The sequence below is a fragment of the Loxodonta africana genome, chromosome 12 (genome assembly GCF_030014295.1).
Source record: "Loxodonta africana isolate mLoxAfr1 chromosome 12, mLoxAfr1.hap2, whole genome shotgun sequence".
NCBI lineage: Eukaryota > Metazoa > Chordata > Mammalia > Proboscidea > Elephantidae > Loxodonta > Loxodonta africana.
In genome coordinates, this window is record NC_087353.1 from 63,031,260 (window position 1) to 63,092,207 (window position 60,948).

Sequence of the window (60,948 nt, forward strand, 5' to 3'; positions counted from 1 at the left end):
GGCCCCTTCAGGGTGTGCCTGTGTGCGAACGCTTCCTGACACCCCATGCCTCGTTCCAGCCTTACCGGATCTTCAACACCTGGCTGGGGGACCCGTCCAAGAACCTGCTGCTGGCCGAGGTCATCAACGTCATCAAGCGGGAGGACCTGCTGAATAACGCAGCCCATGCCGGGAAGACCCTGCTCACGGGGCTGCTGGAGCTCCAGGTACCCACACCCCGCAGCTGTCCTGGGCCACCTTCCCTGGCTCAGGCGGTGTCTGAGCTCTGCAGCACACGCTGCAATTGCCGTGCTAGCGGTTCTGAATGGGCCCCACTGCGTCTGACCTCCCGGCCTTTGCACATGCTTGCCCTCTGTTGGGAATGCCTTCCCATCCCTGTATCCCAATCCCCTGCCCAGTTCCCGAACTCTTCTTATCTTTGAAAACCAACTTCAGACATCCCTCCTTTGAGAAGCCACCCCACACACCTCCCTGTCACCCCTGCTGGTGTGTTCAGTACCCCCACCTCTGTACCACATTGTACTTAACCCTCTCTAGCAGTGCTGGCCAACAGGAACAGAATGCGAGCCACATGTACAATCTTCAGTGTTCTGCTGGCCATCTTAAAAGTAAAAAGACAGAGGTGAAGTTAATGTTAATAATCTACTTATCCCAATATATCCAAAATTTCAACATGTAATTAATGTTAAAATAGTTTCTTATACTCTTGTTGTTGTTAGGTGCCGTCAAGTTGATTTTCGACTCATGGCAATGCCATGTGACAGAGTAGAACTGCCCCATGGGGTTTTCTGGGCAGTAATCTTTATGGGAGCAGATCATCAGGTCTTTCTTTCGTGGAGCCGCCCAGTGGATTTGAACTGCTAGCCTTTTGGTTCGCAGCTGAGTGTTTAACTGTTGCACCACCGGGGCTCCTTTTTCTTATGCTGAGTCTTCTAAATCCGGTGTGTATGTTACACTCAGAGCACACCTCAATTTGGACTCGGTCTGACTACTTTTCAACAGCCGCGTGTGGCTCATGGCTACCTCAGTGAACAGCTCAGATCTCCATTATGACTGTGTCTTCGCTCTGTCCAACACACACCCCCATAGATGTTACTCTCCTAAACATGGGTGGGGACTGCTGGGAAGTCAGAGGAGGGCACCAGAGGAGCTCCCGCATTGGGCCCGGCTAGACCAGAGACAGCAGGTGTGTTGACCCTGGCTTCCCTGTCCCATTGCAGGCCCGGTACCCCCAGTTCATCAGCCGAGCGAGAGGACGAGGCACCTTCTGCTCCTTCGACACTCCAGATGAATCCATACGGAATAAACTCATTTTAATAGCCAGAAACAAAGGTAAGGGGCCGGGAGTGGGAGCTGAGCTTCCCTAAGTACCCAGCATCGCACAGCATGAGCACTGGATATTGTTTAGTAGTAGGGGCAGGTGGTCCACGGGATGAAGAATAGCCTGCATGTTGTTTAGACCAGTGAGATTCTTTTATACATTCATTCATTCAACAAATACTCACTGGGAACGTGCACCAGCCAGCACTGAGTCACGATGATGCACAAGACCACGAGGGTCCCTTCCTTCAAGGAGCTTATAGTCTAGTAGGAGTGGGTGATAGTAAACACAGCATCTCAAACACAATCAGTTGCAATTATGCTAAGTCCCAGGAATGAGGAAAAGGGGCTGAGTGAACAGCTGGGGAAACTGCCAAGACCAGGAAGCCTTTAGGAAGTAGCCTTTTCCGTTCAGTTTGGAGGATGAATGGGGGTCGGTCAGGTGGAGTGAGGGGAAGCACTCGGGGCAGGGAGATGTGCAGAGACCCCAGGCAGCACAGGGCTTATTGTTGCTGTTGCTGTTGCTAGGTGCCGTGGAGTCGATTCCAACTCATAGCGACCCCACATGATAGAGCTGTCCCATAGAACTTCCTAGGCTGTCATCTTTACAGGAGCAGATCACCAGGGCCTTTCTTCTGCAGAGTGGCTGGTGGGGTCGAACTGCCAACCTTTCGGTTAGCAGCTGAGCACTTAACTACTGCACCACAGGGCTTATAAACCTGTTAACCAAACCCATTGCTGTCAAGTCAGTTCCAACTCTTAGCGACCCTATAGTGACCTTTTAGGACAGAGTAGAACTGCCCTGTAGGGTTTCTAAGGCTATAATCCTAAAATCCCTAAAGGAGCCCTGGTGGTGCAGTGGTTACACTAATCGACTGCTAACTGGAAGAGCAGCAGTTTGAAACCACCAGCAGCTCTGCAGGAGAAAGACATGGCAGTCTGCTTCCGTAGAGATTTATAGCCTTGGAAACCCTATGGGATCACCATGACTTGACAGCAGTAGGTTTGATTTTTTTAATCCTTAAGAAAGGGGACTGCTATATCTTTCTCCTGAGGAGCAGCTGGTGGGTTCGAACTGCTGAACTGTAGGTTAGCAGCCGAGCACTTAACCACTGCACCACCAGGGCTCCTTACAGGGTTGTTTATAGAGGTGTTGAAATTGGAAAAAATGGAGTGGAGTGAGGAAGGACAATAGACTGGCAGGAATGAAGCTGGGGTTGGGGAGGGGACGCTAGGCCTGCCTCATGTTGCCCTGTAAACCCAGTTGCTGATGCAGGGCTTCCCCCTGAAAGCTGTGGGAAACCACTGGAGTTTTAAACAGGAATGATGTGGTGGCATCAGAAATCAGTGCCAAGCGTAGTGTCGGATCGTTTCTTTTATGGCCTCATGGAATCCCGACAGCAGCCCTGAAAGGCAGGGGTGATGAGCTGAATAACCTATACAAGGACACCCAGCCAGTACACGGCAATGGTACTCTTTTACATAAGCAGGATCCACACCTCGCCAGTGATAGATAGCTCTGCAGCTCATCCATGCTTCTGATTTAGCCCACGCTTTTGTAATTTATTTGTTTACTAATTTTGCTTCCCCGCCACACCATGAGTTTCTAGAAGGCAAGGGCTTCCCCCTCAGGATTCTTCTATCAGCAGACCTAGTTCACGGGCAATATAGCAGGATTTCAAGGTAGATAGGAAAGTCGGTAAGTAGGCAGGAAGGTGGGTGAGTCTGTGGGAGAGAAGGAATGAAAGAAAAGAAAGAAGGGAGGGAGGGAATGATGAATGAGATGAATTGAGAGAGACAGGGAATGGAAGATGGGTGGGTGGATGGAAGGAAAGACAGATGGAAGCCTGGACGGATAAAATAATAAATGGAGGAGTGGAACCAATAGGAGCCCACACCCCTTCCAGTGCTCATTGCTGTCTGACTCCATGAGCCCAGGCTCCTAACCTGCCTCCTGCCTCATCTTCCAGGTGTGGTGTTGGGGGGCTGTGGCAACAAATCCATCCGTTTCCGTCCTACCATGGTCTTCAGGGATCACCATGCGCACCTGTTCCTCAATATTTTCAGCGACATCTTAGCCAACTTCAAGTAAAGAAGGCATTTCCATTCCACTCGGAGAAAGCCCCGATCTCAACAGTTGTCAAGTTGATTAGTTTGCCTAATTCATGTTTTCACTTAATGTATCAGAGGTGAACGCATAGACAGAAGGGTTATTTGGGGAGGGGATGTTCTTGGTCGTTTGGGGAGAGGGGAGGAGGGGAGGGCGGGGCTGGCTTTGACCTTCCTCCCTGCAGAGCCAATGGTGCACATTGGTTTAAGCCCAGAAATTCTGTTTGAGCCCTGGTCAGTGTCTTCTGGGGAGGGCTGTGGGGGCCCTGTCCATATTTCTGTCCACCCCTGACCCCAGCAATTTCTTTGGAAGCCAGCCAAAGGGGGTGGACATGCTCCTGGGACTGGCGGCCCGGACTCCTGGGTTCCGGTCCATCTCAAATGCCATATTCTGTGATCAAGGATGCCGGCTTCCTCTCCACCCTATGCAAACAATCACAATCTCACTTACCTGCCCCATCCCTGGAACTCTGAGCACATTCCATGCACAGCTGAGAGAGACAGGACAGACCGTGTGATGACAGTAAAATGAGGACACTGGGACTGAGCCTGGGGGTTTTGGGAAAGGCTGCCATCTTGGTGTATCTGGGGATTGCTCTAAACTGTGACTCTGCCCTTGGCGTCCTTTGCCGTTGGAGATCTCTGGGTGGCATCTCCCGGGGTTCTTACTCGCCATCCCCTATCCCCAAACTTTCACCTGCTCATCCTAACTGCTAAGTGTCAGCCCAGACTCTGGAAGGAAAACTGCAGCCTGAGCATCAGGAGGGGGCACACATGAGCCACAGGGTCAGACGCACGTGCCTGTTGCCTTGGGAGGGTAAGCCAGGGCCTGGGGCAGCAGCCACTCCATCCTGTCTGCAGTGGCATGCAGGAGCTGGTTTTTGACCCCTCACCTTGGGAGGCTCCTTCTCCAGCTTTGGCTTACCCACCTTTGCTCTGCTTCTGGACAGCCCTGTAGACAGCTTTGCTGTTCAATTAGAGGAGTCAGTTGCTGGGCTAGATTTCTTATTAAACTTCATGAGTGAAAGGCACTAGGGCCCCGTACATGGTTCCGGGTGGCTTCCTTGTACTTACCAAACGAAATGAGAGTTTTTCCTGAGATGCATGTGGAGAGTACAGGCAGATAAAACTTAAATGCTGAATTGGGCTGTGGCTGAGGCTAAAGTATCTCTGCTGGAGGTGAGACATCCTTGGAACTGATTTGACCTCAACTGTTCCTCTAAATAGTTCTACAATGATAGTTTTGCTTAGTGGATAGACTAAGAGAGTCTGGCTTTTATTCCCTGTCCAAAAGGAAGCACTTCAATCCTGGTGCCTTGGTTGACCATCATGGAAGATGGGCCTATCAAGGCTCCTGATTCAGCACTTGGACCTTTTAATAACTAATCATCCAAAGATCTCCAAGCATTTTATTTTTAGCTTCCACTCTTCAACAGATTTGGTCACTGACCTGTTTTTGTTAAGGAATGAAAGGCACTCACGTGTTTAACAAACTCAGATAATCTATGAATTCCGGCTCACACTGCATCCTGCAGTCAGTGCAGATCTGTTGCTTTTAATGAGATCTGCCGTGTCCAGAAGGAACTCTGGTGGTGCAGTGATTAAGAGCTCAGCTGCTAATCAAAAAGGTCAGCAGTTCCAATGCACCAGCCACCCCCTGGAAACCCTATGTGTCAGCTCTACTCTGTCCTACAGGGTTGCTAGGAGTCAGAGTCAACTCAACAGCAACAGGGGTCCGTGTCCAAGGCTATTTGCACTGCCACCTAAATGGACATGTCTGCCTCCCTCTCTCTGCAAGTTTGCACACATTTGTATATTCACTTGGTCATTTATTCATCAAACTTCCATGAAATACCTGCTTCATCCCAGGCCCTGTGCTAAGCACTAGGGATGCAAAGATGAAAAAAATATAGTCCCTGCTATATATATATATATCAAGGGACTCATATCCCATTAAGGACAACAGACTCAAACCAGTAAGTAAAGCAAAGTGGCAGGTGCTAAAACAGAGGTATATGCAAGGAGCATTAGGAAATCAGAGGAGGCAGTAGGGAGGAAGTGATGTTTCAGCAGGGTTTTGCAGAATGGGCAGGAGTTCACCAAACAGACAAAGGAAGAAAGAGTGTTGCTGAAAGGGAACAGCAGCATGTGTGAAGGCACATCAGATCATGGTCTCACACCTTTCACTGGGGAGCCAGATTCCCAAGGTTCAAGGCCTTATTAAGAAACACAGAGAATGCAAACCCAACCATATTTCATTCATTGGCTTAAGTATTCTTTCTCTGAGAACTTTAGCACTGGGTGCAAACATTCAGTAAGGTTCTTGGAGTCTCAAATGATTTTTAAGCCAGGCCACAACCAGAGACGTCTTATGTGGAGAGAATGGCTCCAATATTTTGTTCTCTCCTCACTGGGCATTGACTGAGGAATGAAATCATTTTATCCGGAAAGCCATTTCCAGACTCACTCACTCCTTACCCAGAGAAGTTACTTCCCGTGAAAAATTTTAAGCCATTTATCAACAAGTTCTTGTTGACTCAGGGCGTTATGAGTTCCTGAGACGTCCTCTTTTGGGAGTGGGAGTACAGTGGAAGGAATTCAAGGGAAAGAATTCTGTGCAGAGCTCAAAATGTAGAAACTTGGAAGAGGTGGGTGAGAACACAAGGAACCCAGAGGACAGGCTGTGGCCAACGGTCTGGAAATGACCCCATCACACATTAGTGCCATCAATTTCAGTAAACGTCTCTAGCAAGTCTTGTCACTTTTACAGAAAACAAAGTCCAGTAATAGCAAGTCTTAGCACATCCTCACTTTTATTATAAGTGGATGTTTTTTATAATTTTTACTGACACTCAGTAACCGTGCAAAATTGTGTACAACATTAATATATATATCTACGTATCTATACCTAACTATATATATGTATATACATATACATATATATATATACATATCAGCTCATGGTAGAAAACCATAGCTAGGGAGCATCGCCAGCTTACGCATACAAAGTCATCTTGTTTACAGTATTCTGTTGACAGTGCCAATAAATGATGAAGAAATCAACAACTTGTCACAATGTAACTGATGACCATATGCACAATTCCATGAATTAAATCTGTTTCCTGTGCTAATCAGTATTCTTAAATTAAAAAAAAAAATATTTATAATGGAAACATCAGAGTGAATGTGGCCTTTTTAGGGTTGGAAATAGTTTTCTCAAATAATTATTTGACAAGTATTTATTAAACACCTATGGATTGACACAGTGGCTACAGCAGTGGGCTCAAACATAGCAACGGTTGTGAGGATGGCACAGGACCAGGCAGCATTTCATTCTGTTGTACATGGGGTCGCTATGAGTCAGAACCAACTCGATGGACCCTAACAACGACATATATCTCTTGGACTTCTTGGGTGCTGCAAATGGTTAATGGGCTCAACTGCTAACTGAAAAGTTGGAGGTTTGAGTCTACCCAGAAGTGCCTCGGAGGAAAGGCCTGGCAATCTGCTTCCTAAAAAACCAGCCATTGAAAACCCTATGGAGCACAGCTGTACTCTGTTTTTTTGTTTTTAAATATGTTAGTTCCTTTCACCACCTCACATATAGTTGAGTGTGTCTCACATGTTGCCGTTAAAAAAAATTAGCATAGTGGCGCTTACGAAAATACCCCCGGGGGAGGGCACGGCTGGCGAACAAACTTAGAAGGTGTGCGTTATTTGTGTAAATATACGGTAGTTCTAAACAGCAACACTATATTTCTTTCAGAGTTAAGCTCACATTCGTAAATATTACATCTCCTTCCCAACACCAGTTCAAGCCCGGATGAATCCTGAGTACCTTTCAAGGGTTAACGAGTAAAACAACTGTCTCGTCACTAGAATCAGTATAAATGCAGCCAGATAGTGTGGGCCCTGCCTGATTCACTCTCATCAGGTAAGATTTTATAGCTGAATCCCACAGGATCAAAACAAAGCCATAAAAGTTGGACTCTGCCTGGGGTTCAGTGGGGTCCTGTGACTTGCTGCTTGGGGACTTGCAGGCTCTGAAGTCATAAAGCGGCAACAGAAGGGAAGCTCCCAGAGCCAGCCACTTGTTAAATTCATACCAGGCTGTCCCCCGCGAGCAGCTGGGTCCCCAAAATCTGTTCTAGGGAGTGCCTTAAGCATGGTTATTAACTGGCAGGGGTGGAGGTATCTGTCCCTATGACTCGTTTTTGGTAACTGGTGCAGTAAGGACAACAGCTACCACTTGGGCTGTGCTTCCCACGTGCTGCACACTGTACACACAGTGAGCAGACCTCACCTTGATTTGGATGACCATCACATGAAAACGGGCAGACCACCTCCTGTGTCTAAATTGTACACAGCCACAGGGTGGGGAGTCCCTCAGTGGTACACTTAATGTGCTTAACTGCTAATCAAACGCTTGGAAGTTCAAATCCACTCTGAGGCACCTCCGAAGAAAGGCCTGGCAATCTACTTCTGAAAAATCAGCCATTGAAATCCCTGTGGAGCATAGTTCTACTCTGGCACAGGTGGCGTTGCCACAAGTTGGGGTTGACTCAACAGCACCTTGTTTACGGGGACGGAGGGGGGGATGGCCCCAAATCCAGACTTTTCTCAGCAGAGAGGAAGGAAAGCCGTTCTACAAAGGACTAACATCACAGATGCTTTCAATGCCTGAATGTTTCCTACTGTCTACCCAGTGTGTGAGTCCAGAATTAGAATTCATGGTTGAGAAAATTTCTTTGCCCAGAAAACTGGCACAATAAGGAAGGGCCCAAAGAAGAGATTGTTTACTATGGCATTTTTTTTCATTTGTAACAATGACATGTTCATTATGAAAACTTTTAACAATACTAAAAACCAAAAAACATCCACTGCCATCAAGTAGATTCCAACTCATAGAGACCCTATAGGACAGAGTAGAACTGCCCCATAGGGTTTCCAAGACTGTAGATCTTGATGGAAGCAGACTGCCACATCTTTCTCCCATGGAGCAGCTGGTGGGTTCAAACCAACAGCCTTTCAGTTAGCAGCCGAGTACTTAAGCACTGTGCCACCAGGGCTCCCTTTTTGACAATACTAGAAGGTTATAAAGTTGAAAGTGGAAATCTTTCCTTCCTCTCATCCCAGGCCCCCTTCTTCCTCAATCCTCTCCCCAACGGCAGCCACTATTAACAATTTGGAATGCTTTTTTTTTTTTAAACATAAGATCCCCTCCATTGTTCTGTGATTTGCTTTTTTCACTTGACACTGACCCACAGTCGTATTTCCCTATCAGCAGATGCAGTTCAACGTCTGAAGGCCACATATACCACATGGTATGTGTATACCATCATTCATTTAGCTGTGTCCCCTGCTAATGAAAATTTACTTATTGCCACCTGGGATTTTTTGTGTGCTTTTCTTTTTTTGGTTTTATTTTGTGTGTGAGGGGAGGGGTGGTTTTTTGGTTTGGTTTGGTGTTTTTGCTATTGGAAACACTTCTGTGAACATGCTCATATGCTTGAGTTTTTCTACTAATTATTTTGGAATTGTTGTTAAAGGGGGGAAGCGCCAATATATCCACCACCTGAATCTAAAGACTTTTGTTTTCTGAGAAAGCCACTTTACAGCCCACTCCACGGCTTTGAGGAAGGGTAAATCCCAGGCAGATTCTCAAAACTGGGAGTGCTTTGGAATCATCGAAGACACATAAAAAACACATGCCCAGGTTCTACCAGAATCTACCAAGTCTGAGCAAGGCGACTTTCAGTTTTTGCTGCTGTTGATTTAGGTTGTTTAGAGCAGCTCCCAGGCACAGCCCTAGAGGTGCCCTGCAGAAGCCCTAAACCATTTCCCTTTGGCACGTGGAGAGCGGTGATTTTAGGTCAGGACTAAATGGACAGGATGATGTGTTTGCTCTGTGTGCCCTCTGCTGGTACCGCGTGAGCAGATCACGCATCCCAGCGGAGGCTCCTTCATGCCAAGGCTGGTGAGAATTGTGGCTCTCACCTAGTGCAGACCCCTCGCAGGCACAAAAGTAGCGATGCTTTAGGGCAGCCCTGCGTACATGTTAGCACCACCTGGGGAACCTTTACTACAGCAACGCTTGGGCCTGGGTGTTTTTAAAACAGCTCTCCAGGTGATTCTGCACAGGACGCCAAGGCTGAGACCCACTTGCTTTTTACTTTTTCTTTTGTATTATTATTGTGGTAAAATATATATAACATAGTCGGCAGTGATGAGCAACGTGAGGAAATGGATAGTGGTGACGGTTGCACAACACGGCACCCGTGACTCGCGTCACTAAATGTACACTGAAAAAGGGTTAAAACGGCAAACTTTGTTACACATATTTTTACCACAATAAAAATTTTAAATATAGATTTCTTTTTTAAAATACAATTGAAGAATCCCCACATGCAAGGAGTGTCTCAGTGCCCCCACATACACAGCCCCTCCAGGCAGGAGAACCCCACTGTTGGGGAGTGCACGGACCTGACAGGCAGCAGGTGCCTGGTGCCTCCGAACATCCAAGACGCCCGTCACACTCCCCAGCCTGCCCACCTTGCTCTTGTTGACAGGAATTAACATCTGATGGGAATTTAATGACTGAAACAAATCAGTAAGGCTGTGCGCTTTCATTTGCATTTCTAAAGTGAATGAAAACGAAAAGGTAGTGCTCCCTTTTCTTAAAAGCTCCCAAACTGTCTTTCCCTGCTGTCTCTCCTTTCTCCGACCTCCTTCGAGAGCTTCCTACAGTGATTAGAATAAAATTCAGCATCCTCTCCTGGTCCATCCTTCCCCTCCCTCCCTCCACTCTCACCAGAGGGGCCTCCTCCTCTTCCCCAGCTTAGAACCTCACACTCCCTTTTCCTTCAGCCTGAAACAAACTGTGTCTGCCTCCTACAACACTCAGGTCTCCGCTGAAATGTCCCTTCCCCAGGGCCTCTTGTGCCCTTTTCCCATCATGCCCCTGCTGCTCATCTCCCTCAGACCATCCTGCTCTTCTTTCACTCTACTTGTCCACATTTGTAATTCCATGTTTGTCTAACGGAGTCCTTGGGTGACACGAATGATTAACGCACTTGGCTGGCTGCTAACTGAAAGGTTGGAGGTTCATGTCCACCCAGAAGTGCCTTGGAAGAAAGGCCTGGCGATCTACTTCTAAAAAACCAGCCATTGAAAACCCTGTGAAGCACAGTTCTATTCTGACACATTGGGTCACCATGAGTCAGCGTTGGAAACTGGTTACTGGTTTATAATTGGCTTTTGTTTATCAATAATGCACCAGCGTATCAGCATCTAGTTCATCAGTCTTTATTACACTATGAAACCTTCAGAATGTGGGAACCTCATACCTCTGGGTGGTGAACAAAATCCCAAGGGGCTGCTGCGTTTGCTTGGATGTCACCCCTGCCATTCAGTGTGCAGTTTACCAGCCTGGCAGAAAGATGTGGCCCCGTCCTAGGCTTCCTGCCAGTCCCTTCTGCTGCTGGACACACGGAGTGGACACAGCACAGGGCTCAGGAAATCTGTCCGATCACCTGGAAGCCTTTCACAGAGCCCTAACCTCTGACATAATGCTCAACATTTGCTCAGGGCTGTTGAGTCCGGAAAGCACTTTGACACTTGTTTATTCTCCCGCCCAGCTCATGAGACAGGCGGGACTCCCCATTTTACAGAGTGAAAACCAAGGTTCAGATGACCTAAGTCTTCTGACTCCAAATCCGGTGCTCCCCAGCCACACCACTCTGCCTTCCGATTCCACAGCAGTGCACTGCTTGGGTGACCGTGAGACAGCTTCCTCCAAGAACTGGCTCTTAGGAGAAGTTTCTGGCCATTATTTGAACATTATCCACAAGTGCAGTGAGAACTTGCACGTAGGGCCTTTTTATTAAACCTGGTTACTAGCTTTTGCCACATGAATTTCTTCATCCCATAAGACAAGTTCCTGGATTGCTGTTGTTATTTGCCATCCAGTCGATTTTGACTCATGGTGACTGCAAGGCCAGCTGATCTGCTTCTGAAAGGTCACAGCCTTGAAAATCCTATGGAGCACAGTTCTACTCTGCACACATGGGGTCACCATAAAGTTCCTAGGAGCCCTGGCAAAGTCTCCAGCTGCCTGTTCCTCTTTGTCAGCCTTCCTGTTAGAGATCCAGGTGGCCCAGGGATACCTGGAAGCCCAGCTTCCAGGAGTTTATCTGGGCATGTCCACTCTCCCAAACACCTGTGTGAATCGTTCTCTGTCCAGGATGCATCCATAGCGCATACTAAGGTAGAAAGTCTGCTTCCCACTGTACTGCTGGATACGGACGAACACCTCCTGGGGCCGGTCCCTGGTTTCCATGAGGGGGATCACATCAGCCACGGGGCAGCAGGTATCCTGCCGCGAGCCCCAGAAGGTCAGGTGGGCCACCCGCAGCACCGTGCCTGACTCATTCACGTACAAGATGCCCACCAGCCTCCGGAAGAAATGGCTCATCCAGCACAGCATGGCCAGGGCAAAGCCAGCTATCCCACCCATGAGGCACAGGGAGCCAAGACTCATCAGGCCCTGGGTGTACAAATAGAAGCCTGGCGGCAGGGCCACCACCGTCAGGGCCGTCTGTGCCACCTTCAGCCGAGACAGGAATCCGAAGACTCTGATGGCACCAAACCGGTAGACCATCTGGAATTTCTCCGTCTCTGTGTCTGATGGTGTCTCCTTCAAGGTGGGTGGTCTGCTTCCCACCCACCTCCTGGGATCCCGCGCACTGCAGCACAGCCCATGGAGCGGCCTCCCCCAGGCAGCTACCCTCTGCCACTGGGTCACTGCTCTGAGCAGGGCAGCCTGGAAGGGAGACAAGAAACCGTTTCTCTCATGGAACTAAACCATGCTAATCAAACAATAAACATTTGCAAAGCAGGTCCCACGGAGGCTCCCAACAATTCTGGGAGGTCTCTGGTATCACCAGAGATGGAGGGAAAGGTAAAGCCAGACCTTCATGACAACTATGAGATAGTTGCCATTACTTCCACTTTATCACTGAGGAAACTAAGGCCAGAGAGGGTAAGAAATTTGCCCAAGGATACACGGCAAGTGTGAATAGGGCAGTGTCTGACCCTTAAACTGTTCCAAGTAGGTACAGAAAAAACGGACCAGCCTTCATTCATTCAACAAATACCCAGGGTGGGCCAACTCCGGGCTGGGCATTGGATCCACAAGTCTTCGCGAACATTTCCCCAAGCAGGAAAACTAAGCAATCGATGTCCTAGTGGCGAACTAGAAAATAAATCCATGAGACGGCTATCACTATAAATAGGTTAGGTTTGAGTTAGCTTGGGTACTGGAGGGAACTGCTGTTTTCTCTTAGCCTAGTTCAGGGAAGGGGAAACAGCAAAGGAGGGGAAGGGAGGCCCCAACACAAGGCGCAAAGATTTTATTAGGTGCACAGTTCTACAACCTTGTGCAGTGGAAAAAGCTTTGGAGCCAGATCCGGGTTCCAATCCTGGCCCCAATGGTCACTAGCTGTGTATCCTTGGGCAAGTTACTCAACTTCTCTGAGCCTCAGTTTCCTCATCTTTCAAAATGGGGATTCTGGGCCTACTGAACGAGACTATGGTTTTAAAGCCCTCAACACACCGATGCACGGTGAACGCTCAGTGAATTTTAGCTATCCCGTTTTCAGTCGTCCATGTGACTTCAGGACACAGGGAACAGAAAAGCGTTCCCCATGCCGGAACTTCCTTCCGCGGACTCTCAGACTGAGACACCCAGGCGCCCTGCATGCCTGCCCTAAGCCCTGACCCCGACCCCGAAAGCACGTCACCTTCCTCAACCCCCACCACACTCCTTCTTACCATAGCCCCGCTAGTCGCTGCCGGAAGTGAATACCGCCTGCCCCCGGAACCTCTAGGAGCGCTTGCTCATACTACGAGAAACTCAGGAGTGTGTTGTATTCTGGGACTTGTGGTTCAGCGCTAGTGGCTGACGCGAGTTGCAGGCATTGTGAGAGCCTAGTCTCCTCGTCCCGGCGTGCCCTGCGGCGCGGGTGCCGAACCCGGAAGTTCCGGTCGAGTTCCGGGTGCCAACGGGTCATGTTTGGTGCGTGCGGAACTGGAGATATGGCGGCTACCGGCCCAGCACTGTGCCTCTTCGATGTGGACGGGACGCTGACGGCCCCGCGGCAGGTAGGCGGTACCCAGCGAACTGGCGGCAGCCGGTGCGGGGCCCCCTGATGGGTCCCGATTGGGCTAAAGATCGCCTCGGGTAGGCGCCAAGGGGCGGCTAAGGACCACCGACGGTCGGTTAATGACTGCCCACTCTTCCTGGGGTGCTGAACTCTATTCTGTGTGCCTGGAGGGATGCGAAGGAAGTCACCCAGCTCTTTAAGACGTCAGGGTGCTCGAAGAGATGAGATGGGACCGAAAAACCCTTGAGGGTAGAGAACTTGCACTGGGTTGGGAAGTCCAGTTCTGGACTTTCATTGCCAACCCTGGGTACCGATGGCCTGGAAACCCTGTGGAGCAGTTCTCCTCTGTCCTGCAGGGCCGCTATGAGTCGAAATCTACTCGACAGCAACGGCTTAGGTTTGGTTTTGGTCTTCAGGCCCCTGACCAACTGTGCACCACCCTCCTCCTGTCACCCATAAGCTGTGCCATGTAGGCTGATCTTAAGAATACAGGTTTCTGGGTTAAACAGACCTACCTGAGCCTCAGCTTCACTTTTTGGCAGCTGTGTGGCCTTGAGCAAGTCACTTAACCTCTCTGAGCCTCAGCATCTGCCCCTTTAAATGGGGACATTACCTCTTACATATGGTGCCTGTGAGGATGTTGATCTTTCTTAACTGAAACCTATTCTTGCCTGTAACAGCAAAATCTGGGAGTGCAAGTTTCCAAGGGCCCTTTTTGGCTCTGAGGTCCAGTGATCATCCGTTTATGGGCTATTAAGAGTACGTAATTGTCTGGAATTGGGGAATTCCTGTTTTTGTAAAGGGCAAGATAGTAAATTTTTGTTTTTGTGGACCATATAATCTGTAGTAACTACTACTCAGCTCTGCAAAAGCAGCCACAGACCATATGTAAATGAATGGGCATGGCCATGTTCTAATAAAACTTTATAAAAACAAACAGCAGTTCCGATTGGTTGGTGGACTATAGTTTGTCTATCCCTGGGTCTAGGGTTTACATTTCCAAGACTTAGACTTTATCATTGGACCCTTTCAACCCTTCCTTCCTCCCTCTTCCACCTCAGGAAGAGTAGTTGTTATTCCCATATTACATTTAAGGAAACTGAGACCCAGTGAAGCAATGACCTTCTCGGTTTCACAGTAGACCTGGTCAGTCCCTGGGTCTCGGGGTATTGTTATTTGCTACTTTTGCCATTTCCTACCACTGTGCTAAGGTGGAAGGTGTTTCAGTTTCTGAATGTGCTGTTCAGGAAAGTGCTTTGGATTTCCAGAAAGAATTAGAATAACTAAGCATAGTAGTTAAGTGCTATGGCTGCTAGGCTGCTAAACAAAACGTCGACAATTCAAATCCACCAGCCGCTCCCTGGAAACTCAATGGGGCAATTCAGCTCTGTCCTAGAGGGTCACTGAATAGGAATCTCAGGATTGAATTGACAGCAATGGGTTTTTTTAAGTATAAAGTACGAAATAGCAAAGAAACCAGGTTAGGTAGCCTACAACGTATTCTCTTAAGACATTTGAAACATGATATTGTTTGCAGTAAACGTAAATTATTTTTACACTCAAATAAATAAACTCTGTAATTTAAAAGAGAATTGTTTCTGTGTTGGGTGCTCTAGGTAAAATTTTTTTCGCAAAAGAGCTATTCATCATACAGTCTTTCTCTTCATCATTACATGCATTTGCAAACTGATAAGTGCAGTAAAATCCAGAAGCAGAAGACTTGCACTGCTGAAACAAGGACCGAGCTAAAAACATAAAAACTAATTAGAATGGACTCCAGGGCTTTGCACACGTCACTTGTTGTTAGGTGCACTCGAGTCGGTTCTGACTCATAGCGACCCTGTACACAACAGAACGAAACACCGCTCAGTCCTGCACCATCCTCACAGTTGTTGCTATGCTTGAGCCAACTGTTGCAGCCACTGTCAATCTCTTTGAGGGTCTTCCTCTTTTTTGCTGACCCTCTACTTTACCAAGTGTGATGTCCTTCTCCAGGGACTGATCCCTCCTGATAACATGTCCAAAGTATGTGAGACAAAGTCTTGTCATCCTTGCTTCTACTGAGCATTCTTGTTGTACTTCTTCCAAGACAGATTTGTTTGTTCTTTTGGCCATCCATGGTATGTTCAGCATTCTTCCCCAACACCATAATTCAAAGACGTCAAATCTCCTTCAGTCTTCCTTATTCATTGTACAGCTTTCGCATGCGTATGATGCGATTGAAAACACCATGGCTTGGGTCAGGCACGCCTTGTTCTTCAAGGTGACATCTTTGCTTTTCAACACTTTAAAGAGGTCTTAATGTGTCTTGATTTCTGGACTTCTGCTTCCATGGGTGTTGATTGTCGATCCAAGTAAAATGAAATGCTTGACAACCTCAATTTTTTCTCCATTTATCACGATGTTGTTTATTGGTCCAGTTGTGAGGGTTTTTGTTTTCTTTATGTTGAGGTGTAATCTGTACTGAAGGCTGTGGTCTTTGATCTTCATCAATAAGTGCTTCACGTCCTCTTCACTTTCAGCAAGCAAGGTTGTGTCATCTGCATAACGCAGGTTGTTAATGAGTCTTCCTCCAATCCTGATGCCCCGTTCTTCTTCATATAGCCCAGCTTCTCAAATTATTTGCTCAACATACAGATTGAATGGGCCTGATGAAAGAATACAACCCTGATGCACACCTTTCTGGATTTTAAACCATGCAATATCCCCTTGTTCTGTTTGAACAACTGTCTCTTGCTCCATGTACAGATTCCTCATGAGCACAATTAAGTGTTCCGGAATTCCCATACTTTGCAATGTTATCCATAATTTATTATGATCCACACAGTCGAGTGTCTTAGCATAATCAATAAAACACAGGTAGACATCTTTTTGGTATTCTCTGCTTTCAGCCAGGATCCATCTGGCATCAGCAGTGATATCCCTGGTTCCACATCCTCTTCTAAAGACGACTTGAGTTTCTGACAGTGCTTGTCGATATACTGCTGCAGCCGCTTTTGAATGATCTTTAGCAAAATTTTGCTTGCATGTGATAATGATGTTTTTTGGTAATTTCTACATTTCAGTTGGGTCGCCTTTCTTGGGAATAGACATATATATGGATCTCTTCCAGTCAGTTGCCAGGTAGGTCTTCCAAATTTCTTGGCATGGATAAGTACGCGCTTCCAGCGCTGCATCCAACTCTTGAAACATCTCAGTTGGTATTCTGTCAATTCTCAGAGCCTTGTTTTTTGCCAGTGCCTTCAGTGGAGCTTGGAATTCTTCCTTCAGTACCATTAGTTCCTGATCATATGTTACCTCCTGAAATGGTTGAACGTCGACCAATTCTTTTTGGTATAGTGACTCTGTATTCCTTCCATCTTCTTTGAATGCTTCCTGCGTCGTTTAATATTTTCCCTGTAGAATCTTTCAGTATTGTTACTCAAGGCTTGAATTTTTTCTTCAGTTCTTTCAGCTTGGGAAATGCTGAGCATGTTCTTCCCTTTTGGTTTTCTATCTCCAGGTGTCTGCACATGTCATCATAATACTTTGTCTTTTCAAGCCACCCTTTGAAATCTGCTCAGCTCTTTTACTTCATCATTTTTTCCTTTTGACATCCATTTTGGTCTTTTCTTTCTTTCCTGTCTGTTTAGTGATATCTTGCTTTCTTCACGTATGATATCCTTGATGTCATTCCACAACTCATCTGGTCTTCAGTCATTAGTGTTCAATGCATCAAAACTGTTCTTGAGATGGTCTCTAAATGCAGGGGGGATATACTCAAGGTCATACTTTGGCTCTCGTGGACTTGGTCTAATTTTCTTTAGTTTCAGCTTGAACTTGCATATGAGCAATTGATGGTCTGATCCGCAGTTGATTCCTGGCCTTGCTCTGACTGATGATATTGAGCTTTTCCATTGTCTTTTTCCACAGATGTAGTTGATTTGATTCCTGTGTATTCCATCTGGCGAGGTCCGTGTTATATAGTCACTGTTTATGTTGGTGAAAAAAAGTATTTGCAATGAAGAAGTTGTTGGTCTTGCAAAATTCTATCATGCTATCTCCAGCATCCTTTCTATCACCAAGGCCGTACCGACCCTTCTTTGTTTCCAACTTTTGCATTCCAATCACCAGTAATTATCAGTGCATCCTGATTGCATGTTCTATCAATTTCAGACTGCAGAAGTTGATAAAAATCTTCTTTGGCCTTAGGGGTTGGAGTGTAAATTTGAATAAAAGCGCTATTAACTGGTCTTCTTGTAGGCGTATGGATGTTATCCTATCACTTACAGCGCTATACTTCAGGATAGATCTTGAAATGTTCTTTTTGACGATGAATGCAACACCATTCCTCTCCAAGTTGGTAGTCTCGGCATAGTAGACCATATGATTGTCTGATTCAAAATGACCAGTACCAGTCCATTTCAGCTCACTAATGCCTAGAATATTGATCTTTATGCGTTCCATTTCATTTTTGACGATTTCTAATTTTCCTAGATTCATACTTCATACATTCCAGGTTCTAGTTTTTAATGGATGTTTGCAACTGTTTCTTCTCTTCAGCAAATGAAGGCCCCAAAAGCTTGACTCCATCCACTTCATTAAGGTCAACTCTATTTTGAGGAGGCAGCTCTTCCCTAGTCGTATTTTCAGCACCTTCCAACCTGAGGGCCTCATCTTCCAGCAGTATATCAGACTATCACATGTCAGCATCACAGCAACACACAAGCCCCCACAGTACGACAAACTGACAAATGTGTGGGGGTACATGTCACTATTTTAGTAGAATTTTGTTGTGCTGTGTACTTTGCTAAAAAATGCAGTGCCATATAAAGACAGTTGGTACTTACAACGATAGTCTGCAAAAAGTAGGGAGACATAAACCTAAGTGAAGTGTTTTTCCAACTTCCCATTATGAAAAATTTCAAATGTACATAATCATTGAAAGAGTAGCACACAGAACACCCATAGCTCCGCCACTTAGATTCAACAGTGGTTGACATTTTGTTATATTAACTTTGTCTCTCTCTTTTTTTTTTGTCTTTTGCTGAGCCCTGGTGGTGCAGTGGTTAAGAGCTCAGCTGCTAATCAAAAGGTTGGCAGTTCAAATCCACCCGCTGCTCCTTGGAAACCATATGGGGTGGTTCTGCTCTGTCCTGTAAGGTGGCTATGAGTCAGAATCGACTTGACAGCAGCGAGTTTGGTTTGGTTTAGTTTTTGGTTTGCTGAGCCACTTTCTAAGCTGCTGTCATCATGGAACTTCGCCCCTAAATCCTTTAGCATGTACCTCTTCAGAACAAGGACATCCTCGTTCATAACCACAGTATCATCATCACACCTAAGAAAATTATCACCAACTCCATGATGTTATACCCTAGCCCAGGGTTCAGCAAACTTTTTCTGTAAAAGGCCAGATGGTAAACGATCACCAACCTTCTAATAGTATTTAATACCGAGCCCAAGGCGCAGCAAACTTTTTTTCTGTAAAAGGCCAGATAGTAAATATTTGAGACCATAGGCCATATAGCCTCTGTCACAACTACTCATTCCAGTGTTGACTGCATTCCAGAAATACTTATTTACAGAAACAAGCAGCAGGCCACGTTTGGCCTGCAGGCCCTAGTTCATAGACGCCTACCTCTAGTCAGTAGTCACATTTCCTCAATTATCCCCCGACCAAAAAAAAAAAGCCAAACCCATTGCCACCGAGTCAATTCTGACTCATAGTAACCCTATAGGACAAAGGAGAACTGTCCCATAGGGTTTCCAAGGCTGTAATCTTTATGGAAGCAGACTGCCACACCTTTCACCTGTGGAGCAGTTGGTGGGTTTGAACTGCTGACCTTTAGGTTAGTAGCCCAGTGCTTTAACCACTGCATCACCAGGGTTCATGTTATCCCCCAAAAGTCCTTTAATATTGAGTTCTTTTAGAAGGTGAATTTTCTAACTATTCCACCTTAACTTCAAGTTTCTGGTTCTTTCTTTGTGTTTTATTTTGGCCGGGGTGATTTCTAAAGGATTCTGTGTGAATATCAGCACAAAGTTAATTTGGGAACATCAAAACAATTTTACTGTGCAGTTATTTCACTCTAAAGGTCTCCAGTGGGGGTCATGTAGATGCTCTGTCGTGGTCGTGGCAGCTGGGTCTTATCTACTGTCAAAACGTATTTGCTGCCACTTGGAAGAGAAAAGATGCCCTCTGCAATCCTGCTACATCACAGAACGTGTCGTGGTGGCTGACCACAATACCATGTAGTTCATCAGTGTGTGCCACGGTTAAGATATAATAAATTGTATCCTTAGGCTTCTTTCTGTTTGAAGACAGAAGTATTTGGGGGGGGGTAGCATTGCATTTTTAATATTTTGCAATCGAAATAGTCTTTTCCACTTCCTCCCATTCTCTTGTCAGGTCTGAGTAAACCACTTGGGAAACTCTGGGACTTGTCTGCCCAATCCTCCCTGACTCTCAGGCTGGTGGCACAGTGATTAAGGGCTCAGCTGCTAACCTAAAGATTGGCTGTTCAGATCCACCCAGTGGCTCCTTGGGAGAAAGACCTCACGATCGTAAAGATTATAGCCTAGAAAATCATATGGGCCAGCTCTACTCTGTCACACAGAGTCCAGTACAACAACAGTGCAGTTCTAGATGTTGTCTGACCCAAACCAAAACCCATGGCCCTTGAATCGATTCCAACTTATAGCGACCCTTTAAGAAAGGGTAGAATTGCCCCATAGGGTTTCCAAGGTTTTAATCTTTTTTTTTTTTTTAATTTTTATTGTGCTTTAAGTGAAAGTTTACAAATCAAGTCAGTCTTTCATACAAAAATTTATATACACCTTGCTGTATACTCCTAATTGCTCTCCCCCTAATGAGACAGTACACTCCTTCCCTCCACTCTCTATTTTCGTGTCCATTCGCCCAGCTTCTAACCCCCTCTGCCCTCTCATCTCCCCTCTAGACAGGAGATGCTAACATAGTCTCATGTGTCTACTTGATCCAAGAAGCTCACTCCTCACCAGTATCATTTTCTATCCCATTGTCCAGTCCAATCCCTGTCTGAATAGTTGGCTTTGGGAATGGTTCCTGTCTTGGGCTAACAGAAGGTCTGGGGACCATGACCACCGGGGTCCTTCTAATCTCAGTCAGACCATTAAGTCTGGTCTTTTTATGAGAATTTGGGGTCTGCATCCCACAGCATTCCTGCTCCCTCAGGGGTTCTCTGTTGTGTTCCCTGTCAGGGCAGTCATCGGTTGTAGCTGGGCACCATCTAGTTCTTCTGGTCTCAGGCTGATATAGTCTCTGGTTCATGTGGCCCATTCTGTGTCTTGGGCTCGTAATTACCAAGGTTTTAATCTTATGGAAGCAGACTGCCACATCTTTCTCCTGCAGAGTGACTGGTGGGTTCTAACTGCTGACCGTTTGGTTAACAGCCCAGCACTTAACCACTGCACCACCAGGGATTCTCAGATGTTATCTAGTAGGTCGAAATTCCGCTGTAAGTGAAATGTGAGAAAAATTGTGCTCCATTATAAGCCCTTCTGTGCAAGTGTATTTTAGTAATCATATGCATGTATTGCTCTGGTTTTAAAAAGAAAATTTTTTTTAAGTAAAAAGACTGAGTGAAGTCCAGATGTTTATATACTGAGGTTGAGTGAACTGTTTTGGTTTCTAATTTCTGGTAGCTTTATTTGTAAGGATATTCCATGTAAGTGTATAATTCAGATTGCTAAAAGTAATGAATTATTATGATGTTCTAGAAGTCGTGATTGGTCTTAATATGGGGGTATCTGTTCATCTTAGTTTATAATTTATTTTGAATTAGCACACAGTTTGGAATTCAGCATGAAAGTATACTCTTGAGATCATTGTTTATAGATAAGAACTTTTCTTTTACGAGAAATGAAATTCTAAGGATCTTTTATGCTTGGGAGGTGTAATTTTAATAATTCTGAACTTCCTGTTAATCTCCTTATATTATTTTGTTAAAATCAACAACTTAAGTCCACAAATGGAATACAGTGCGGCATTGGAAAGGAGTGAGCTTTGTCTGTGTGTATTGCCAGGGAAATATCACCGCTCCACAGTGCTGATAAAGCAAGTCATGGCAAAGTACGTAGAATAATTCCATTTGTGTTAAAAAAAAAAAAAAAAAAAGCTTATACGTGCATGCAGGCAAGTTTATAAATACATATAAAAATAGCTGGAATGATGCACAGCAGCTGTTAATATATTATTTGTACTTTTAAAAATTTGGTAATAAGCAAAAACCAAGTTTGTTCTGGTAAAGATTTACTGTCCCAAAGCTGTTAGTTGCCATCTAGTCGATTCTGCCTCATAGTGACCCCATGTGGGCAGAGTAGAGCTGTCCCAGAGGGTGTTCAAGGCTGTGACCTTTCAGGAGCAGATCGCCAGGCCTGTCTTCCAAGTCGCCTCTGAGTGGGCTCAAACCACCAACCTTTCAGCTCATAGTTGAGCACTTAACCATGTGCACCACCCAGGGACTCCACCCCAAAATTACAGCTAACTTACTGAAAGTTCAGACCTGATATCTTAAACGGTGTGTATTAAAGTTAAGGGTTGCGTTAACCCTTGCAGCTTTGGTCATCTGGTTATTTTGTAGCTCATAACTGTTGTATTTTCTTTCTTGAAATGCAGAAAATTGCCAAAGAAATGGATGACTTTCTACAAGAGTTGAGACAGAAGATCAAAATTGGAGTAGTAGGCGGGTCAGACTTTGAAAAAGTGCAGGAGCAACTGGGAAATGATGGTAAACTCTACATTGCTAATTATGCTTTCATAAAAGATTATCTTCTCTTGAGGCTGTTGGGACCTGTAGTCATTAAGTGTCATAGTCAGCCCTGAGTCCCACCCATATCTGGCAGACTTCCTCTTTCCTTGTTTGGGGAAACAGTTTCTCTCTGCCTTTATTCCTGTGACTAAATCCCTGGAGTTGGCTGGTGGAGCACTTGGTACTCAGGTACATAGGTAGTCACCTGGAGAGGTGAGTATCTGTGTCTTTGAACATGAGACGCGCTGCCTGGAATGCTTCTTGTCCCGGTAACAGCCCTTCCGGCCTCAGCCCAGGCCTGTCTCCTGACTAGCCTGATCACCCAGGTGTTGAGGTGCCCTCCTGGTCTAGGTGCCGCCTTTGCTGCCCCGGCACAGCAGTTCCCGGAGTCACCCAGGCTCCTCCCCTGCTTACTGAACCAGAATCCCTAGCGCAGGACCCCAAGAGCTGTAGGTTCTTATTGGCCCTTTGGCTGTAGATTTTAACTCAGCTGTTCTTCGGGGCCTGGGAATCTGTATTTTAGCAGGTACCCCCCCCGCCCAAGTGGTTCTAATGTGCATCCCTGCTACATTCGAATGATTATTGGGGACTTTCTGGCTGTGTGTATGTCTGGAGAACCAGGACTGTGGTTTATTCATCTCCGTAGCCCCATGGCTTCTAGGGTGCCTGGCCCAGGAATAAAAAAAGTGGAGAAATGGATGAATTGATCACTCTTTTAACTCCTGTTGCCCCAGGGTCTCTCAGCCTCAGCAGGTAACTCTTTGTTGTGGAGGCTGTTCTATGGGTTGTAAAATGTTTAGCAGCATCCCTGGCCTTTACCCACAAGATGCCAGCATCCTCCATTCCATTCCAAGAATGTCTCTAGACCTTGCAAAATGTCCCTTGGGGGGCGGAGATGTACCAATTGAGAGCCACTGCTCTAGATGTGGTGTTTTACCATCTACATCATCTCAGGGAGTGCAGCAATAGACTCTCGAAAGCTTCCAAGCTAGCAGAAAGCTGAAGACCCACCTGTATGATCATCTCATGGGGAGCTTATTAAAATGCAGATATGGGGCCGTGCCCACACACAAGGATGCAGTCTAGGGTTTCAGGGCCCAGGAAAATAAAGTTTGACAATCCCTCCATTGAGAGTTTATATGAATGGTTTCCAAATCTGACTGATAAAAGAATCATCTGTGGAGCTTTAAAAAAAAAAACCTGACTTTTAGTAAGTCTGCTGGAGATTCTGATTCAGAGCGCCCGAGGACAGAGCCTAGACCTTGCACCAGTGCTGGTGAAGCTGATTCACAGCAAGCCCTGGGAGCCCTTGCCCACTGGCATATGGGTGTCTAGGCAGGGAGGCTGAAGGCAGAGACACCAGATAACCCACTGCCAAGGCTCCAACCCCAGCCCAGGAATCTTCCTGGACATTTGTAATCAAAGGAGCCTTTTTTCAGCCTCCCTGCTTGTTAAGATGAGATACTGTTTCACAGTCCTTACTTGAGTTGAGCAGCTTTATTGATGATGTGTTACTGAGGAAGTAGAAACACAGGTTTCAATTATTGCATCCTAAAGTCTTCTTTTTTTCTGGTTGTAGTGGTTGAAAAATATGATTATGTGTTTCCAGAAAATGGCTTGGTAGCATACAGAGATGGAAAACTCTTGTGTAAACAGGTAGGTTCTCCAGGGTCCAAAGTACTACGAAAAAACAAACAAACCCGTTGCCGTGACTCATAGCTCCCCTGTAGGACGGAGTAGAACTGCCCCATAGGGTTTCCAAGGCGGTAATCTTTACGGAGTTGGCCTACCACATCCTTTTCCCGAGGAGCAGCTAGTGGGTTCTAACCGCCGACCTTTCGATTAGCAGCTGAGCACTTAACCACTGTGTCACCAGAGCTCCTTAAGTGCTATTTACCACTACTAAAATATTTTCTAGAAGGATATTTAATGTCGAATGCCTCAGGGGAACTAACGAACAGGGATGAACAATCTTTTCACTCTGTATTCTCTTTTACTTAGTGAATTTTGAATCATGTTATTACATATTCCAAATTGATATCTAGATTTTTATGATTTTTATTTAAGGATATTTGATCCCAGATCTCCATGATAGAAGAGAGTAGGGTAGGCAGCCTTGCTATAAACAGTTTTTTTCATTGTAAAAATACGTATAAACAACATTTGTCATTTCAGCATTTTTTACGTGTACAATTCAGTGGCACTAATTGTGTCATCATGTGCAGCCTTCACCACTACCATTTTTCAGGTTTTTCATCACCTGCTAGAAGCTTTTTTAACGGATACTATGCTTTAACAGCTTCCGTTAGTAAGAAGTTAGATCATTCTATCCAGACGTAAGAGAAGTGGAACAAATATGTTTTCCATTAACGTCTGTAGATAACTTAATTGAATAAAAGCAGCAGAGATAAACCCTTGGGACTTCCATGAAGCATCTGAAAGATAATGAATACAAAAAGCTAGAGTAATGAAGCAGAAATTGGCTTTTGACTGGAGCCCTTTCCATTTTGCCTAGTGTTTTCAACGGGAGGGAAAAGGAAAAGAAGAAAAAGACATTGTGGTGTGTCACTGTCACCACTACATCAGCCTAGTGACCCTCAAACGATGGTGGTTGAAGACCTGGGTTTGCTGTAAAGCCATTTTGAAAATGCCTCCTGCTGAATCAAGTAACCGCAGTATTTTCTTTATCTAGAATATTCAAGGTCACCTGGGTGAGGCCCTAATCCAAGACTTAATCAACTACTGCCTGAGCTACATTGCGAAAATTAAACTCCCAAAGAAGAGGTAAGTGTGCTTTTAGCAAAGAAGAATGTCATTTGATAGTTTGGTGCTAATTTAGATCTAAAGCAGGGCTTAAAACTGGTGCGTTCTGGTTTGAACCCTTCCTGATAATTTGCATTTCTAACAAGTTCCCAGGAAGTTATACATAAGGATCAACTTGGGGATCTTGTTAAAATGTAGATTCTGATTCAATATATGTGGGGTAGAAATGCAGATTCTCAGCAAGGAACTTGTTAGAAATGCAAATTCTCAGCAGAGGTTCGAACTAGAGCAAACCAGTTCAAAGTTCTGATCCAAAGCCCAGCATGTAGTAAGGAATAATTGGAAACACCCTGTAAAACCAACAGTGTAACAATAGTGATACAGATGATGGCAGTCCACATGATGGAAATTCACACAGCCATTGAAAACCAAGGTGCCTCTGGGTGGACTTGAACCAGCAAACTTCCAGTTAACAGCTAAGTGCATTAAGCATTTGCATCACCCAGGGACTCAGTAGGCATTTGATTTTGGGAACTCCTCCTCTGGCTTCTGCAATCTTCCTAATTCCATTTAAATAAAATAAAATAAAATAAAAAAACCGTAACATACATAAATGCCCACAGTGAACACCACAGTAAAAAGATTGACATGAATGGGCCTGAATGCTAAACAGTGGTTAGTTCTGGGCGGCGAAGTCACAGGCGATTTCTTTTAAAGACTTTCAGTTTCTTCTCAGTGTTCTCCACTTAGTAGGCAACACCTTAATCTTCAGAAGGAGAACCACTTCTTCAGTGGCGACTGAATTTCAGAACATGCTGCACTTTAGGCTTCAGACTATTAGGATTCATAAAACAAGTGCTTCCTGCTCATCCTCTCCAAGGAAAGTGCAAGGAGCTTCCCCTTTAAACCGTGTCCCAGGATGGGGCATGGATGAAACCCGCTGCACCAGAGGTGATATTTATTGCAGCTGGGTGATAGGGGTGGTCTTAGTTTCCTAGTGCTGCTGTAACAGAAGTACCGCACACAGGTGGCTTTCAGGAACAGAAATTGATCTTCTCACAGTTCAGGAGGCTAGGAGTCTAAATCAGGGTCTTGGCTGTGTCGATTCCTTCCTTGTCTGTAGCCCCTGGGCATGTAGAGGAACCCCATGTGCTGTCAGTCTTCCTGAGGCCAGCTCACATCTGTGTCTGATCAGCTCTTTTTATAACTCAAAAGTGGTTAGGTCTAGGACACACCCTGCACTTTGATAAGGCCTCATTCACATAATAGAGAAACGGGATCACACTCACAGGTGTAGGGGTTAGGATTTCAGCACATGTTTTGGGGGACACAATTCAATCCATAACAGGGGTTCATTGTCCTAATCCATTTACTTTTGTATATGTTAGAAATTCTCCACAATGAAAAGTGAAAATGTACATGTAACCCAGTTCAGTCTTTCTTTTGGGCTAAATTTTAAAGGAGGATTAAAAAAAATGAAGAAGACATAATTCCATCCCCAGAAGAGTTCATCATGTCTTCCTTTCCCTTCCCTCCCATCCATGAGGGAGACGGCCATGCAGAGCTATAATTCTACAATAGTATAAGGTACGGGTGCATTCGGGGGGCAGCATGGGGACCCATCTTGATCAGCATTTGCCCACATTTCACGTCGGTGCCAGCTGCGTGCCCCACATAGGTCAGGCAGATGTGGTAAGACTTTAGACAGCCCCAGTCTCCAACGAAGAAGTGAATGTTTGCTAAATTACTTTAATCCTTGTTTCTGAGAAGCCTGTCTAAAATGTATCAGCTTGCCTCCCTGCCTTGAGGATCAGAGTGGTAACATGTCCTTGAGTTGGGGTAACATCGTTGAGCTCTTGTCCTGATGGTTTAGGTCCCCCCAGCCCTATAGTCACCCCAGGAATGCTCCCCAGTCCCCCTTGCTCTAGAGTGCACACGTAGAAAGTATGGAGGATGGGCAGGGCTGTACTGGCTCAGGCCAACCTGGACGTGAGATTTCTAACCAACCATCCTCATGCTCACGTGCTGCTGTGGCATTTGCCTCCTTCTCCACAAGTTGAGCAGAAGAGCTGAAAGGATCCAGGTGATTGAGATTTTGCTGTACTTAACGTTACCTAGCTCTTAAGCGTGGAGTAGCTAAAGGGAACGGAACAAATGATGAAGTAAAAGAGCTGAACAGAAGATTTCAAAGGGGGGCTTGAGAAGACAAAGTCAAGTATTATAATGACATGCGTAAAGACCTGGAGTTAGAAAACCAAAAGGGAAGAATATGCTCAGCATTTCTCAAGCTGGAAGAACTGAAGAAAAAATTCAAGCCTCAAGTTGCAATATTGAAGTATTCTATGGGCAACGAATAAGGAAGACCACAGAACTGATGGATTTAAATTACGGTGTTGGCAAAGAATATTGAATATGCCACGGACTGCCAGAAGAATGAACAAGCCTGTCTTGGAAGAAGTACAGCCAGAATGCTCCTTGGAATAGAGGATGGCGACACTTCATCTCACATACTTTAGACATGCTATCAGGAGGGACCAATCCCTGGAAAAGGACCTCATGCTTGGTAAAATAGAGGATCAGCGAAAAACAGGAAAACCCTTGATGACGTGGATTGCACAGTGGCTGCAACAGTGGGCTCAAACAATTGTGAGGATGGTGCAGGACCAGGCCATGTTTTGTTTTGTTATAAATACGGTCACCATGAGTCAGAACTGACTCAATGGCACCTAGTGAAAAAAATAAGTATTTCTTCCTTCCCAGTTTACAAAGTACTTTTACATAATAATTTGATTTGCACAAAACCTTTTGGCAGTAACCAGAGCAAGTGCCATTAGACCCTTTCTGTAGGTGAATAATCTGGGGCTTGGAGAGGTGGAATGGAGTCCTCAGCTCCGTACTTGATGTGCCCCCTTGGTACTCCAAGTGGCTGGTAGCTGGAGACCAGGGCTGTGTGATTAACATCACAGAAAGGCAGCAGAAAAAATGTCTTGGGTACACAGGCATCAACAATTAGAGCTAGAATACGATTTTTGTTGTTGATAGCTGCATTTGAGTCAGCCCCTGACTCATGGCGACCCCAAGCACAATGAAACAAAATAATGTCTGGTCCTGCGCCATCCCCGTGATCGGCTGCAGATTGGACCGTTGTAAATCCATAGGGTTTTCATTGGCTGATTTTGAGAAGTAGATCGCCAGGCCTTTCTTCTTAATCTTAGTGTGGACACTCCGCTGAAACCTGTTAAGCATCATAGCAACACGCAAGCCTCCACTGATAGACGAGCGGTGGCTGCACTTGAAGGTCTCCTGTATGAAAGGCGAGAATTCTACCACTGAACCACCAGTGTCCCCAGAACGCACTTTAGAGTGCATATTATGTCACAAAATACTGAAATCTCGTTAGTCAGAATGGAAATCTAGCACACAAATGATTTGAGTTTCTAAGAAACTATTGTGACATTCAAACTGGAAACGTAGAAAAAAAAGTTTGCTTTTTTAAAAACATCTTCTTTCGGAGTAACTAAGAAAGTGCTAGGCTGTTCTCATTTTCTGTGATCAAATCAACTTGGGAGCAGTTGGCCAGTGGTAAACCAAGTTTCCGCAGTTATTACTGAGGCTCACGGGATAATTTTCAGAAGCTCTTTCTGTGTAGCCTTGCTTGGTGAAATCCGTGTATTCCAGAGTTCGCTAGCAAAACAGGTGTCAGGGACATATATTTCCAACTCCCCAGGGAACCACTGAGTGCTGTCGTAGAGCTGGTAATCATTTTTTTAGCTCTTTTTTTTAGTTAACTATAAGATGTGCTAGAGAAGCACTATCCAGCAGATACAGAACTTGAGCCATGTATGCAATTGTAAGTTCCTGTTGTTGTGTGCCGTCAAGTCAATTCTGTCTCTTAGCTGCCCCACATGACAGAGTAGAACTGCCCCGTAGGGTGTTCTTGGCTGTAACCTTTATAGGAGTACGTCACCAGGTCTTTTCTCCTGCAGAGCGGCTGGTGGATTCAAACTGCCAGCCTTTTTGTTAGCAGCCAAGCACTTAACCACTGCACTACCAGGACTCATTAAGTTTTCAGTAGCCACATTAAAAGAACACAAAAAGGAACGGGTGAAATTAATTTTGATAATATATTTTCTTTAACCCAATATACCACTTTAACATATTATCAGTATAAAACAGTGTTAATGATGATTCCAATTCTTTTTTTTTTTTTTTCATATTGTTGTTGTGAGCCTGTTGAGTCGATTCTGACTCACAGCGACCCTGTTGGGACAGAGTACAAACTACCCCATAGGGATTGCAAGGCTGCAATCTTTATGGAACCAGATCGCCAGGTCTTTCTCCAGCAGAGAGCTGCTGGGTGGGTTTGAACCGCCAGCCTTTCAATTAGGAGCCAAGCACTTAACCTTTTTTTCTTAACTAAGTCTTTGAAATTCAGTCTCAATTTGGACTGTCCCCATTTCAAAGATCAATAGCCACATGTGGCTCATAGCTACCATATCGCACAGTTCTGAGAAACATTGACCACACCAGCCTCTGCCCAACTTTTTATCCTGTATATCCATCTGTAGGAGCCCTGATGGTGCAGTGGGTAAAGTGCTCAGCTGCTAACCGAACGGTCAGCAGTTTGAACCCACCAGCCAGCCACTCCACAGGAGAAAAACGTGGCAGTTTGCTTCCACAAAAATTACAGCCTTGGAAACCCTGTGGGGGCAGTTCTACTCTCTCCTGCTATAAGGTTGCTATGAATTGAAATCAACTCGAGGGCAGTGGGTTTGGTTTGGTTTGGGGGTTACCCATCTGTAATGTTGCTGAAGTGAATAATGCATCTCCAGGGACCTCTGCCCTCTTTTCCTCCCCAGGGGTACTTTCATTGAATTCCGAAACGGGATGTTGAATGTGTCCCCTATTGGGAGAAGCTGCAGCCAAGAGGAACGTATTGAGTTCTATGAACTCGATAAAGTGAGTCTGAAATATCTTGTCTATTCGCTGGGTTTATGAAAATGAGATAAGGTGTGCAACATTGTAGCCAGTAGTTACATGGGGGAAAAAAGAGATTTGTTCTTTTACAGTATGCTTTCTTAACTGCAGTGCAGTAGACAATCAGTATCTTTTTGTTTTTCTCAGAAAGAAAATATAAGAGAAAAATTTGTCGCAGACCTGAGAAAAGAGTTTGCAGGAAAAGGCCTCACATTCTCCATAGGTATTGTATGCTCAAATGTAAACCAATTGCAGGAGTTTTCTGTGGGCCGGTGTGGGCTGCAGAGCTTGGACTGGGTCCAGTTTTAAGGCGGGGAAGAGGATTAGACGAGTAGAGCAATCTGTAGGGGAAAACCACTCGTTTCTACGCAATGGTCCGTAGCAACACTTGCCCAGTTGGGAAATGACTTCCAGGCTGTTGGGTGTGGTTCTGGGTTGTACCCAGTGGGATGCTTCCTATCTGCACTTCTCCTCCTGGTCAGAATAAGAGTGTCTTTTTTTTTTTTTTTTTCCAGTTTGTTGTTGTTGTGGTTGTTGAAAATGTACAGTTTCTACATGTACAGTTAGTGCCATTGATGACGTTCTTCAAGTTGCACAACCTTTCTCATCCTCCTTTTCCAAGTTGTCCCTCCCCTGTTAATGCAAACTCACTGCTCCCGAAGCTTCCTGTCTGACCTTTCCAGTTGCTGTTGTCACTTTGATCCCAGATAGATAGTTCTTTGAAAGAACACGGTGCTCTAGGCAAACAGAATAAGAGCATCTTGATTAACGAAGAGCAGGAATTTACCCACAAACCTCTGGACAACAGAGAAGCACTCTATTGAGCTCTAGAGCCAGAAAAATGAAATATATGCCTCTGATAAATTAGACTGAAAAATGTCATTTTTTTCATGTTTTTTCCTCTACCTTCTGTGGGGGGGGTAATTATATAGGTAACAGAACATTTGCCATTTCAACAGTCTTCACGTGTGCAGTTTGATGACATTAAATACATTTGTCATGCTTTCAACCATCTCCATTAACTATTGATGGATTTTTCCATTACCCTTAACAGAAGCTCAGTGTCCCCTAAGCATTGTTCCTTCCTCCTTCTCCCCCCACTCACCCCTGCTGCTTGTTGCTGTCAGACCAATTCTAGCTCACAGTGACCCTCTAGGACACGGTAGAACTGCTCAACAGGGTTTCCAAGGCTGTAAATCTTTACAGACGCAGATCGCCAGGTCTTTCTCCATGGAGCCGTTACTGGGTGGAAACCCCAAATTCTTACTCAGCATGACTCGTATTGGCCAGTAAATGAGAGACTGAGGTGGGAGAACAGGAAAGGCACCTTTATTTCATTGTACAAGGAAATGGAGTCATTCGGAGCTGCTGCTGCCAAAACTGCTGCCAGGGGCAGGCAAGTTACTTTTAAAGGGCTTACAAGTGGGAAGTTGATACAAGTTACGTCAGCAACATTCTTAATCATACTTCGCAGTTGCAGTGGGGTTTGCAGGTAGCCTTCAAGCAAAAGCAGGATTCAAATGCAAAGCCGGGGGAGGGGGCGGTGCAGCAAAGGATACGTTTTTGTAATTCAGCACCGATTTAGGGGGAGGAAGCCAGATAAAGAAGACAGCGCGGCGGGGGTTCTGTCTCAGAGCCATGGGTGGATTCAGACCACCAACCATTTGGTTAGCAGCTGAGCACTTGACCACTGCACTACCAGGGCTCCACTTATAAACTTTGATCTCTGTATATTTCATATTATAGATATTTCATATAAGTGGGATCATACATGAAAATGTTCCTTGAACCTTGTAGTGTTTGAACAGCAGGGAACTTTAGACATCAGTTGGGTTGAGATTGCAGATCAGGAAACTGAGACCCAGGAGGAGAATGGGCTTGTCTGAGTTGGCAGAGCTGTTAATTACCCTAATAGAGCCCGCCTTGACTTCTCTGTGGCCTGACGCAGTCTTCACAGCACTGTCTCAGGCGTGTTTTTTGGTCAAAGCTGTCTGTCAGATCCTTTAGGCAAACTGAATTCTCCTGTCGATGCCCATCAGCCATCACGTCCAGCCCCCGCTCTTACTAAATAAATGCTAGGAATTATGTATAATAGATGACTGGGTGGATTTTTCAGTGTCCTTAAACTGGGCGATGAGCCTCTTTCCCACAGAGCTTTAAGCGGGTTTGTGTTGCCTGTGAAAGCTGCCTCTAGATGGCCCTCACGGTGGCTTTCATATCTGCTGCAAGATGAGCAGCCGCACCCTGCCTCCTTCCGGGCATTTTCCAGTCAGAGCCTGTTCAGGCTCAAAACGAACACAGCGCAATGGAGTCGTTGTGCGATTTTTCACCTAAGCGTGCTGCACTTAAGCCCACTGCCTTGACTGAGTGCTCAAATGCATTTCTCACTCTGCGGTGGCACTCTGCGTTTCGTTTTTATAGCCAGGTGAGATAATGTTGGGAAAAAAGCTATGTAGATTTAATTTCTAGCACATAGCCCTAGAGTAGTGTAAGCAACAAACTGATATATTGTAAAATCAACCGTAGCAATCTGAAAAGTAAATGGTATATATTCATATCTAATCTCTCAAGTTGCTGTTGTCAATTTGATCCCATATTAAAAAAAAAAAGTTGCTATCGAGTCAATTCCAACGCATAGCAACCCTATAGGACAGAGTATAACAGCCCCATGGGTTTCCAAGGCTGTAAATCTTTACTGAAGCAGACTGCCACATCTTCCTCCAGAGGAGTGGCTGGTGGGTTTGAACCACTGACCTTTTGGGTAGCAGCCGAGCACTTAATCCACTGCACCACTAGGCCTCCTTGATCCCTGTAGGTAAAGCTTAAAAGAGTATAACACTCAAGGCACACATTCTGTTACTAGTTAAGCTAAACTATTGTTTGGTTAACTTGTACATTTTTTAAGTGATGTGTCATTAGCCTCTCTTTCACCTTTGGCTTTTGTCTCCTCCCCCCACCCCCCCCCCCACCCCCAGGAGGCCAAATCAGCTTTGATGTCTTCCCTGACGGTTGGGATAAGCGGTATTGCCTCAGACACGTGGAAAATGACGGTTATAACACCATCTATTTCTTTGGAGACAAAACTATGCCAGTAAGTAGGGAAGTGCAGTTTCATTATTCAGTTTGGGTGTGAAAGGAGAAATCAACAAATGGGCTTTTTTCCTGTCACCACACTGCACCTATTGGCCCAGCTCAAACTGAGTTATGGCTCCTGTCACCTGAGAGGTTGTAACCTCCCTCCCCTCTGCTAAGACACCTGACCGCAGAGGCGAGAGTCTAGCCATGTGTTAAGTAGATCCCTTTCAGTTTAGCCTCTGAATTAAATATTGCCCACTTGGAGTGCCTTCCAGAATACCAGGCCTGGTGCTGTTGTCAAATCCTCTTTGCATTTCAAAGCACTTGCCATTTTTATTTTATCAGCCACTGTATTCCCTGCCCCCAGGCATTCATTATAGTATGAGTAGTACCCATCAAATGATAGAAGACAGGAAATCTCTGTAGGGCACCAGGGACAACTAAGAGGCAGGCCTCAGTCCTCGGTGTCACAAAGAGGGCACTGGAGTCTGTCCCATGGGGACATTGGAAATCCCAGGTCCAGGGCTGAATTGACTGGGAACAGAGCCCAGAGTTAAGGCAGGCACTGGAGGAGGAATACACAGAAGAAATGGCCTCAGTGGCAGCAGAGTGGGGCTCCTCTGGGACGAGCGGATCCTCAGCAGGTTGAAGGCGTTGCTGCCACGAGGCGCCAAGGGGAGACTCAGCACTGGTGTTCAGAGCCAGCTGGGCTCAGCATCTCAGGGCGGCTGCCTGTGGACTCCTCTGCTTCCCTCTCGCGTGCCTCCAGGCAGGGTGAGTTACTGCGGCCAGGGCTCCTATTTCAGGTTGTGTGGCTGCTCTGATGCAGCAGGTGCGTCGTAAATGCTGCATGTGCAAAGCGTCTCTGGTCCACTCATGTTGGCAAAGGCCCATTCGGTGAAAGATAGGGCTACCTTCCAGCAAGGCCTCCAAACGGACTCTTCCAGCACAAAGGAGTTGAGACAGTCTCGTTTCTTCCTTTCAAATCGACAGAACTAGGGCTCGGAAGACTTGCCCAAGGTCACACAGCTAGTGACAAAGGTACCAGAACAAATCTACAAAAAACGAAACCAGTTGTTACTGAGTCAATTCTGACTTACAGCAACCCCATATGTCAGAATACAGCTGCTCCATGGGGTTTTCGTGGCTGTGACCTTCCAGAAATAGATCGCCAGGCCTGTCTTCCTAGGTGCCTCTGGATGGGTTTGAACTTACCAGCCTTTTGTTTAGTCAAGCACTTAACTATTTGCACTATTTGCCGGGGCTCCGGAACAAATCTACCTGCTCCTTAAACACCTATGCTTTTCATAATGACAAACCGTCTCCAGTGAGGTGGGAAGGACTTTGTTCTAATTCTCAAACAAGTGTAGTGCTTTTAAGAGGGCACAGCCTCCAGCCTTGTGTTTTCACAGACAGAATGGTTTAGAACCATATCCTTTCTTTGAGCTGGTTTGACATAGATTCTCATAGGCTTTGAAGAAAGTCACTCTCTGACTTTATCTTATGCCTTTAAAAAAATTAAGCTAATGAGATTACATCATGTGGATGTGACGAGAAGTTTCCTGGTCCTTCCATCTTGGTGCCATTTCTTAGGAACTGAGAAGAGAGCTGCTTATTAAGACACATTAAGGCAGATTTCTCTGTAAAGGTGATTCCTGGTCCTTACATCTTGGTGCCATTTCTTAGGAACTGAGAAGAGAGCTGCTTATTAAGACACATTAAGGCAGATTTCTCTGTAAAGGTGACATTTATCAGAAATTGACTTGTGAGGGTTTTCTTTTCTGCTTAAGCATTACATTACCACACATCGATGCTTCTGTTTTTTTAAGTCTTACCTATTTTTAAAAAGTGGATCCTATTTAGGGGACTCCCTCCCCTCCGGCTCTGTTTCTAAATTGATGCACATTCACTGCAGGAAAATGTGAAAATACAGAAAAGCTGAAGAAAGGGAGCCACCTGTGATTGTGGCCAAGCACCCAGTTTGACCCCTTCACACCTTTTTTTCCTTAACGTATTTTCCTCGGTGTTAGTGAATATTCTCTGAAAACAAGATTTTTTTGTGCAGCATAATAGTCTGTAGCTTAGGTGTAATTTATCTAACCATTTTCCTAGCAGAGGCACATGTGGGTTCATTTTCGTGTTTTGTGTTATAACAAACACTGCAGTGAACGATTCCTGCGTGATGCTTTGCCCTCGTGTCTGATCCTTTTAGGCAGTGGTTTCTCGCAAATGAGAATCAGCAGTCCAGCGATCTAACCCTTTAAAGAACATGTCAGTTTTTGAAACTGCAGGCACCTAAAACCAAAACCAAACCCACTGCCATCGAGTCAGTTCCTGCTCATAGCGACCCTATAGGACAGTAGAACTGCCCCATAGGGTTTCCAAGGAGCACGTGGGGAATTTGAACTGCTGACCTGTTGGTTAGCAGCCGTAGGTCTTAACCACTACGCCACCAGGGTTTCTTTCAGGCACAGAGCAGTCCAAATACTAGCTTTTAACTTTTCTTCATATTCAGTGATAGACGTTTTGAAAGCCATGTCCTTTCTTTGTATTGCAGCATATGTCTTGGCTGGCTTCCAGGGCACCTGAGCTAGGAGCTGCCAGGAGAGAGCCCTTCCCTGCCAGACACTACCGCTGACAGCCTCTACCCTCCCCAGTGTCACAGCCTCCCCCAGCGCTTTCTGATGTTACAGCAGGTACCCCCCTGCTCTGAGCAATCTAGAGAACAACGGAAAGAAATAAGGCGTCAGCCCTTGCTTTTCAAAGTGGCTGTCAGGCCTAGAAACCCCCTCAGCCTTCCCATCAGCCTCAACAGCCGGGGTTTCTCAGAGCCCCGCTCTAAGCTCAGCACAAGGCCTGGGCCTGGCCTGGGTGGGAAGCCTGGTTTGCTGCAGGAGAGATGAGAGGGTGTGGAAAGCACCCTCCCAGCTGCTCCGTGTCAGCTGAGTCACCCGCTGAGTCCTCAGACAAGAGAGCTTCTGCTTATTTGGTGCTTTTTGAACTAACAGCTTGGGGGTAATTGCAACATAAAAACATTCATACACTTTCTGAATGTTAACGACTGAATTACTTTTTGACTCAGCAATTCCATTGTGGGTAATTTAGCTACCAGCACACGGGTACAAAGGAGCCCTGGTGGTACAACGGTTAAGCACTCAGCTGCTAACCCAAAGGTTGGCAGTTCGAACCTACCCAGTGGTTCCATGGGAGAAGGACCTGGCGATCTGCTCCCATAAAGATTACAGCCTAGAAAACACTATGGGGCAGTTCTACTCTGTCACCTGGGGTCGCTATGAGTCAGAAGCCGCTTGATGGCACCCAGCAACACCACCAGTACATGTGTGAAAGGACATACATGGAGGACCCAGGCCAGGAAACCCTGCCATGCCTCAGCGGGGACTGGCTAAATGCACTGTGGTCCACCTGGGCTGTGGAGCGCCATGTGGCTATGAAAGCCATAGAGGTGAGGGTAGGTCACCAGGCTTTGGTTAGGTGGAAGATGTGAGTGCAAGCCAGGTTGGACACTATGCCACATTTTTATGTAAAGATGGGGAAGCCAGCTCTTCATATTTGCTTGTAAACACATAAAGGAAGTCTAAAAGGATACAGAAGAAACTAATTACAGTTACTGTGTGATGGGAACCAGCAGCAGAGGGAGACATCCGTAAGGTGTTATCTTTTTTGTTTGTTTTTTTAATCTACTGAAAAATAAGTTTTAAAAATATCAAACTGGGAAAAAGAAGGAAACTAAAATTTCTAAGCACCTCTGCAGTGTCAGGTGCTGGGCTGGATACATATACTCTCTCTCCTCCAGTCTTTAGAGCAGCCCAAGAGTACAGGCAGGGTCATCTCCCCTACTGAGGAGGGGCCATGGGAAGGCTGGGGGTCTCAGCTAGTCGGTGACTGAGCCAGGACCTGAAAGCCCCTCCTCTTGTTCTTGCCCATCACTTCCAGAACACTGCAACTGTCCCTTCATATTAAATTGTGTGACTATTCTCCAGAAATGTTGAAAAGGAAAATTCTCCTTTACTAAAGCTTAAATGAGGTCCACCACTGTGTGGTGTAAAGAGGCAGTGGGCTGTGGAACCAAGAAAACCCAGGCCCAAGTCTGGCCAAACGAAACCGCTTTGTCTCTGAGCCCGGGTGCCCTTGTTGGGGGCAGTGCCCATGAGTATGAAGCAAGGTCAGGCAGCTAGGCAGGGTCGGCTCTCGGAGAGCATCAGGCTCACAAGTTTGCATTGTTCCTGGCATGGGGCCCTTCTACCAGTGCGTGCTGTCTGTTTGGTCTGGGTGGGGCCGGGCCCGTTAAAAGCTGCCCTAGGACTTTTAGGGCAGGACCCTTGTCTTGGCCTTTGTGTCCTTACAATACCTAGAAAATCAATTAAGTGCTTGTTAAAACAAGCCCAAGTAAATGTCCGCAGGCAGCAAGAGTCTGAGCAACAAGCTACAAAGAAGCCACAGGTCGCCTGTGTTCACGCTTAGCCCCTGTCCTACCTTATACAGCTCAGATAGTGGGCGCTCCTGACTGTGTCTCTCTCTGGTTCATACAGGATGATAGACAGTGGGCACTCCTGACTGTGTCCCCATCTGGCTTATACAGTACAGGCAGACAGTGGGCACTCCTAACCGTGTCCCCCTCTGGCTCATACAGGACGACAGACAGTGGGCGCTCCTGACCATGTACATTGACTCCTGCCCCCCCCCCCCCGCCCCAGCTCTCACCAGCACCACGTGTACAGACGGGAGATGACAGGGAATAGACTCAGCAACCCACCCCACCCCTAAGCACAGGCAAAACCTTGCACCTTCTGTTACCTCCCAGACCCTGGCCTTTTGGAGATTTAAATATTAACGGCCGATTTCCCTGAGCTGCAGCTCCCTGCTGGAGCCTGTCAGGTATACAATGGCAACGTGATTCTTCCCTTCCCTCCTAGTCTGCCCTTATCTGCTCTGGGAAACAGGGTTTTTGTTCTTGGAGACTTGGGGGAGGCTGGGCTGCCCCAACCGGAATCCAGTACCCTTCACTGCATATGCAAATCCAGTATTTGAAATGTCCGGTTCTCTGAGCCTTATTATTCTAGGGCTTGTCACTCTTTCACCAGCTCAGCATGTCTGGGGGTCTGCTTCTCCCAACCTCGCACCTCTGGTGTGCAAGCTCAGTGGGCTCAGGAAGGAAACCCAGCGGCCCCGGGAGTCACAGAGGAGGAGGCGGAAAGAAAGGATGGTCTGCGGTGGGTAGTGCTTAGATGCAGATGTTCCCTCAGAAAGGTGCCCCTGACAGCTAGGAGGGCCAGCCTGGCCAGAGGACGCTGTTGCTCTTCCCCTTGTGCTGCTGTTGGCAGCTGCTGTAAAGTCGACCCCCTTCCAGGGTGAGTGGGTTCTCAGGACCCAGTGTTGCTAGTGTCAGCACCGTATACACGCAGCTGGCGAGGGATGAGTGTAAAACCTTTTTGCTTCAGAGGTCACTCTCCGAGGTGACAAAGCTCCATCCTCGTCCCACCCTGGCTGGCAGCTGGGGCCTCTTAACTGTTCTCTCTGCTACTCTGGGGCCCTCCGCACCCCATGCATGCCCCAGAGAGATCCTTTTGTAAGCTCTTCCATGTCCCTGGCTTGCAGGCTTCTGGTGGCTTCCCAAACAAAAAAAAACAAACAAACCCGTTGCTGTTGAGTCGATTCCAACTCAGCAACCATATAGGACAGAGTAGAACTGCCCCATAGTTTCCAGGGGGTGGCTGGTGGTTTCGAACTGCCAAGCTTTTGGTTAGCAGCCAAGCTCTTAACTGCTGCACCACCAGGGCTATGTGGCTTCCCACACCAAAAAAAACCAAACCCGTTGCTATTAAGCCGATTCTAATTCATAGCGATCCTATAGGACAGAGCAAAACTGCCTCATAGGGTTTCCAAGGAAAGGAACAGCTGGTGGATTTGAACTGCCAACCACTTCTAAGTACCCTTCAAATAATCCTGAGTCGTTACCCTTTCACCTCCACCCCTGCTGCCTCCCACTCCACCCCAGGGCTGCCCCCTTTTCCGACTGGACGACTCCCGAGCAGGTTCCCTCCTGCGCTTGCCTCACCACACAGCATGCAGCCTTCCCAGGTAGTCTCATGCCCCACCCCTCCTCTCAGGCCTCTGCCCCAGCCCCTGCCTTGTCACCCTGGCTACTCCCTGACCCCACTGTCCTCGCCTCACCACACAGCATGCAGCCTTCCCAGGTAGTCTCATGCCCCACCCCTCCTCTCAGGCCTCTGCCCCAGCCCCTGCCTTGTCACCCTGGCTGCTCCCTGACCCCACTGTCCTCGCACACTTTCCCTGCCCAGCAAAGTACAACACGTCAAGTGTTTACAGCCCGTCTGCGGTTAGCTCAGGAGGCAGCCCTCAGTCTGCTTTACCTGCCACTGAGCTGCTGGAACAAGGCCTGGAAGGTGCTCAATGGGGGCTGGCTTGCTCAGTACTGAACCCTTACCCCTTCCTGAGCACAGGTTTTCAGCTGACAAGGGAGCAAATTTGTCCAGATGGGTGTTTGGTTTTTCTGGATAGTGCAAGAGTTAATTTTTCCTTTGTTAGATTCTCGGGTTGCCTACCTTGCCATTCCTAAGAGAAATCTTTTTTTTTTTTTTTTCATTCTGAGAATTTCTAGAACCAGTCTTAAATTTACTCATTTAGCCAAACAGGCTGTCTGACGACCGGAGCCTCTTCACAGGGCCAACCTGGGAAGGAGAGGCTCAGGCACAGCCCCAAGTTCATCGTCTCCCCACCTGACCCTCCAGCAACAGCCCCTCCCAGCCTTGAACTTCTCCACCTGGGGAAGCAGTCTGCTGGGGGCCAGTTGCCTTTACAAAAAAACGAGAGATAGTAATCTCAGGCACCAGTTAGTCCTTTAAAAGGATGTAACGTTTCCCTGCAGAATGGCATCTTTGCTCCGTGCTGACTTCATGAGTCATGCTCTACGAGGAAAAGCCACTTCTCCTGCAGTGATTTTCCTTGTTGATGTTAGGTGCCGTTGAGTCAAGTCCAACTCGGCAACCCTGTGTGTGTCAGAGTAGAAGTGCTCTGTAGGGTTTTCAAGGCTGTGACCTTTCAGAAGCAGATCACCAGGCCTCTGGGTGGATTCGAACCAAGGCACTTTTTTTTTGGCTAGTAGTGGAGAGCTTAACCATCTGCACCATCCCGGACTCCATTATTTTCAGCGTATTATAGACATTGGTTTTTTCAAGGTTTTGAGTAGACCGTTTATCCCATTTTATAAGGAAAATATAGGAAATTCCATGGGAAGAAAAGCAGGGGCCTTCCTGAGGGTCCAGGTTCCCTGACGCCATATCAGTGGCCCAGATACGGTGCGGGGGTGGGGAGGCAAGAGCAACAGACACAGTCCCAAGACATGGGCCCTTGCCTCAGTTTCCTCGTCTGTCTCCTGGAGGTGAAATAACGTGTGGAAAAGCTTAGAAAGCCGTGGCAGTGCTGGTGCTAACTCACGGGTGGCTGTTCTTCCCTAGAGACCCTGCTGTAGGGGCCTTCCCTGGCCATCTCACCGGTGCCTCACTGCTAGTCCCTGGTAGAAGCAGGACCTGAACCAGGCTCCAGGGGCTAGCCACACCGGGCTGTTTAAATTTAAATGAATTAAAATCAAAAGCTGAGTTTCTCTATCTCACCAGCCACATTTCAGGTGCTCAGCCATCACCTGGAAACCCTGGTGGCGTAGTGGTTAAGAGCTCCAACTGCTAGCCAAAAGGTTGGCAGTTCAAATCCACCAGGTGCTCCTTAGAAACCCTATGGGGCAGTTCTGCTCTGTCCCATAGGTTGCTTTGAGTCAGAATTGACTGGACAGCAACGGGTTTGGTTTGTTTTTAGCCATCACCTGGGGCCAGGGCAATGCAGATGTAAAGCTCATCCATTGTCATAGGAAGTTCCGTCAGGCCAGCGCTGTCCTATCCTGTCAGTCCTACTGACGCTCCCTTGACTTGTTGGGAAGCCTGGGCACAATTAGAACAAACCAGTGGCCGTAAGAATCCTGTTGCCTGTTGTGCTTGCTCTTCTAGACGTCTGGCTGTCTTTATAGAAAGATCAGCCTTAGATCTTCACAAGAACCCTGTGATTCCTTTGATAGGCGTGATTAACGTGTTCCGAGCAAAACTGCAGTTGAAGAGAAGGTTATACAACCCTTTCTCAATCGTGACTGTGCTCACGTTGTTCCCTCCCCTGAAAACCAAGAAAGCTCACAGAAAAAGTATTTCTCACTGCCAGTAAGGTCTGAAGTTCCTCATTTCTTGGGTACCTCCCAGGTCAGGGTGAAGCTGCAGCTGTGTGTTTCCTGTCTTTGCAGGGCGGAAACGACCATGAGATCTTCGCAGACCCCAGGACCGTGGGCTACACGGTGACGGCGCCTGAGGACACACGCAGGATCTGCCAGGAGCTTTTCTGCTGATGACCCCTACCCCACATGGAGGGGAGGGCTGCTGGCTCACCCAGCCTGGAGGGCCAATTGGTGCCAGACCCGAGATCCCCCCTGCCATGCCACCTCGGTCTCTCCACGCTTTTGAAATCACATGTAGTATCTGGGTGGTGGTACAGCTCACTGGGGAGAGATCACACCCTACCTCCAGATACCCCGTTCCCTCCCCCACCAATGCCAGAAGGCAGTGGAGGGAGAACAGACCCGGCCAGACTGATGCAAGAGAATACCTCAGACAAAAGACTGTCTCCCAGCCCAGCCTGAACACCCGCTGTCACAGAAGTCCCTCCCTGTTCCTGGGTCCTGGGAACCATGACAGGTATCAGTGTTTGCATGGGTTCCCAAAGGAGGACTTGGTGGTGAGAGGAAAGACAGGACACTTGGGCCAGCTGGTTAAGAACCATTCCTGGGTGAAGCCCCCCAGCATTGGCTTGATGGAGGCCGAAGCTGAGGGGATTGTGTTTGTCAGCTGGGCGGTATTCTGTTAAATGATGGGGTGCCTCTTGTTTCGTTCCAGCCCTGTTTCCTGTTTATGAGACAGCCCTTGGCTTTGCCTCCTGGACAAGTGGCTGGCCAGGCGACAGCTGACCCACAGTGTCTGCCTCTCAGCCGGCCTGAAATGGCAGCTTAGCCCTGCCTATATTCTTTACACTGTGAATAGCTCTACTGGTTCTCTGAGAGTGCTGAGGTGGAAGGAAATAGCCAACAACTCCTGGTTGAGAATAGGGCTAGGGTTGGGTTGAGAATAGGCACTGGCCAAACAGGCCTTCTCCTGGGTGCCAGTTCTAACTCAGGATTTTGGACTTCTTCACCACCAAAAGCACTTTCTCCTCATTGGGCCTGGCTGGGCCTCCAGGCACTTTTTTTCTCTAATTATTCAGGGATAAGCAAAGGGCCTAGATAATTCACAGGAATAGGAGCTGCTTTGTTTTTCTGCAGAAGGGTTCATAAGCATTGCTGGTCACCCAGGCCCATCCAGCCTTTGGCTTAGAGGGGTGGGAACGTCCCACCGTCTCCTCCCACACTCAGCAAGTCTGTGAAACTGGGAGGGGGTTCGAGACCTCATCCAGAACACTGGAAAGGAACATGTTTGCAAGGAAACGGTTCACATGTCACCTTTCAGTGTTTGGGCACAGGCCCTCCACAGATGGGCACTGGGGCCAGGGCTCTGTGGCTTCTGGAGGAACTCAGGGCGTCCCCGCCTCCCCCAAGCCCCACCCAGGGCTTTTCACTACAGCCTGGTTCTCTCCAAACTGTCAGCCACATGGGCTGCTCTCTTGGCTCAGGGTCAAGAAGAAACGGTGGCTTCTGAACTCTGTCCCACTTGCCCCACCCCCTGCACCCCGTCAGACACAGGATTGCACTTTCTCGGTAATTCCTAAGATGTGTGTCCATGTTTGATTTTGCAAATGATACTGTAATGACCTTCCAAAATGAGAAGTAGCAAATTAAAGTGCTTTTATTGTTTTCACCAAAAGCCCCACAGATTCCCCATTTCTCCTTCTGATTGCTCTTTTCCTCAGGTGGTTGTCAAGTGAGTGGTGAAAGATCAGCTGTTGCATTCTGTCAGGTTCTGGGAGGAAATACCCCTGCCCCCGGTCCTGAGAGCCAGCCTGTGCTCTTAAGGCAGGATTCCCTGGTATGTGGCATTCCCTAAGCACGGCGGGGCCTCACTGTCCACCGGGCTGTGCATTCCTGACTGGCGCGGGCTCGCCCTCCCCTCACTGGGCAAGGACCCACGATGCCCTTGAAGTTTTCAAAGCAAGAAAAGCGAGTCTTACTCAGACTTGTCTTAGCCTCCTAATGACTGGAGTCGGGAGTCGCTGCCCTGCAAATGTCTCTCAGTCAGGGACCGAAGGCTGCCAGTATGCAGGCTTGGGCCGTCATCCCCCAGGCCCCACTCCTCTGCACCGTAAACCTTCCTCCTCCGCGCTTCTATTCATCTTGTCGTCGCACTGCACCCCAATCCAGCCTCCTAGGAGCTTGTTCCACCTCTTCTCTCATCAGGCATTCCATAACCCCTACCAAGGGTCTCCTCTAGCCAGGGCTGACTGCGCTGTGGAAATAGTCATTGCTAAATACTGGATGCTGAGACTTAACTCTGCCAGGCACTGTTCCCAGTGCCTTACCCCTGTCCCAGAGGCAGGCCTGCAGTGAAACAGGAAAAACAGGACAGCCAAGGCTGAAATCCATGTTCTGCTGCTGACCAGCTGTGTCTTAAGGCACTTCCTCTCAGTCTCAGTTTCCTTAATCTGTCAAGTGGGGTATAGGCGTTACCACATATGTAACTGAAATAAGGTAGGTAAAACACTTAAAACTGTGTGTTCGCTATTGCTAGCTCAAGTAACTCCCCAGGAGCCCTGTGAGGCAGGTACTAGTATCCCCACTTTACAAATGAAGACTCAGAAGTTGTTTGGTCAGACCCTTCCAGCCAGTAAATGGCAAAACCCAGGTAACCCGGCTCCACAGAATACTGCCTTAAAAAAAAAACAAAACTGCTGTGTAGTTGACTCCAACTCATGGTGACCTCGTGTGTCAAAGCAGAATTGTGCTCTGTAGGGTTTCCAGTGACAGGTTTTTTGGAAGTAGATCGCCAGGCCTTTCTTCTGAGGTGCCTCTGGTGGACTCAAATCTCTACCTTTCAGTTAGCAGCTGACTGCATGAACCCATTAACCATTTGCACCCCCCAGGAACTCCCAGTACTGCCTCGTCATGCCGTCATTGTCTACCTTAAGCCCCTAGAAATAAACCCTTCCCTCTGCCTTAAGTTCTCAGGATAAAGACCCCATCGCAGGAAATAATACAGTGGGTAAGTGCTGAGAGACCGTAGCCAGCCCAGGGCTGTTAAGAAAACCACCCTCACCCCAAGCACTACAGAAGCCGACTACATACTTGGCCCTGACTCAAGGGCACAAGAAAAGCAGCTGGTGAGTGGAGGGCCAGTAGGTGGCCCCAAGGGATATGGTGGGGGTGGGGGCTCATGATGGCCTGGACACTCAGGAAGGTCTCTCAGCTGCTGGGCGGGAAACAACTGGCTGGCAGGACCAGGAGAGGAACAAGTTGGGCAGATGCTGTAATCCAGGCGGGCAAGGTATGTAGGTGGCCTTGAATCATTTCCTTTTTCAGGCTGCTTCCTCCTTTTTCTGCCCCAAAGGAACTGTTCCTGGACCTCAAGGCCCAGGATGGGCAGGCTCTGCCCTAACACGGGCCCCTGGGCCCACTGCAGCCGCTTCCTTCCATCTCATCTATCCCCCTCCACGGTACCCCAAAGTCAGGCTGTACAGTTCCAGTCCATCTCCCACAGCACCCCAAAGTCAAGTTCTGCACCCCCTCACTGGTTTCCCTAACAGTCCTTTTGGCTCCACCTGCACGGTTTTTGCCAAATTCTATAACCTGTGATGTTTGCTCAGTGGTATAAGTTGGAACCCTTGTTTTGATTTAAATGCTTACTTCACCTCTTCCCTAAACAGGCTTTAGGGCCTGGCTGTAGTGTTTAACTCACACATGCTGAAAAGCACATTCTGGCAGTAAAAATGCCCGTCTCTGCACCACAGGAATCATTGTATGTACGTCCCTCGGGGAAGAGTGGAGGGCCTCATCAGCCTGACACAAGGTCCCTCCAGGGATGGCCCCTGTCCACACCCCTCCCCACCTCTGACCATTTGTCAGAAACGCCCTTGCTCCGTCTGGCAAACTCTGGTTTGGCTCCTAAGACCCGCTCAGCCACCTCTCCTGGAGGCCCTCCCTCCCTCCTGGTGGCTTTCTCTTAAGGCCTGTGGCACTTAGGGGAGGCATCCACTCTAATGCTCACTGCCCACCATGGGCCTGTGGGATCCTTGAAGGAGGCCTGGTGGTGCAGTGGTTAAGTGCTTTGGCTGCTAACTGAAGGGATAGGTGGTTCCTCGGGAGAAAGAAGTGGCAGTCTGCTTTCGTATAGATTACAGCCCTGAAAACCCTATGGGGCAGTTCTACCCTGTCCTATAGAGTCTCGAGTCAGAATCTACTCAATGGCAATGGGTTAATGGGTGGGATCCTTGTGGGTGGAGCCCACCTCCTCTTTTCTTCGTGCCTGGAGAGAGGCAAGCCTGCAGGCACCAAAGGTCTACTACTGTGCAAGGAAGGATGGATGGCCTCATGACAGCAAGTTCAAGTTCAGTCTGGCCCTGAAGCCCCTAGCCCTCTTACTACAGGTGTAGGGCAGAAATGAGGTTACGGTCTCACACGCATGATAAAATCTAACGTGCTTCAGACATTTACCCACAAGTGACCAAGTAAATGGCGTTTTTCTGTTGTCACAAAGCCACGTTCCAACAGCTACGCTTTGCCACCCTTGCAAATGATGACTGAGGAAAAAGGAATGGTCCTGTCTCCTTATTCACCCCAAAGCACAGGCCGCAAAGCAGGAAGGCAGAGACACCCTTGACTGCCTGCAGCTTAAAGGGAAGCTCTTGAGGAATCCAGCGCCACGTGAACAAACATCACGGAGCCCTGCACAGAATGGATTTTATTTTGAGAGAAAGGTGGCCGACAGGAGGAAAGGCCTAGACTTTCAAATTCCGTGCTCTGTTCCCAGCTGTCTCCAATAGCATCCGCCCCTCCCACAGAGCCACCACGAGTTTCCCCATCTGTGAATTGAGGCTGTGTACTCACTCAAGGAGGGGATCCCATCCAGCTCCAACACCCTGCAGTTCTGGAATACTCATCCGCAGACTGAAAAGGATGTGGCCATGTAGGCAGCACAGGGAAGCATGGAATCAGACCCGAGCGGAGAATCCCAGGGTCGCCTCTGAACAGGGAATCTGATTCCTAGCTCATGTTGGGCAGCACCTGGGTGAGTGCCTGCGTGTAGGGTCCCAGGGGCTGGACATTGTGGCAAAGCCCCAGACACCCGGGGGGAGAATGGGGCAAAGTCTATGGTTCAAAGAGGTCTTGGAAGAAGGGGCTCTGGAGAATGTGGTCCGTATCCAACAGACGGAGGCCTCTGGGGAGCTGGCGGGGGAACAACCCAAGGCTAGAAGAGAAAGGCAACCTTTGACCCAGCAGAAGGCAGGGATGGGAGAGAGAGGACCCTTCCAGGGGCATCAACAAGTTACCATGGAGTCAGTTCCGACTCAGGGTGACCCCACGTGTGTCAGAGTAGAACTGCGCTCCACAGTTTTCAAGGCTGTGACCTTTCGGAAACAGATTGCCAGGCCTTTCTGCTGAGGCACCCCTGGATGGGTTCAGACGGCCGACCTTTAGGTTAATGGCCGACCTTTAAGTTAATAGCCAGCCACTTAACCTTTTGAGCCACCCAGGGGCTCCTTCAAGTATCCTGAAGGGGGAGGGGAACAGATCAACTCCCGAGGACCGAACTGCAGTGGTGACAGTTTGTATCTTTGACTGCATACGCATAATCTACACGTTTATTGGCTCATTTTAAAACACCCCACCAGTCATCAGTAAGAGTTCCAGTCTTCTACCCCATTTCACACGGAGCTGTTCATAGGCTGAAAGAACGAACACGTCCACAGAGAGAAAGAGCCCAGACTGCGGCCCTCAGCACTTTCAGCCTCAAATAATCCTCTTCCACCCACAATGTGGCGGCGTCTGCCCCAAAGCCACTGTTCTCAAATGTCCCCTTCCCCAAAGTGGCAAATGGACCCTTGACCACACATAGGCCGTGCATTTCAAAACAGTACCCAGCTATTTCTACGTTCAAATCACAACTAAAGCCAAACCAAATCACGGCAAAGAAAACCCTCAGGATTTGTTTACTGAAAATATCTACAAAGGTTTGCAAACATAGCTGGACGGGCAGACGGGGGTGTGGGGGTGCAGCCTTAGTTATTAGAGAAAAATAAAACTCTAAACGTCACTTAACATAGGTCTGAAAGTACACAAAGGCATCCTTCCCCTTCAGCTTTTGACTTTACCAGGCTGTCAGGAAGCAAGCTGCCTGCTCGTTTCTGGATGGATCCAGAGAAAGGTCTGCTTTGAAACAGAGACCCCTCTCCTCACTCTACAGGCCCCTATCCCACCATCTCCTGCTGCCCACCCCTCCCTGTCACCTCCCCCATCCAGGCCTCAAAGAGCAGTTAGAATCCAGCCTCAGGCACCAACCACTGCAAAAAGGCACCAAAAGGTGAAGACTCCCCTCCCCACACCCTGGCCCCTTCCAGCGAGTTCCATTCAATCCAACTAAGCCGAGAAATTAGCCAAGACAGCTCCCTACAGGCCCAGAGAGAGACACAGAGGGGCATGTGGGTAGAAACTCATCTGAGAGGTCTGAGTCACCAACACCAGGGGAAGAGGGGCCTGGGGGCTAAGCCGGCTTCTCCAGGCTGCTGGGGAAGGACCCTCCACTAGGCCACCAGTGGGCGCCTCTCTTTTTTAAATGCCTTTAATGTTTTTCAGATGGTGAGAGGTTGTTGTGATGGTCAGAGGTTGTACTGGTGGCTGCGACCACCCCCATCCCTGGCCCCGGCCCCCACGCCCCTTCCACCAGAGATAACTTGAAAGGGACTGTGCCGCTCTGAGGCTGCATCTCGCTGTATGTACAACGCCATCTCCACTTGGTCTCCTCCTCCTCCCCAACAGTCTCCCGCAAGCCTGGGAGAACGGGTGCTCGGGGTCTCCTAGGAGCTGACGACATGCCCAGACCAGGTCTCGTGCTTGGTGCCCGGCGCCAGGTGGGTGATGACCACTTCCACAGCCTGCAGCTTCTCGTTCTTGGGCGGGATAGAGCACATCTTATAGGTGACCTCGTCGCCTTCCACTGGGACGTACTCTCCTTCCACGCTGTGGGGTGGGGAGACAGTGCTCGGTGCCCATCCCAGCCGGGAGGGCCCCCCAGGGCACCACACCCAGACGCCAGCCCCCTCCGGGTCTGACGCCACCAGGCCAGCCCCAGCAGGGCAGCCCCCATCTGACAGACCACCCGGCCCCCTTTTCCTAGGAATTGCTCCTTTTGCCCTTCTACCAGGGCGGGCCCCACTGTTCAGTGTCAGCTCTGTCGTGGGTGGATTTGTGTTCTCCAGAAAGATATGTTCAACTCCTCACCCCTAGTACCTATGCAAGTGACCTTGTTTGGAAATAGGGTCTTTGCAGATGTAATTAGTTAAGATGAGATTATACTGGAGTAGGATGGGCCCCGATCCCAGGTAACTGCTGTCCTTGTAAAAAGAGAAGATTCAGAAAGAGATACACAGGGGGAAGATGGCCGTGTGAAGACAGAGGCAGAGATGAGATGATGCTGCCACAAGCCAAAGGCTGCCAGGAACTGGAAGAAGCAAGGAAGGATCCATCCCATAGAGACTGGAGGGAACAGGGCCCTGCCGACACTTAATTTCAGGCTTCTAGCCTCCAGAACGGTGAGAAAATAAATTTGTTGCCAGAGGAAACAACACAAGCTCCCTCCCTGGGAATGTTGATGCTGGGACTGAAGAAAAGAGCTCCACCTGTCTTTGGGGACTCACCCCATGACATGTGTGTGGGGGGCCTGCAGGCTGGATGGAAGAGCAGAGAGCCAGTCTGCACGAGATAGGACAGGCAGTCACAGAAGAAGCAGAGTTGAGAGATGGCCAGGGCAAGGGTTTCCTACACTTAGGAGTCCCAGAAATCGAGCTGCGTCTCTGTCTTGAATTCCTGATACCCATTGAGCCTTCCAAAATGTCCCTTTTGTGCTGAAAGCTAGTTCCAGGTAGGGGTTCTCTCCCTCATGACCACCCCAGGAAGGTCCCTTACTTTCTTTGCGGCAGGAGTCTCCATCTCACCCATGATGATGAGATGGGGCCCTTGATGAGCGCCCAGGAGGAATTCCTTTCAGACCCCAAACATCAGGGCCAGCTAGCTCCCTGGGAAGTGGTTTGTTTTGATTGAGAATTTTATAGCTAATCGTGCTTCCCTCTTTGATTTGGCCACCAGGAAGCTCAGGAATAAATTGGCAGCCCACTTACGGCAGCAGAGCCCGGCATCCCACTATTTCCATCTTTCTTCTTTGTCCCCCGCCCCCATGTTTTCCTTCTAACTTATTTTTTTTCCTGCTGCACTGTGTATATCTTTGTAAGCCACTGCAAATCCTTTGTTGAAAGATACAATATGTAAACGAATTTACACATCCAGGCGTACATTCATACACACATAAAACGTGTCACTTCAGCATCTTTCTGGAGTCTGCACTATAGAGGTGGGCCTTACTTTAAGTGGACAGGAGATGTAAGACTGTTGGGGGGAAGGCAGGTGACACTCCTCTTACAGCAGACAATCTGCAACAGGGTCCTATTTTCAAAACTGTGGTTCCGTTCTTTGTCAAATGTACTGTGCGCAGTGGGACTTGGTCTGCTCTGGCCTCAAATGAAAGATACGGGGAGTGGAACTGGGATACACAGGCCAAAGACTAAGGGTCCTTGCAACTCGCAGGCCACCTGGAAGAGTGGAAGTGAGGTACATTTTCCTGCCCCGAGGGGGGACATGTGGGCCCAGGCGGCTATCCTAAAAGCCTTGCCCGGGACCCCAAAGGTTCCGAACACTCAGGAAGGAAGGACGTCAGTGAGCAAGTGCCAGGAGAAAGAGTTCGGCCCCAAACTTCCTTCCTAGAGCAGAGGGCCTGGCAACCCCCAGCCGCCCTCACCAAGCTGCTCCCTCCAGTGAGGCAGGACACCAACCCCCCAGGGCAGACACAACTTCCTCCACTCAGACACCCCTCCCCATCCACCAGATGTACACAGCCATTCAGGCCCACCCCAGTGGGTCTCTTGCTCTCTCTCTCACACACACACACGTCACACTCACACATGAACTCACATTCACATGCATGTACACACGTGCTCACAGACACACACACATTCACACATGCATACACACGTGCACAGATACACACAATCATTTGTGCACACACACAACACACCCAGTGACAACCCCATTAGGACTGTCACCACCAGCCTCACACACCAACACAACCACGTACAATCCCATTCCACCCCCATGGGACGTGCAGTCACACATAGGGACACGGTCAGAGAGCCAGTCAAATGCCAAGTTGCACACAGCTGGCAGGCATTACACCGTCATTCCCGGCACCCTGCCACACACTGCCCCACCCCCACGGAGCCAAGGCCACACACACACCACCCAGCCAGGCTGCTGACTCACTCTGAGATGTGCAGGAAGATGTCAGGGCCGCCGTCCGCTGGGGTGATGAAGCCATGGCCCTTGGATCGACAGAAGCATTTGCAGACTCCTTTGTAGACAGGGCCCTGGGAAGCCCGCACCGTCCTGACAGGGGAGAGGTGTGAGGGGCCCCGTGCCCCACACCAGCCCTCCAGGACAGTTGCGCACTCTCCTGGGGCAGCTGGTCCCAGTCCCCACCCACAGCTGTGCCAGGGGAGTCCTGGCCAGGGCTGTTGTGTACAGTTGTTCAGGTTGAACACTGCACAACTCTGGGAGCCACTCCCACAGACTACAGAGGCCCCAGCTCTGCAAGATTGACTCTTTGGATAACCTGGCAAGTTTCTGGGCCTCAGTTTCCCCATCTGGAAAGAGTGGGTTGGAATAAGACATCTCTGAGCATTCTTTGGGGGACTCATTACTAATCCCCCAAAAACCCATAAGTATCAATAATGGCAGCAGCCTTCACTCCCTGGGCTCCAGACCTGCGTGACACTTGACGACTCCATTTTAACCCCCATGGCTACCCGCCACTGTCCCCATTTTGCAGCTGAGGACGTCGAGGTCCTAAAGGGGAAGAAGCCTGTGGTGGGTAAAGCCTGGTCATTTTAAGAGCTCAGAGGTTTCCCAGCTGTTGTACCCGTCCCTCACCCCAGCTCAGGACAGATTCTAGGGGCCCTGGCCAGAGCCCTCTGGACTTCACAGGACACCTCCCCACTTTCTCTGGCCATCCACCCTCACCCTGCTTAAGGCTCCCCATTGGACAGATTGGGATATTGAGGCCCAGCACTGGCCACACACAGTGAATCTCAGCCTCAGGTAGGAGACACCTCTCAGGAAGCACCCCCCAGCACAAACAGGCCCCCCTCCTGGTCCAGCCTGAGACTCACGCAGAGAAGGTCCTTGTCCGGCGAGTGGGCAGAGGGCTGGGGACCACATTGCCACGAAGAGGGGATGGCGAGCGCTCCCGGCCCCGCGGGGTGTCCAGTAGCCCAACCGAAGCCTGGTGGGTGGGGGGCTGCGGTGGTGGGGGAGGCTCAGATGACATGGCTGACCTGGAGAGAGACATGGGGCTCTCAGGGGCTCAGGCCATGTCAGAGCCCGCCATCTGAGACCCATGCTTCTCGCTATGGCCTGCAAGCCCGGCTCATGGCTGGGGCACCTGCTCCAGAGTCTTGCCCTGCGTGTCCAGGCTGGGTCTGTGAAGCCATGGGCACCCCCATATCGGAGCTCCACACGAGAATGCAAGGGCTACCCCACAACGCGGCCATGGCCACCCAGAGGACAAGGATGGCATTTGTCCGTTCTGCGTCCCTAGTGATCAACACAGAACCTGGCACCCTCGGGCACTTAATCAATACTTGTGGGAGGGAGGGAGGAAGGGGAGGGTGAAAGGAAAGAAGGAAAGTGAGAAGGGGGAAGGAAGGAAGGAGAGAAGAGGAAGGATAGAACAAAGGAGGAAGGAAAGAATGAAAGGGAAGGAGAGAAGAAAAGGGGAAGAAATAGGGAAGGAAGGAAGGGAAGGAGAGAAGAGGAAGGAAGGGAGGAAGGATAGAACAAAGGAAGAAAGGAAGGAGGAAGGAAAGAATGAGGGATGCAGGGAGGGGAGGGAGGAAGGAAGGAGGGAGGGAAGGAGAGAGGGAGGGAAGGAAGGAAGGAAGAAGAGGAGGAAGGCGGGGATTGGAAGGAGGGCAGGCAGAAAGCCCTCAGCCAGTGGGACTCCAGTCCCTAAACATTTCCTGACCCTGTTATGTGCCAGACACCACGGGGAGGGGGCATGAGAGGGACCAGTACACAGTGTCCGCTTCTGGGAAGGCCTGGGACACATTCCAAAGAGATGTTCAACCCCACGATCTGGGTCCCTGAGAAGTGTACCAGCTAGGTCCAGGGCGGGGGGCCTGGCAGGCCACAGCGAGCTTGAGGGGCCAGGAGGGGAGGGGACATCTCAAAGGGGCCGAAACCAGGTGCTCAGGGCATTTTCACCTAGCCTCGGGCCACTGCTTTAAAATCACATTCCCTCCATGACCCTCAGGTGGCTCGGGCTGGAGGGGAGGGTTCCTTAGCTGCTGCCTGGCTTTCAGCAGTGGTGCCAAGAACAGAAAGTGGCCGCAGTGCCCAATGGACACTGAGTGAATGAACGTGAATCACAAGGCTTTGGCTCAGGGTCATGTGGCACCAGCGCAGGCGTCAAGGCATTAGGGAAGTCCTGGCCCCTCTCTGGGCTCAGCGTCCCTGTCCATAAAGTGCAGCAGCTGCATGGGTGGCATGCGGCATCTGCCCAGGGCTGACAGTGGGGACTCATCCCTGTCCAGAACAGAGGAGGAGCCTGAACTGAGTTCACTCAAGGTCACACCTAGGCCAGACCTAACACAAGGCAGCCTGAGGCCACTTCACTCACTCTGCCCACAGAAGGTTTTCAAATGTAAAACGTGAGCTACGGGGCATTAGCCTCAAACTCTGGATTTCCCGATACTCCTAAAAAAAACTGGAAGCTCTGACAACACTGAACCCCCAGTTTGCTAACCCCCCGCCATCTCTCCCACTGACAGTAACCACATGGCCCCCAGGGCACTTGAGTTTTCCACCTCCATCACCCTTCTCTGCTCCCAACCCAAACCCTCGGAGCCAGGCCTGAGTCCTCAGGGAAAGGGCCCCCACAAAAGGCAAACCCATCCCTCCACATTCTTCCACACTCCCCTGTCAGGCCTCGGCTCTGTCCGCCTGGGAAGGGAGGCAGCCCGCTGGCCTTCCGGAGGAAGTGACATAGCTACCTCCTGACCCCTTCTCTCAGCTGCGGCCAGGGAGGACCCCGAGTCCGGGGAGGCCCCACCTCATAAAGGCCCCGGCTGCCCAGCTGGCAGTCAGGACTTCAGCATGACCCACCAGCTCAGGTCATAGAGTCCTGGAATGTTCCAAGGCCTGGAGTTCTGGGCAGGGGGATGGCCCAGGGAGCAGAGGGCCCCACCCAGGCCTCCTAGCACAGCCAGTGGGACAGGACAGCAGTGGCTTCGTGACACCAGGGAGAGGCAGAAAACTGCCCTCGCCTCTTCTTTCCAAAGTCTTCCTCCTGCTTTTCCTCTAGGGTCAGGCACATCGAACTTCAAATTGCGCAATTTGCCAGCTGTGTGATCTTGGGCAGGTTACTTAACCTCTCTGGGCCTTGGTTTCCTCATCTGGAAAATGGGGATTGTGATAGTCCTTACCTCATACCACTGTCATGAAGTTGGGATGAAATAACACATGCTAGGCACTTGGCACACCACCTGCCCTGAACATCACCCTATAATTGTCAGCTATTATTGTTATTATAATCATCAGCATAGAGTCACTCAACAAATATGTACCCGTGGCAGGCTCTGTTCACAGCACTTCACACACAGGGCTGAAATTGGAGCCAGAAAATAAACAGGTAAATAAACATATACACAAGACCATTACAGATTGCCAAAAGAGCTGTTAAGAAATAAAATGGAATAAGAAGTAACAGGGTAGGGCGCTACTTGAATGAAGGTAGGAGGTGGGATCTGAACAGAGAGGAGTCACGCATTTGAGAAACGGGGGAGGCTCTTGCAGGCAGGTGAGCAGCCTGTGCAAAGATCCAGAGGTTGACAAGGGCCAGGGCATGGCTAGGTGCCAGCAAGGAGACTGTGGTGCGCCCAGGAGACGCAGGCGATGAGGCAGGAGGTGAGGCGGAAAGGAGGCAGGCCAGCTCAGGAACTATGCGTCTTATCTCCATCACCATCAGGAGCAATGTACGGCTTCCATTCTTCACACCCACCTGCCCATCTGTCCGTCTGTCCCCAGGCCCCTTCCTGTGCCCACCTCCCCCTGGGTTAATAAAGCAGGCCTGAATTGGGGGCCCCTTTTCTTTCTCCATTCCCACTCCTTCACCCCCCAAATGCACCCAGTCTCTCAGTGGTGCCTGTGGAAGCCATGGCTGGAGGGGTAAGCAAGGTAAGACAAGCACGGGGTCCCTTAAGTCCCCAAGGCTCAGCACAGGGGCTGACACGGAGCAGGGTCTCAGGGAATGGCCCCAAAATTAGTTCTTAACCAGCATTAGAACTGGCCGGCATTTACTGAGCACCTGGTATGTGCTAAGCACCTTGCATAGACACATCCATCACAGACACACGTGTGCAAACACATGTGCACATGCATCCACACACACTATGTAAACACGTATGCAGATAGACACACACGTGCACACATGTAAACCGTTAAATGCACATATGCATACGTGTACACAAGTCATCAGACTGTATGTATACATGTGTGCAGTCAGACACCCATGTGCACAGTCCAGCCCTAACATGCATGCTCACTCAACAGTGAAAGAAACTGAGGCACAGAGAGTACAAATGACTGGGGGATGGGGGGTGCTTAACAATCACCCCACCAGCCTCTCATGGCCTGTCTGGGCTCAGAAAGGGGCTGGGGTGGCCACAGCAGGCCTGGCCAAGAGCCACCACCCCGCAGCGGGCCTGCCAGGAAGAGGGGCAGGGCTAAGTCAAAGTCCAGCTTCAAAAGCAACAGTCACCCAGGAGCCAGCTCTGGGCCCTGCTGCTGTCCCCTGGACACATGAGTGGGGGAGGGTGTGCAGCAGCCCCAACCCTACCCTCTAGCATGGTCCAGGCAGCTGGCAACTGCTATCCTAGCGATACCAGGCCTGGCCTTGGAGTGTCCCCTGGGCGAGGCAGGACGACCTTCTGTGCCCACCTGTGCACCCATCGACTCCCCTCAGGAGGGTGGGGGCTCGGACCACAGAAGGCTCTAGGCCAGACCCTACGGGCCTCTGGCCACAGCCAACTCAGAGCCAAGCCCAAGCCCACAGCAGGTCATGGGTGCTGTACAGGGTCTGCACTTGTGTTCATCCATGGTTGTTCATAGGAGTTCTGTGTACATGCATGTCTGTGTATGTGCATGTAGGTTTGTATCTGTGCACATGTATGTTTGCATACACAGCTCTCTCAAGCTGTCCACGCATCTGAATCTACAGGCACACATGTGTGTCCACATACAGGCTCGCCCTGTGGATCAGGTAGGGCCGCGCCTCCGAGCACGCACTCCCTGCACTGGCACCAGAGGCCCGAGAATGGTGCGCTGGACATCTGCCTCCTATTCAAGGAGCACGTATGGAGCCTCTGATTTTGTACAGGATACGACGGAGACCAAGATAGCGACCTTCCTGCCCTGGAGAAGCCTCTGTTCACTGGGGATGGTGGGCAGGAGGAGCAGACTCCCACCACAATAACAGCAGTGTAGATCGCCATGGGACCAGGCAGTGTTCTGAGCACTTTACACAGATCACCTCCTGTCAGCCCCATTTTACTGAGCGGGAAACTGAGACGTGTCAAGTAACTTGCCCAGGCTCACAGCTAATAAATCAATGTGAAAAGCATAGTATGTCAGAGAGTGGAAAATGAGAGGTGGAAAAAGAAAGCAGGGGAGGGGGAGTGTCAGGTGAGGGGCTGCATTTTTAAAGCAGATGGTCTGCTGGAGAAGGTGAGCAGCTCGCTATGCGCCCCCCAACCCATCTGATCAGTGCCCTGCCAGGGGCAGGGGCCCAGATGGGGGGGAATCCAGAAAGCCACTCACACCCCACTGCCCCCAGGGAGGTGTGCCAGCAGGGCCCTGCCTCCATCCTGGGAAAGGGCAAGAGAAGGGGGCCTCAGGCCAAAATAGCCTGGGAATTTTCCACAGGCCACGCAGCAGGTCCTCCTGGAAGGATCCGGTTGTTCACGTCGGGCACCAGGTTTTGGCCTTCTGGACCTTTCCTCAGCCCACCCCTGTTATGGGGTGCTCAGAACTCAATCCTGCAGGGCCTCATTATCTACCCTCCTAGCGCCCCTTCCCCCACCTCCCTGCTGGCCCTTTCTGCCCACCCTATCAAGGATGAAGCTCTTTGGAGCCAGGAGCCAGGCACAGGGAGCCTTGGCAGTGCCATCAGCCATTTACACCTTAGTGAGAGAGAGTTTGCAGTTCACTCCCCAAAGCTCCACCCATGGTAGCTTCAGACCCTTCCTTGAGGGCAGGGAGATGGGATGCAGGGGAGCGAGAGCTAGGTTTGAGTCAGAGGCTTCATTCTCAGCATGGCCACAACCCCACAAGCCTGCTCTGCAAAATGGGGTGTCTTGAGCTTTCTATGAGCTTCTGGTTGGAGGAGGCCAGGGTTGGGCACAGTGGTGGGACCTCTCCCACCCCCACCTCCCAGCCCCAGGGCCAGGCCCCTGCAAGCAGCTAGGGATGGGTGCTAGCCCAACCAAGGCAGGGTCGGGGGAGCAGTGAGGGGTGTCCACTGCCTACCAACTTCTATGTGAGGCCCTGTCCTGGGCGTTACATACCTTAATTCATGAATCTTCACACCAACCCAAAGGGGAGGTACTTTTATATCCCCACTTTACAGAGGAGGTAACTAAGGCACAGACAGGTTCAAGCCAACACTCCTCACCCTTTAATGTGCCCAGAATCTCTGGGGATGATGTTCAAGTGCAGACTCTGATTCAGTAAGTCTGGGGCAGGGCCTGTGACTGCATTTCTAATAAGCTCCCAGCGCTGCTGGCCCAGAGACCACACTTGGAATAGCACAGGTTAACTGACTGGCCCACATCACAGTCAGGGGTGGCAAAGCCAGGGACTGGAACCCAGTGTAAGAGGGTGGAAAGGAAATGGAGGGGGAGGGGCTCTGGGTGACTCACAGGTTACCCTAGTGGACACAGGTCCTCCTCTATAAACTGAGGCAAAGGTGCTACACACATCCTCCAGCCCAGCTGAGCCTCAGCTGGGTAGAAGCACCAGAACTTGGGCTGAGGGGCGGGGCGGGTCAGCTGGGCCAGGACAGGGGGTACCCTGGAAGCCAGAGAGGCCCAGCATGAGCCAGAGGCTGATGGAAAGTCGACCACATGCCCCTCCATTGTTCCGGGGAGAGAGCAAGGTTGATGGGGCAGGGTAGGGGGAAGGGAGGAGTGGAGAGAGAAGGAGGGCAGGGGCAGGGAGGGGAGAGGGTGGCCTGGCGGGAGCACCCCCCGCCCCACCAGCTTGGACTCAAGCCCCATCAACAGCACACAGTGCAAAGAGAAGGGCAAAACAACCCAACAGAGGCAGTACGCCTGCGACTAGGCCCAGGGTGGAGAAGTCACGACCTGAAGCCCCCTCCCAGGCCAAGCCCAGCAGGTAGTAGCTCCCGTCCCCTGGGGCCTGGCAGTGCTGGGAAGGGGCCGGAAACCCAAGGGCCAGCATTCTGGGAACTGGCAGAACCCCTCCAACACTGCCACCTGAACCCCCATTAGCAACCGCGCATGGCCCCGCCCAGCAGAGAGATGGTCAGCTCACCGCCCGGACCCCCCTCACCTTCAGGGACCCTGGGCCAGCCCCTGCTCTCAGCCTGGGCATCCCTCATAAGGGGGAGCCTAAATCCCTGTTAACTAAAACACTACTCTGACACCCCTTACCCTCCCCATTAAATCACTCATGTACTTGGTCCTTCTCTCAATTTTTCGTGGGCTTTGCCATGAGGCCCAAGTTTCAGCCCTGAATCTGCCCTTCACCCCCTCTATGACCCCTGTCCAGTGACCTCACCTCTCCGTGCCTCAGTTTCCTCACTTGTCAAGTGGGACCGAGTAACACCGCAGGCTTCCCGGGGCGGCTACCATGGCAGCGAACAGTGTGCTGGGTTAATGATATTACACCGCCCATGTGGAGCCGTCAGGCTGGGGTGATCTGGAATAATCCTTTCCTCCCACGCCTGCCCCTGCCGATGGGCCAAGAATCAAAGGCTCTGGCGCTGCCGCTCAGCCTGATGCTGGTTGTAAGACAAAGAAAGATGTTTCCCTCCCAGCAGAACCCGCCCTCAACTCCACCCCAGGACCCCAAGGCTAGTGGATGAGCCTAGGTCAGACCATGACCGCCCTACTACTCCGACCCCACTGCTCCGTGCACTGGAGGGGCTCCTGGGCCAGTGGGAGGCTGGGGGTGAGGGTAAAGGGAGACAGGCCAGCTTTGAGAACCCACTGTCCTGAGGCTGCCCCTGAGTGCAAAGGGAGGTGGCAGGGGGATGTCCCAAGAATGCCCCCACTCGGCCTGCAGAGCCAGGTCAGCTACCTCTGGAAGAGGAGATGCTGAATTGAGTCTTAAAAGATGTCTTCAAGGGTGGGGGAGGTCATTCCTGGCAGAGCAACAGCTGGGGCAAAGCCCCAGAGAAAGAAAGGAAGGGAGGGCTGGAGGCAGAACGCCGGAGAGAGTTGCCAGGGCCATAACAGAAAGCCCTGTTGAAAAGTTTGGGACTTAGGTGACAGTGGGGACAGGAGCAGATGGTTTTAAATGGGTGGGGGGGGAGGTGATGCTAATCGGGTTTTTACTAGTTTTCTCTGGCTTCGGAATGAAGACAGGATTGGAGGGTTGAGACTGGCTGCAAAGAGCAATTAAAAAGTATAATAGCTAACATTTCTCCAGGCATTGGGCTAGCCATCTCCTCTCATCCTCACACAACTCTTTAATAGGAAATATTATATCCCAAAGGTATAGTTGTTGTCAGGTGCCCTCAAGTCAATATCGAAGTCGATTTCAACTCATAGTGATCCCATGTGACAGAGTACAACTGCCCCCATAGGGTTTTCTAGGCTGTAATTTGTAAGTGAACTGATCGCCAGGTCTTTCTCCCGCAGAACTGCTGAGTGGGTTCGAACTGCCAACCCTTAGGTTAGCAGCCGAGAGCTTAACCCTTACGCCGCCAGGGCTCCTTATCCCAAATGTACGATTGGGGAAACAGGCTGCCGGAGGCCTCCTATTGGGTAATGAGCCACCCACAAGTATGACAACGGAGGCCCTGCCTGGGAGAGCTGATCTTCGCCCCCTCTCCAACAAAAGGCATATCCACTCCGACCCCAGAAAAGCTGTGGGGCCAGAGGCTTCCTTTTGAAAAATCATAGAAGAACGCGGCATTTCCGGCCCGCAAACCTTGGCGGCCAGCGGCGGAAGGAGCTCGTGGGCACGGGTGAAGTTTCCCTCCACTGCCTCGGGGCCCCCCATTTGGGCGCAAACACGGAGAGCGCGCCCAGCGGCTCCTCCTCCCCTAGATGCGGCCAATCGAGCGGCGCCAGGACTTTACCCGCCCACCCTTCCTCCCGCCAGGCCTGGCCACAGTCCCACCCCGGAGCCCACAGCTGGCGCGGCCCGGACAGGGGGGCGGCGTTGGCTCCATCCCGCATCCGGCGCCCCCCGCGACTCGCCCCACCGCACCGCAAGTCACCCCACGCTTGTCCAAACTGCAGAGGAAAGCGGTGGCCCCGGGGCCAGGGAGAGGAGGGCTTTCCCTCCACTCAGAAAACAGGTGGCCAGGCGGGAAGTGCTGCCGGACGTCCGCCTCGAGTCCCTCCTGCTGCTGCCACACCCACCCTTCCCCTGGGGATGAGTAACCAGCTCTTCCCAACAGGCCCCGGCGGTCGGGGCACTTCCGAGGGGCCTAGAGCTACCCGGCCCGGAGCCCCCTGCCGGCCAGCTAGAGGCCCCTGCACTAGGGGGCTGAATGGGTACCGCGGCGGCAGAAGCGGCAGATGCCCCGTCCCGGCGGCTCCAGGGGCCTTGGGGCAAGGGCACCCCACCACGCCCTTCCTGGGCCCCCCAAAAGCTACCTACCTGGCGATCCGCTCCGCCAGCTGCCTGGCTCTGACTGCGAGAGTTGAGCTGGGGAGGAGGCATGGCCCGGGGGTGGGCTCGCTGCTGCCCCGGCCCCGCCCCTGGAGCTCCCGGGCCAATGGAGTCGGCTGCTGGAGCCTGGGGCTGCCGGAGCGCCGCGGGCTCACCGCGGCCCCGCCCTTGGACCCGCCCCCGAGAGCTCCTCCGCCAATAAGGGCCGCGGCCGGAGCCCGGGAAGGCAAGGGCGGGGCGGCGCAGAGCAGTCCGGACGTTACCTTTGTGTGGGCTCCCGGGACTGGCGGGAGGCGAGGCGCGGCGCAGGGCTAGGGGACTGGGGCGCTGGCCCCTGAAAAGTTGAAGAATGACCAAAAAGAATGAAGAGAGGGGCCGAGGGAAAACAAACAAGCAAAGACCTAGAAGATGGAAAAGAACGGGGTGAAAAGGAAAACAAAATAAATGCAAAGAAAGGAAAAAAGAGGAAAAAGCTTTCAGTTTTTTTTTAAATTTCCGTTTCCTCCTTGAGGTCTCTGTCCTTGGAAGTTAA

At 49.4% G+C, this 60,948-nt stretch overlaps 4 protein-coding genes across 8 annotated transcripts in view; 2 read left to right on the forward strand and 2 right to left on the reverse strand.

Annotated features, from left to right (window-relative positions):
• ABAT (4-aminobutyrate aminotransferase) overlaps nucleotides 1-4,368 on the forward strand; it is a 27,350-nt gene extending 22,982 nt beyond the window's left edge. Inside the window, exons 11-13 of the mRNA XM_023557281.2 lie at nucleotides 60-206; nucleotides 1,221-1,332; nucleotides 3,291-4,368. Of these exons, the coding sequence (XP_023413049.2) occupies nucleotides 60-206; nucleotides 1,221-1,332; nucleotides 3,291-3,412 (381 nt within the window). The 3' untranslated portion in view covers nucleotides 3,413-4,368. The remainder of the gene's footprint in view (nucleotides 1-59; nucleotides 207-1,220; nucleotides 1,333-3,290) is intronic.
• A 6,716-nt stretch (nucleotides 4,369-11,084) lies between these two features.
• Nucleotides 11,085-13,430, reverse strand: TMEM186 (transmembrane protein 186). The gene is made up of 2 exons (XM_010597317.3): nucleotides 13,261-13,430; nucleotides 11,085-12,250 (listed from the first exon to the last, which is right to left on the reverse strand). The coding sequence occupies exons 1-2, from the start codon at nucleotides 13,261-13,263 to the stop codon at nucleotides 11,618-11,620; spliced, it is 636 nt and encodes a 211-aa protein (XP_010595619.1). The 5' UTR covers nucleotides 13,264-13,430; the 3' UTR covers nucleotides 11,085-11,617.
• Nucleotides 13,431-13,457: 27 nt separating this feature from the next.
• Nucleotides 13,458-46,937, forward strand: PMM2 (phosphomannomutase 2). Of its 5 annotated transcripts, none has more exons than XR_010323625.1 (9): nucleotides 13,458-13,590; nucleotides 22,228-22,339; nucleotides 23,940-24,016; nucleotides 25,053-25,144; nucleotides 29,956-30,082; nucleotides 30,248-30,323; nucleotides 31,307-31,496; nucleotides 33,076-33,191; nucleotides 41,499-41,613. XR_010323625.1 is itself a non-coding variant. In XM_023557386.2 (8 exons), the coding sequence occupies exons 1-8, from the start codon at nucleotides 13,498-13,500 to the stop codon at nucleotides 41,598-41,600; spliced, it is 795 nt and encodes a 264-aa protein (XP_023413154.1). In that variant the 5' UTR covers nucleotides 13,458-13,497; the 3' UTR covers nucleotides 41,601-46,937. The 5 variants fall into 5 exon arrangements, 2 of the variants coding, with proteins under 2 accessions (XP_023413154.1, XP_003417677.2); XR_002787592.2 differs by lacking the exon at nucleotides 31,307-31,496 and adding an exon at nucleotides 35,733-35,871 and having other exon boundaries at nucleotides 41,499-41,608; XR_010323626.1 differs by lacking the exon at nucleotides 41,499-41,613 and adding an exon at nucleotides 35,733-35,847.
• A 1,056-nt stretch (nucleotides 46,938-47,993) lies between these two features.
• Nucleotides 47,994-60,519, reverse strand: CARHSP1 (calcium regulated heat stable protein 1). The gene is made up of 4 exons (XM_064295569.1): nucleotides 60,405-60,519; nucleotides 51,665-51,829; nucleotides 50,760-50,882; nucleotides 47,994-48,407 (listed from the first exon to the last, which is right to left on the reverse strand). The coding sequence occupies exons 2-4, from the start codon at nucleotides 51,820-51,822 to the stop codon at nucleotides 48,245-48,247; spliced, it is 444 nt and encodes a 147-aa protein (XP_064151639.1). The 5' UTR covers nucleotides 51,823-51,829; nucleotides 60,405-60,519; the 3' UTR covers nucleotides 47,994-48,244.
• Nucleotides 60,520-60,948: the final 429 nt, after the last annotated feature.

What these genes read in the sequence shown, in the direction of transcription:
- PMM2 (XM_023557386.2), top strand. Translation starts at nt 13,498, where the DNA reads ATGTTTGGTGCGTGCGGAACTGGAGATATGGCGGCTACCGGCCCAGCA. An exon ending in AGTTCTATGAACTCGATAAA is followed by an intron (nt 30,083 to 30,247) that starts GTGAGTCTGAAA and finishes TGTTTTTCTCAG; the next exon opens with AAAGAAAATATAAGAGAAAA. An exon ending in AGGCCTCACATTCTCCATAG is followed by an intron (nt 30,324 to 33,075) that starts GTATTGTATGCT and finishes CCCCACCCCCAG; the next exon opens with GAGGCCAAATCAGCTTTGAT.
- CARHSP1 (XM_064295569.1), bottom strand. Translation starts at nt 51,822, where the DNA reads ATGTCATCTGAGCCTCCCCCACCACCGCAGCCCCCCACCCACCAGGCT. An exon ending in CGGACAAGGACCTTCTCTGC is followed by an intron (nt 50,883 to 51,664) that starts GTGAGTCTCAGG and finishes CTCCCCTGTCAG; the next exon opens with GACGGTGCGGGCTTCCCAGG. An exon ending in ATCTTCCTGCACATCTCAGA is followed by an intron (nt 48,408 to 50,759) that starts GTGAGTCAGCAG and finishes CCCACCCCACAG; the next exon opens with CGTGGAAGGAGAGTACGTCC.